Here is a 60,948-nt window from a genome sequence, read left to right as displayed (position 1 = left end):
GGTGAAACCCCATTTCTACTAAAAATACAAAAATTAGCCAGGCGTGATGGCGGACACCTATAATCCTAGCTACTTGGGAGGCTGAGGCAGGAGAATGGCATAAACCGAGGAGGCAGAGGTTGCAGTGAGCCTAGATCACTCCACTGCACTCCAGCCTGGGGGATAGAGCGAGGCTCTGTCTCAAAAAAAAAAAAGAGGATTAGAGTGGAAAGTCTTTCATACCCACATTTTGTAAGGTGTCAGAATATCTGGACCCAGGAACCTTACCTGCATTGACTTTTGAGACCTATGCAAATTATTCAGCTTTGTATCTTCCCTTGTGCATACAACAACCACAGACTCATAGGAGGTGTACAATGAATAGCATTTATTGAACTAATCAATGTATTGACTTTCACAGTCATTAAGGTAATTTAGATTCATTAGTTACAAGGACAAATTTTATAGTAGACCTCTTCTAATTTTTTTCAAATAAATGGACACTAAAAAGAAACTATGAACTATATTTAAGCTATATGAATCTCACATTAATTCATACAATTCACAGATCAAGAGAAAGCTATTTGAAGTTTCTTCAATGGCTTAACATTTTAAATTTTTTATCAGTCCTTCATTAAATCAATAGAAATGAAGGCATGTAAAAGCCCAAGGAGTTTCTCCGTAATATTCAACGTGATTTACCCATTTCTGTGGATTCACCAGCCAGACAGAGTGAGAGGTAGAATTATATCTTCTATCTTAGAATTTCTGTCAGCTTTCATTATCCACAGCACCTCTCTATCCATGTGACAAGAGTTCTGATCAATGGGATATGAGCACAAGTATTCTAGCCAATTTCTGCATCATCATCTTAAAAATGAAGCTGCCTCTCTTGCCTTCTTCTCTTTTTTTGTTTCTACTGGATGGCATCTGGACTTGTCAATGACCTAGCTTCAACCAAATAGACATGGACAACACTCTGGAGGAGGATGGAGCCACATGATTGAAGGAATTTGGGACCCTGAATGACTGTCTTGAGCAGAGTCTTACCTACAATCCTGAACTGCTCACCCTTGGTCTACATGTGAACAAAATAATCTTCTGCCTTGATTGAGTCTCTTTATATGTGGGGTTTTTGTTTCAGTAAAGCATTAGTAAATATTATACTTCCTATTCGAAGATTCCATAATTTCATATAATCTGACAGGCCAAACATCTCGTGTTTCTTCTACAAGAGGTACGGATTGCCAGTTTTCCCCAAAGTCTACTGTATGGGTTCAAGCAAGTATTCTACTTTGTTATCCTACACAGCTGACAACCAGCAAAGAAAGTGTTCTCAGGTAACTGCGCCAAATACAGTAGTGAAAAAGGTGAGACCAGGAAGCTAAAAATATTATGATACACAGCATTTTTGACCTGGATATATCATCCGAAGGTGCATTTTGTTTGGCATACTGTAAAGACATCCTTTGTGACAAGAAACAATATTTGTGAGCCTATTTCTGGTCATGTGCATACAGTTAATTAGCAAACTTCCAACTTACTGTGCGTGCAAATTTCAAAGTTCAAGGAGTGGCAATTTGCCCACATAAACCTTATACAGCTTTTATTGTTTTGTCAGATCTGCTTATTTAAATGCACAAATTAAGTACTATGTGTTGTACCTACTTAAAAATATGGTAGGATTCCTTGGAAGACATGAAAATTAAAATGTCAGAAAGAAAAAAGCTTTTCTATCTTACCCTCAAAGGGTGCTGTGGGATAAAAGCCAATTTTGGAAATGTGTTGCCTACCAGGCCAAATGTGGCAACAAAATCTAATGCTTCTGTTAGATCCTTCCCACCCCAACTCTCTCTCTCTCTCTCTCTCTCTGTCTCTCTCTCTCTCTCTTCCACAGATGCCCTGCAAGAAAAGTCTATGTTTACTGGACATTGAGAACACATGAGCTTCAGGGATACAATCAACGAGTTCACCTCCCCTTTTGAAAATGTTCCATTTAACAGTTCAGAACCAAAAACAGATCCAAGATTCTTTGGTCTAGATTATTCCTTTTTGTTGTTTTACATAGAACAGGCCTCTTCATTCTTATTTTTTTCCAAATTTGTTCTTGCATTACTGTTTTACCACTTTTCCCTTTGCCCTGGCTCCTTAATGACTGGGACTATCCTCTACTAAAAAAGATAAAGTTTTCCTCCACAGTAGTCTATGAAATTGTGTTAAACCATAGTTATTCTCTCGGTATTTTTAAATGCTTTGTGTGAGACTACTTTGAAATACATGACTTATTCCTATATTTACTGAAATTGTTCAATGGTTTCCATCATAAATTAAGTCACTTAGACATCCTTGAAGATGATGAATGAACTCCTCTAATTATATTTGGCATTTCAAAAAGATACAAACACGTGTGCATGCGCGTGCACACACACACACACACACTTACTCTTGATAATGCTGCCCAGGTTAGCAGACATAAATTGTTTTGCTTTAGGCTAAAATTATTTTAATTCAATATAGCTATACCAGTTATCTTGTTGCAAGCTGGTCAGAAACTCCATCAACAGGTATATAGCCATATGTGTGTGTGTGTGTGTGTGTGTGTGTGTGTGTGTGTGTACAATTACCCATCTATCTGAGGGTTTCTGCATCTCCAGATTCAACCAACCATTGATTGAAACCCCCAGATACCGAGGACCAACCGTACTATGTCATTTTATATGAGGGACTTGAGCACTTGTGGATTTTGGTATCCACAGGAGTCCTGAAACCTATCCCCCATGGACATGGAGAACTGAATAGATATATACACATATATAGCCATTAAAAATTACATTAATCCTTCTCCTTCATAATTTCATATATATATATGTAATTTGTTTCTGGTAAATGTATTTTTTTTTAAATAATGGGCCTACTGGAGAGTGAAAAATAATACATTTTTGTGGCCCTTAAAATTTAGGATAAATCTATCATCTCTGGAGATTTTAAAATTCTATCCCTAAGTGATTTAAGCAATTTCTTCATGATATGAACTGTCAAACTATTAACTAGAACAATCATGAAAAGTTCTGCTTGTGTTCCACACATCCCTGCTTAATTTTGTTATTAGAGCAGGTGGCAATGCCCTATCAACAACCAAAAGGAAAAGAAACCTCTCCTATTTCCCAATCTTTTACTATTCAGAAAAATAAGCAAAATAGAACGTATACCAATTTTGTTCTCCTGACATTTTCCTATGCGGAAAAAATCCTCATCACTGCCCATTCTACCCTCCCTTGTTTTTTGTTTCAATTTTTAATTTCGAAGTACATTTTTGACTGAATAATTCCCACCCTATTCGCATTTCCAGAGGCAGTTTAAAAGAACATAAAAGAGAGAGAATGTGGCATCATATTCTATTGTCACTGTTGCTCTCTGCACCAAGCCCAGCCATCTGAAAGATATCCACATCTCTGGGTCTCATGTCGAGTGTTTACTTTTTATCATTTCAAAGTGTTTCTCTCTGATAGCACTCCTGTCAAATTTATGAATAAGTCTAGAAATTTTCAAGATAAGCTGAAATCGGTCTTATTTGTTGGCTTTCTGACTCAAATTCCCTCTACCTCTTCAGGGAGGAAGCTTCTGATTTTAGAATCCAACTGCTGTATGTTTCTTTGCCCCAACTCTCTCTGTAAATCACACTTGGTTTCACAGATTTGATAAAGCCTGCAAGCTTATAATGTCCCTGCCAGAGCTAGCCAAGAGTTACTTCCTAGGGAAATGAAGCCAGTCGGCAGCACTTCTAGCAACATAAATACGATCCTATTAGATGGAAGTCAGTGGGCCTGTCTAACAGTGGGGATTTGCCTAAACAACTCCACAAAGTAGCATGATCAAAGTGATAAAAGAAATTTCCTAAAATGACAGGGGGGGAAAAAACAACAGAGGGTTCTGTTTTGATTTTGTCATCTGCCCTTCAACTCTGCTTGGATTCCACAGCAAGAAGGATTTTCTACCAATACATGACCTGTTTCTATATAAAAATGAAAGCTTATCCACTACTACAGACCATCTCTCACACTTCAGACCCCATATCACATCACAAGCTACTGTTTTGAGAAGTTTAAGCACAGAGACTTGTATCGAGTTTGACAGTGGTGGAAGAGGTACCAGTAGTTATAGAAATGGAGATATCGAGTTTATGCAATTCATGTCTTTGAAGAATTGTACTATCACATTGACCGGTATTTTATCCATGAATAAAAAGGGTATATATGATAGAGCTGATAATGTATCATTATCTTAAGAACTGCCTTGCTCGGTTGGTTCTTATTTGACTTTATCAAAGCCCATCAGCTAACATGGAAATACGTTGCCTGAATGTTTGCTACTACATACACACAGTACATGCATTTGCTTCTATTACTGACACAAAGAACGCCCATGCATTGTTTAGGGCAGGAGGGGAAGAGCTAGACAAGCCATTCAAAATCTAAAAGAAAAAAGGTCTGTTTGGGGTTTTTCTCCCCCCAACATAGAAGCATATTATTACAGTTTACTCCCAGATGAGGGTATTTGTATTTCACTAAATTCATGAGTTAGAGTTCATCAGTATTAACAGTAAAGTCTGAGAATAAAGAACCCCAAGCTTTAAGTACTAAATTCAGTTATGATAGACAGGTTAGATTGAATAAATGATAATGATGCCATTGTTTTTACTTCTAACATTGTCTTTAATAAAATACTTTTTTAAAAAAATAATTTTAAAAATCTGACAGGACCTTAAAGATCAATTAGTCCAATATTATGATTTTGTAGATGAGCAAACTGAAATCCACAGGGTTGAGTTTCTTAACACTGCACAAATAATTGTGGGATATAGGAATTACTAAGTGCATAAAGAGGTTGAGATTGCATCCAGTATGACTTGTTGCTATCTGGAATAAGAATTGGTGTTCAGACTCATGCCTGTGTTATGGGCTCCTTGTTCAGATACTTAGAAAGAAGTATAATAAAATGTGATTAAGAGACATTTTTCCTCAAGGCCCTGAAAGGGTTTTTCTGACAGGGAGAACTTGCTTTCAAGTTTCTCTTTCAACATTGTCTTGACAAATTAACGGATGAAACGAAGATTAAAGTGTCTCAAATTAGACATTAAATTCTTTGAGTTGTTTTTACTATGTAATCAGAATTAAAATAAAAATTGGGAATCTGCCAGTTCCCAGAGCTTCTCAGGTCTTTACAAAGGAGGAACTCAGTGTCCCTTCATCTTGTTATTAGGAACAAAACTCACCAAATAAGCATTGCCACCTTGGATAGTTAGTAATGGGTTGCATTTCATCATGAGTGAGGCCCCTACAAAGGGTCCAATCATCTGATCATTTTAAGGAGACACCGTAAAAAAATAAAATAAAAAATAGTCAGTATTGGATGGAATGCCACTCATTTCATCCTCAGTAAGCTAATAGATGCCAGCCACTGTGTCGCTTGACAACCAGCTTGTGCCAACTTGCTTGACAGAGAAAAGGCCATTCTAAACCTGTCATTTAAAGTGCATCTGCTCTGGCAGAACCTCATACAAGGAATCCCTTCGTAAAAAGATCCTTCTGAGGATAATATAAACCTGCTGCAAATAAAAATAACCATCTCAGTCCAAAGAATTAATACAAATGGTGATATAGTGCATTCTTGCTTTCTTCCCACAACCCATGCCAAGCAAAAAACACGAAGTTGTTCATCGAGATAATTTTAGTACAGTGTCATGAGAATCATACCAAGAGAAGTATTCTGAGGAAGCTCCTGTGCAGACTCCCATTTTCCAGGAGTAGTGTTTAAAGTAGGTCAGCATAACACACAATGCCTCATTTCATTTCCATTCTGAATCCTCTTCCAAATATTTACTCTCGTGACTTTGTTGAAGAAGACAGTGATAGTTCTCCTACTGCCTTCCATTGAACAACGGTGAAAAATAGAAAAATCTGTTCAGTCTCTCATTCAGCTTACAAAGTCAATTAGTAGAACCCACCAACTAGTGAGACTAGCCCTCATATCTCATGTTCAGAGACATTTGAGAACATGTAATAAAGTTCTGAAATGGTTGGTTTGAGCTGCCATTTTCAGACCTTGTGAATTTAAGTTTACAGTGTCCTACCCAAGAGATGACAGAAATATTTCTCTTGATTAATCATTATTTCTACATTTTTGTAGCACTCTCCAGTTTTCAAATAATTTTTAGACTTACCATTTCATTTAATCTTCACAACTTTATGAACTATCAATTTTAAAGAAGAAGAGAATGAGGCTCAGGACATTTAAGTGGTTTCCTACAAGTCACACAGCTGGGAAATGTATATATTTGAACCCATGTGCAATGGACTCTTGTCATGTTTTGCTCAGCAGCATTCCAAGGCACCCCTAAATGGAGAGAATGCACTATTGTGTGTTCTTTGGCAATAGACTCCAATTAGCCAACTGTGTGGAGTATAGTTGAGCCAGTAGACATTCTATAGGTATATGCTCCATAAATAACAATGTCCTTTTCAGAACTTAGAATTCCAATCAACCATTGCTTCTCACTACTGACACTTTTCTTCTGCACTATCTTTCTGGTCAAAGCCTGCCCACTCTTCTTTAAGTAAATGTCATAGGAATCAGGAAAAGTTTGATTTTCCTCTCCCAAGTCTCTCATAATTAGGGTACAGAGTCACAAAATGCAATTATCTATTCAGAAGTTCATCCTCTGGTCCCTAAAACTTGAGGGAGGAATGAAAGGCACAAGGAGCAGCGAGTCCTGAGAGAAGTGATAGAGAGATGTGGCACCTAGCACAGTGGTGGTTGACTGTTTGGCAGGAATAACTCTGAGTGCAGACAGCTAACCACCCAGTTCTTTAATAAATATTTGAAATTCAATGGTTGATTGGTACAGAAGATTCTTGACATCTATGATTGCCCAATATTATTTAATCAGAAGTTGATATGAAATGATCAGAGAGAAAGGAGTATAGGAAGAGGATGACAATAATTATAGGTTGTATATACAATTCTTATAATAGGGCTTCAGTGAATATAAACAGACACACATACATATATAAATTATGTTTATATATTTGAAATACTCAGTAAGTTTACATTCTACATGAAGAGATCTCCTTCTTCCTGTCCCCTTGCCCCTGACTAAAAAAATCGGACTATGGAGCTCTTGGTAATTGTCAATTTTTTGCCACAGACTCAATCTTTTCTAGCCATAACTACATCTAACAAAACAAAACAAAAAGCCTTTGGTAAACACACACAGTAAAACAGAGAATCACTCGTGGGAAATTGGTAATGGCACGTGCATATTTTTAAAACATTTCTTTCAATTGCCAGTAGCCTTGTCTAATCAGGGCACCTCTATTCTGAAGGAGCAAATATCAAAGTCAAGATGAAATGTAAATGCAACATTATAATATATGGCATGTAGAATGAAGATATGGCAAAGGTTGACATTGATGATGATTAAACCGTTTGGGATTTGGTCGTAGAGACATGAGGATGGAATCCATAATCACCAGCCTTCCTCTCATCTTTATACAGTACCTGCTAATATACACCAGCTTTGTAATTACCTACTAAAAGATAGGTGGGGAGTTCATTAACCACGCTAATTACAAGAACAATTTATGCTAAATCATCAGCAGGAATGTTAAAAACACTCCTTGAAAGCCAAAACAATGTAAAACCGACCTTAGTGGATGCAGAACATCTGTTCTCTGGGTCAGGATAAAAGAGGAAATCACCAGAAAACAGAGTGGATGACAGCAGAAAAATATTTTCTTTGTCATTCCCAACTGAAAGACAGGTGCAAGTCTATTATGTGAAGAGAAGGGTATGTGTTAGAGATGCTGACCTCACAGGTAAAGGGGACCACTGGCAACTGCTGGCTCCTGGATGCTTCACCACTTGTCACCCAGTAGCCCGGTCTGTCATCGCTTGGAGAGATTCCACCGTCTGCTTTCTTCTCTCTGAAGTATGAGTCAGACAGAGAAGAGCAATATTCCATAAGTATTTTGAGATGTTTTAAATGTCATGTCCATTTTTACGTAACTCTACCACATGTTCAGAAGTCAAAGAACAAAAGATGATGGCTGACTAATGACTTGATGGTGCATGATAGAGAAGTTTAATTGTAAAATTAGAAGAAAAAAATTACTGTCAAATATACTTTAAGACATCACTTAGTAAGTATATATAGGCACCAGGAGCTAAATTTTACTGAAGGGTTTCTTTGAACCTTAGAGTTTTAGGACTATTATTATTTCATGATTATGAAATAATTCCTTGTGATTAGGTAGTGTCAACTAAAATTATTTTTTTACAAAAGCTATCCATACCTAAATGCATATAATTACCTTTTTCCCTGCAGGAATAGAATTTTTGAAGGGGGAGCTGATTCAGGTTATGCTTTAGGTTCTCTTTAAAATGGAAAAGCTTCTTTGGAAATTTTCCATGTAATCATCATCAGAAGCCTCCTTGGTTCCAGCTGCACTCATTAGAGGTATGCACATGAGGTTCTATGTAAGGAGAGGGGAAAGGAACATTAATGACCCAGACTGTTATATCACTTGTGAGATCCTCTTTCCACTGATCTGATACCAAATTAAGTTCCTTCCTGACTTTTTTTTTTTTTTTTTTGAGACAGAGTCTCGCTCTACTTTTTTTTTTTTGAGACCGAGTCTCGCTCTGTCGCTCAGGCTGGAGTACAGTGGCTTGATCTCTGCTCACTGCAAGCTCTGTCTCCTGGGTTCAGGCCATTCTTCTGCCTCAGCCTCTCGAGCAGCTGGGACTACAGGTGCCCGCCACCAAGCCTGGCTAATTTTATGTATTTTTAGTAGAGATAGGGTTTCACCGTGTTAGTCAAGTTGCTCTTGATCTCCTGACCTTGTGATCCGCCCAACTCAGCCTCCCAAAGTGCTGGGATTACAGGCGTGAGCCACCGCACCCAGCCAGATCTTCTGAGTTTTAAAGACAGTTCACAACTCCACATTGGTATGTGAAATTAAGTCTTAAAATATTGCATCAATGTTTTTGATACTAAGACTGAGTAGGCTAAACAACACTTACACATAAGCATATCTAACAGTTAATAACAACTGGTACAGAACTATCTCTTGTCTCTTACTTCCAAGGAAACATCTTCCTAGAGCACATTCTGGCTAGAATCAAAATTCTATAAAAAGGTTATGCAACCTCGTCTTCTCATTTTAAGAATGAGAAGACAGAAAGTTGAGATGTCTTGGCAAAGGTCATAGTGAAATAATCTTGGTTAATATCAGCGTCGCAGTGAGAGTTTTGTCAGCAAAGACAAAAGCAACTTAAACTTTTCTAGTAAGAAGAGATTGAATACAGGGACACGAGTGATAAGAAGGGTGAAAGAGTGAGAATCTGGGAAAGCTGCTTCTGCTTGTCAGGGTTGTTGCTTACCTTCCCAGTCAGGAAACTGCAGAACTGTGAGAAACTCCTAGCAAGAGAACAGCTACCTGAGCAATAGGGTAAGCAACTCATAGAAAATGAAGCCTATCAGCCAGCCCTCTGCTACCTGAGGAGCAATAGGGGGCTCCTACTTTTTGAAATTTTGCACTCATGCTTCTTTTTGGCAAAATCTAACCTTGAATTCTATCAGCAAGAGATTCTGAAAACAATGTAGTTCACAGACTTTCAACCCCCGCAATACAAAGCAGAGCACACAAGAGGAGCGGGGACATGCTGACTTAACTGAGAACCAGGCAATCAGCTAACTAATCTAATATTTAATCTATGCTGATGCCTACTTTGGTCCAATTTGTTACAAACTCATTGTCACATAGGCCTTCATGAGATAGCTTTATGCTTATCTTCATGAGAGGACTAACAAATCTATTGTCAAGAACAAACTATTCTACTGGGAGAAGAGCTTAGGAAGAAATGGAAAACTTTATCTATTGGAAGTTCACTCTAGAGTAAAAAAGATATGATGGCCCAATAAGAAATAACGGTCAATAACAAGTTAATTTATATGAAAAATCTGAGCCTGCATAACTATTTCCACCCTAACTTTAATCATGTTACTAAGCTGTACCTTATTGACAGCATGTATTTAAAATAAAATAAATAAGACGCGTAATAATGCTAAGGAGATACAAGTAAGAGTACAAGTGTCTAGACCTAGGGCAGGTACAAATCAAACTCAAAACAGTCAAAACACAGAAGCAGAATTTGAATTTATTAATGAATTATATTTTTCTTTGTCTTTTTTTACTTTTTGAAAGCAACTTTTAATGTATTAGTATGGTAAATACCTTCCAAAGGTATAAATTGCTCAGTATTTGATAGTGAGAATCACTGTATATACATTTTATATCATACAAATTATGAACTCACTTAGAAAACACAAAGAAATCACTTATTTCTATCATAGAGAGCTTCCAGAAGAACATTTCTTATTTTCTCTGCCAAAAAAAAGAAAAAAAGAAAAACAGAGAAACTCTAGAATAAGTCACTAGATTAGAGATTTTAAATGTGAGACTTCAAACTATCAGAGTCCTAGAAGAAAACCTATGAAATACCATCCTAGACATCAGCCTTGGGAAAGTATTTATGATTAAGTCCTCAAAAGCAATTTCAACAAGAACAAAATCTAACAAGTTGGACCTAATTAAAGCAAAGAACTTCTGCAGAGCAAAAGAAACTATCAATAGAATAAACAGACAACCTATAGAATGAGAGGAAATATTCACAAACTATGTATCCAACAAAGGTCTAATATCCAGAAGCTAAAAGGAACTTAAACAATTCAACAAGCAAAAAACAGATAAACCCATTGAAAGTGGGCAAAAGACATGAACAGACACTTCTCAAAAGAAGACATACAAGTGGCCAACAAACATGAAAAAATGCTCAACATCTGTAATCAGAGAAATGCAAGTCAAAACCACAATGAGATATCATTTCACATCAGTCATAATGGCTGTTACTAAAAAGTAAAAAACTAGGCCAGGCACAGTGGCTCACAGCTGTAATCCTAGCACTTTGGGAGGGAGAGGGGGGCAGACTGCCTAAACTCAGGAGTTCAAGACCAGCCTGGTCAACATGGTGAAACTCTGTCCCTACTAAAAATACAAAAATTAGCCAAGTGTGGTGGTGGGTGCCTATAATCCCAGCTACTTGGGAGGCTGAGGCAGGGAACTGCTTGAAACAGGGGCAGAGGTTGCAGTGAGCCAAGATCGTACCACTTCACTCCAGCCTGGGCAAAAGAGTGAAACTCTCTCTCAAAAATAAATAAATAAATAAATAAAATTAAAAAATCAAAAACTACCAGATGCTGAAGAGGCTGCAGAGAAAAGATAATGTTTATATACTGTTGTATATTGTTGATGGGAATGTAAATTAGCTCAGCCACTATGAAAATAAGTTGGGAGGCCGGGCGCGGTGGCTCAAGCCTGTAATCCCAGCACTTTGGGAGGCCGAGACGGGCGGATCACGAGGTCAGGAGATCAAGACCATCCTGGCTAACACGGTGAAACCCCGTCTCTACTAAAAAATACAAAAAAACTAGCCGGGCGAGGTGGCAGGCGCCTGTAGTCCCAGCTACTCGGGAGGCTGAGGCAGGAGAATGGTGTAAACTCGGGCGGCGGAGCTTGCAGTGAGCTGAGATCCGGCCACTGCACTCCAGCTTGGGCGACAGAGCGAGACTCCGTCTCAAAAAAAAAAAAAAAAAAAAAAAAAGAAAATAAGTTGGGAGATTTCTTAAATAACTTAATAAAAAACTACTATTTGACCCAGCAATCCCATTACTGGGTATACAGCCAAAGGAAAATAAATAAGTCTACCCAAAAAACGTAGGCACTCATATGTTCATCACAGCATTATTCAAAGACATGGAATCAACCTAGGTGCCCATCAATAGTGGATTGGATAAAGAGAATGTACTACATATACACCATAGAATACTACATAGCCATAAAAAAAGAACTAAATCATGTCCTTTGTGGCAACATGGATACAACTGGATGCTATTATCCTAAGCAAATTAATGCACAAACAGAAAACCAAATGCCACATGTTCTCACTTATAAGTGAGAGCTAAGCACTGAGTACTTATGAACATAATGATAGGAACAACAGACACTGGGGACTACTAGAGGGGAAAGAGGGAGGAGGGGGCAAAAGCTAAAACCTACCTATTGGGTACTGTGCTCACTGCCTGGGTGATGGGATCATTCATACTCTGAACCTCAGCATCATGCAACATAGCCACATAATAAATCTGACCATGTACCTTCTGAATCTAAAATTAAAATTGAAATTAAAAATAAAAAATAAAGGCTGGGCACAGTGGCTCACGTCTGTAATCCCAGCACTTGAGAGGCCGAGGCAGGTGGATCACGAGGTCAGGAGATCAAGACCATCCTAGCTAACATAGGGAAACCTCGTCTCTACTAAAAATACAAAAAATTAGCTGGGTGTGGCAGCGCATGCCTGTAGTCCCAACTACTCTGGAGGCTGAGGCAGGAGAATCACTTGAACCCAGGAGGCAGAGGTTGCTGTGAGCTGAGATTCTGCAACTGCACTCCAGCCTGGGCAAGAGAGTGAAACTCTATCTAAAACAATAAAAATAATAAAATAAAAATTAAAAACAAAAAAAATAAGTTACTGACCCTTAAATCGAAGATCAGTTTGTGACCAGTGGGAAGTTTACCCCTCTGAGCCCCAATCTTTTCAACTGTAAAATAGCAATATGGTTTGCAAAGCTGCACTAAGATTAAAGGAGATGATGCCTGATACCTAGAAGAAATGCAATAAATATCTATTTTCTTTTCATCTCGTTTGTAAAATTACTTCAGTAGCATGCCATGAAAGAAAATGTTCATAGCAGTGTTTCCCAAAGATGAAGCACTCAGAAATATTGCCTAAGCAACAATTTCCATAAGTATTTAAGGAAAGCTGGAAAAATTACATTTTCATTCAAATACTTCCAGTGCATGTTTAAAACAGTTAAGCACTGGTAAATTCTACTTGGATGTTTAGAGTTACTGATTTGTAAGTCTTCTCTACAATAGGCCTGCTGATGAAAAGTCAAAGTTCTTTTCTCCATTATGGCACTAATTCACTTTGTAGCTCTGAACTTCAGTTCCCCACAGGTAATATAAGAACTTACAACAGCTTAGTTATAGAATTATTATAAAACATGCCTCTGTAATAAAAAGGTAATAGGAACAGACATTCATAAGAGTGCCAGTGGGCATAAGCCCATGGTAAAACTGCTTCAGAGAGACAATGAAGCACATAAATTAGCTCCTCAGTTTTCTTATTGATTCAGCTCTTTTCTACTGAATCATGATTCAGAGAGTGAGTGGGGATGAAAGACAGTTTGATCTGATGTCAAGCAAATACAGTATAGTTGGGCTGTTGAATAATAATAACTAACGTTTTCTGCAGTTTACCATGTTCCTGGCATTGTTCAACATGTATAAACACGGTATTAATTCATTTAAGCCTCAAAGCAACCTTGTGGAGAGTCTACTATGACCTCCATTTTACAGGTGAGGAAACTGCGACACCAAAAGGTTAAGTCAATTGCCCAAGTTACACAGCAAGACAGTGACAGAACCAGGTTTTGAACCAAGTCTGTCTATCTTCTTAACCACTCAGCCATTCTGTCACTGAATATGGTTTTCAACAGAGTTGTATCAGTTTGGTCATTATGGAACTTACCCTAAGTTTTAGCAAATGTGAGTCTTTTTCTTGTTTGTTTGTTTGTTTTTGTTTTTTGAGACGGAGTCTCTCTCTGTCGCTCAGGCTGGAGTGCAGTGGCCCAATCTCCGCTCACTGCAAGCTCTGCTTCCCGGGTTCACGCCATTCCCCTGCCTCAGCCCCTTAGTAGCTGGGACTACAGGCGCCTGCCGCCATGCCCAGCTAATTTTTTGTACTTTTAGTGGAGCCGGGGTTTCACCGTGTTAGCCAGGATGGTCTCGATCTCCTGATCTCATGATCCGCCCACCTCGGCCTCCCAAAGTGCTAGGATTACAAGCGTAAGCCACTGTGCCCAGCCAAAATTAATTTTTAAAATAGCAAGAATACCTATATTCATATATATATAATTAGAGTTTGCACATTTGGCATATGTTTAGTATGCATTTTAAAGGAAGTACATTTATTCACATATACTAAAAGAAATTCTGAGGATGTCTGCTTTCTGAAGTTTAGCAGGCTGTTGCTTTCAACCACCACTTTAAAGTATTGCATGTGTTTTCTCAAAGCTTTAGCTGAAATTTCCAAGAATCGCAGGTCACTCACAGAAAACTGCTTCTTTGGTCCTCAAAGTGGGTATCTTTTAAATCAGGGATAAATTACAAGCTAAGAGGAAGAATTTTTACCCATATGTTATGTATTTTCTAGAAAACTCTTTACAAGGCCAACGGTTATCCGCCTGACCCTTTCATCAGCACCAAATTCATATTCAGAGGAAAAAAGAAAGTGATTTGTGTTTGGGGGATTTTCCAATCCTAACTACACAAGTAAAAGCTACTTCAAGCTTTTTGCTTGCTCTGACACCCATCTGCTAAAATTCATTAGAGAAGGCTAAGTGATAGCATATATAAAACCAACATTTCCAGTCGAAAGAACCCTGCTTTTAAGGACACGTTTTTCCAAGCTTCCAAAATCAGTAATCCAAAGAACAGAGAATTGGTCTTGAGTAAAAAAGATTGGATTTAAATTATAAAGCTCCGAATTTACTAAGCCCTCTGGATACCAGTCCTGATAATACTGAGAGCAATAGAAAAGCAGTTATATAAAAACTGTTTTCATAATATTGCTGCTGAAGAAGTCACTGTTTTCATTTTCACGTGTTGAAGTAAAAGATCATTTTTTATTTAGCAAAAGCATGTATAGAATATCTCAAGCTTGTATAAGTGAATGAGTAACAAAAAAACCCAAAAGTCATAATTTCATTAAAGAGCTTTTCTGAGAAACATATTTTAAATGAAAAAATTAATAAATATTAAAGTCTTAAAATAAACAATAAACATTTTTTAATGTGAGAGTATCTTGATGTCAAATGATATTCTGAAAAATTTTAAGTTGAGCTCAATGCACATTTTCAACCCTAGATAACAGTTACCTCTAGATGAACCTTTAATTTATATATATATATATATAGAAAATTTACCTTAAACAGTCTGCATAAAAGAAAAGCATAGCAAAAAAGGAGATGAAGATTATGAAGGAAGAAGGAAAGGGGGAGGAAAAGAGAAGGGGAAGGATCTGTTTGAAGCCTTGAGTCATCCTATATCTCTAACACAACACCAACGCAGTACAGAGAAAAAGGTAAAGTTTGTTAGCTACCTAATTTAATTAAACTATGTTTAAAACACAACCAAGGATTTCAATTACAAAATTATAAAGCTCCCAAAATTTATTGTATGTTATTAAATATTTTAAAAAATTATTTAAATAATTTTTAAATTATTAAATTAAATTCATATAATTATCAAATTAAATATTAAATTAAAATTCTTAATTTTTTTCAGAATTAGATTAACTATCTAGAAGTATCAAATAAAATGACTAAACAACATCATCACTTTCTATTTTTGAGATTTGCTAGAGGAGAGGGATTAATTGAAAAAAAAGAAAACTGAAAAACACAGTTTGATGCACAACAAATTAAAAACTCTACTTTTATGCATCCACAAGCATGAAAATGTAGGCATTATATTCTTAAGGAGAAACTAGAGTTAACTCTATATCCATGAAGTGAATCCTCAATCAGTCCACTGTCTAGGGCCATGCCAACAATGTAATTTTACCTTACATTAACAATTTTTAGGGAAGATTTTTTTATTTCATTTTTCTGCATAAGTTCTCAAGTCTCCTTTCTGGTTTACCTTTGTAGACCTCAAATATTAGGGGATAGGGAGGAATTCTTAAATAAACTTGCACGAAACCATCTGCCAAAGCGTATTCTTTTTTAATGTGGCTAAATTTGTTGGCAGTGGCCTTTATTTTTCTGGAGAGTTAGAAAATGTTTACTTTTCTTCATTTTTATGTGTCAACTCTAACTTAAGAGAGAAAAAATAGCTTATTGATCAGTTGTTAATGAATGTTCATCACAGGCTGAACATACCAAGTAAAATGATTAAAATTCTCTTCTCTTCTATTGGCTCTGATTCCTTTGTTTGGATCTACTGTTTTCTTCCGGAAAGCAGAGGCATTATTTAGAGAGAAATTTCCTGAATTTTTGTGGGGAATTTACATATTGTTATTTTCTCTTATTCACGGAGTAATGGCTCGAATGTATTAATATTACCAAAGCATCCATTTATTCCCAAACCGTAGCTGCTACACACAATCCCAAGCTTGGTTGCCTCTTAACATTATTTGAAAGATTTGTATTGCTCCCAACCAATACAAAATTAATTCCATTTTAAAAATTTCACAAATGAGAAAAAAAGATCTTCTTTCCCCTTGTCTCAGCCTCATAGTGGATGCCAATTTATAATGGTGAAAAACTGCCAAACTGCCCAGACAAGCTCAAAGAAACTTCCGTTAAATCCTGTTATCCAGAATTACCTTTTTCTGGTTTCTGGGGAAAGAGACTTTTCATAAGCTATATGCTCCTTTTACTCTTTCTGCCAACTAACGAGATGGACAGACCTGATAGTTACCTCTGGGAAAAAGTAATAAGTTTGTTCAGCTTGGTTCCACTAATATTCTTCTTGGGACCTTAAAACTGAGAGGGAGCTGACTTTCCACAGCCGTTCCAGAGACTCCATCCTGTAGAAGTTGGGAGGCTCGCTTGGGCTTGTGCATGGGGGCCATTTAGTATCTGAGTCTGCCTAATTCCGCTAGCTAATACATTTGACTAACTGACCTAAGGCCACATCCTTCAGCCACTACCAGTTATGAAGTGCTGTTTTAGCCTCTACTTGCCATTCTTGGATATACATCTGTTTGTTCAGGGGAAGATGAAGATTCTGTGTTTGAAGAGCTGTTTCAAAGCATCCTCCTCCAACATCACCTACATCCAATAGTTCTTTCTCCATCTGGGACCACCTATAGCACTTCTCCATCTCTCATGCAGGGAACTCCATGTCCTCTGCATCATCTCACAAGCACTATCATACAGTGGTTTAAGAACCCAGGCTCCGGTGAACATCTGCTGTCCTCACTTGTTCTTTACAAATTTGGATATGTGTCAGTTTCCCTCAATTTGCTTCCTTCTTTGTAAAATTAGGAATCCAATTTCTTAGTTAGTCCTACTATATAGGTTAAATTGATTAATATATTTAAAACATTTGGCATCAGGACCAACACATAGGAAGCACTAAATTGGTATTTATTATCACTGTTATGCACCGAATTGTGTCCCCACATCAAATGTATGTGTTAAAATCTTGACTCCCAATGTGACTGTATTTAGAGAAAGGGCCTTCAAAGATGTGATTAAGGTTAAATGTGGTTATAAGGATGGGCCCCTAATTCAATAAGACAGGAATCTTCATGAGAAAAGAAAGAGGCCCCCAGGGGTATGCTCACACAGGGAAAGATCATGTGAAGACATAGCAAGAATGTGGCTGTCTGCAAGCAAAAGAGAAACCAAACCTGCTAACATTTGATCTTGGAATTCCAGCCTCCAGAACGGCAAGAAATAACATTCTTTTCTGTAATCCACCTAGTCTGTGGTATTTTGATATGGCAGCCCTAGCAGACTAATATAATCATTACTGCCATTGACATTGTTATAACTCTTCATTTATTATCCAAATAACTAGGCAGAATACAGTTAAACTAATTCATTTATTTAAAGCAAATCATCCATGATCACTTTTGTAAACAAGGTCATTATCTTAAATTTTGTGAAGTTGGTCAGCCTTCAAAGAGGAACATGATCCAGTAATTTCAGAAGCCTCAAGTAGTCAATGTATTAATATTACTACTCTTACTTATTCTTACCCTTTCTTTCTTCCATTTATACAGCCACAATAACTCTGGTTGATGAAGACCCCACAATGCGAAGATGGTTAGGTGCCAATATCCCATTCTCCCTATCATTCATAGTAATAGAACCACCTTTTCAGTTAGACACATGGCCACCTGCAGTCAAGGTTGTATTTCTCAATGTGTTTTATAGCAAGATGTGACCCTGTCACTGAATTCTAACTGATGCGATATAAGCAGAAATATTTCATTGTATTTCCAGAATATCTCCTTAAATGAGGAGGACAGGCCTTTTGTGCCCCTTCCTAAGTTCTACCACCTTGGATATAGGTATCATTAACATATGATGGCAGCCATTTTACATTTTGAATGTGAACCCACCATAAAGATAGCAAAATAGCGGGCTGGGAAGAGTTTGGGGATCTGAAGATTGTAAAGATGACAAAATTAGTCTGGACTGTCTTCCTCCGGATTTATCTTAAATGTGAAAGAAGTAGCCCTCTACTCTTCAAGGCACGATTATTTCTGAGTTTATTGTTTGTAGCAGATATTTTTGATGTCCATCTTCATAGTTTCTCAGCTCACCTCTGAGTTCACCTGCAGTCTCAGCATATAGTTTTCTAGCCCAAGATCCTGTGTTTCTCCATTCCCTGCTTGAGGCTTTTCTCTAGCCCTATAGAAACTTGGTCAGCAGGGCACAGGTGCAACTTGGTACTATGCACTATGGGGCAGTTACCATCTTTGAGGGCAACCTTCCACTACTGACAAATAATCCCTGTCCTTCTGGTAGACCATTCTCACTAATCCTCTTGATTTGTTAAAGGGGGCTCAGTGTACTTGAGTCCCTAGTTTCCCAAAGAGGTAATTTACTATTCAAAATACACTTGATGGCCTTTCTCCCTTTCCTGTCTCACTTTCTTCATCACCTCACTTGTCCTCCGAGAATCACTAATGTCCTGGTCTCAAGGGGTACTCTTGGAAAAAGTCAGCCAAGATACTATGCCTTGCAGTCTAACCAAATTCTAACTACACATCTTGGCCAAGAATAGCTCAGATATGTTTGCACAAATTCCAGACCCAACTTGGCTGGATGTAAGATTCTCAGCTAATGAACAATTAAAAATGGATGCAAAGGGCTTGACTATTAAGAGGCCTAACCTAAGAGCCAGGGCAACTAGATCATGTGTATGAGAGACAAACATCATCCTTGGTTAAGTCTGATCTTAGTTCTTGGCCAGTTCTTTACAATATATAACCAAAGCAGAATGGAGCAAAGTCTAAATGACCTTCTGTCTCCTCTTCTGTAGGAACCATCACATCTTCTCAGATGAATTTAATTCATTCTCATCCAGACATTGTGGGTAAGCAAAGCATTTTTATTTGCCTCTCAAGCGGAAAGGGGACTATAACTCTCAGTATAACTTAAGGGAATATTCTGTACAATGGCAGCATTCTGATAGAAATTGGAGATGTCTATCCAGATTTTCCAAATAAATTAAACTTTAATTGAATGGTTTTATGGTGAAACATTGTAATGCATTTCAATAATCAAGCTCTCTTTTTCAATCATAAATTTTCTTTACCATTAAAATTCTACTTTTTTATGCCCTGGCTGATAGTTTTGACATAGGCAAAAGGTTTTTGAGAAAAATGCTGTTATGAATCCAGTGATTCATTGGAACATCATTCTAAGAATTAGTTCTTTCAAAATTGGGTCTTTCAAGGAAATACATGTTTTTCAAAATAATTGTCCTTGGATCACTAAACCTGGGTATGTAACATCCTCCCTGCCACAAGGCTGAAAAGATTTTAATGTTGTGGAAGGAACTGGTGACAGTGGTAAAGTTAATAGGTTTCTACTTAAGAAATAACTGGACATTTTTCTTGTTTTATGAGGCAATAATTTTACTCCCTAGTGAATAAAGACTGGAAAAAATTGGATCCCTTCCAAAGATATAACCTATACTATATCAAATAGTGCCATTACATTTCTCTTAACTACTTCCTGGAGGTCATATGGCTGCTTACAGTGAAAGCTTTTCTGATAACTTTTTCTGAAAAATCACATTAAACAAATACCAGCCTAACAATGCAAAGACCTGGTGCTCAGTCTTCCAGAGATGACTTATGTAGCTGACTTTCCAGCCTCCAAAATGTATTGCCCCCATTATTACCATAATGTATCATTGCCTTTTATGTAAATAATCCAGGACACATTTAAGTCATTTATACCATTGTTTAAGTCATTTATACCAATTTTATGGGAGGTTCAAGATTCTTGGCCTGAAAAAAAAAATCTCTATTAAAAAGAAGGGGATTACTGTGCATTTGTTCTGTCTTGCTCAAAATGAATAAGTATTGAAAAGAAATATTTCAAAAGGCAGTGAATCAAGTATATTTGCACATATATTGCCTACCCCAATGCAAATCCTGAGAGAATCCTTGAAAGTCAGCCATTGAATATGTTTCTGCTTATCTGACTTAAAATAGTTAACCTGACACATAAAATATATGTTCATAATACCTTAACAGGCCTTACAAAAATATACAGTTAAATGATGTGATCTACTAAAGTCAGGAGCCAAGTCAGTTCTCTAGAAGAGCAGTCTTTCGTATTCACTATTAACAAATTCACCTTGGAGACCTCCTCAAGTCACTGATTTAAGTTTTCTGATTTAAGTTGTTGACGATGGCCTAAGAAAGATTGCCACCAAGTTTCTAAAATAGCATAAAATTCCATCTCTAAAGGAAGTCTACCTTATATGTAGGTATTCCATCATGCTCAGAATAAAGGAATCGACTCATTTGAACCAGGCTATACCTGATATTAAAATAACTTCTAACAATTTTCAGTATGCGTTAATTTTGCCCACAAGGATATTCTACGGGTAATTGTGAGTTTCTAATTATAGTGCTGTGCTTTGAATTTGCTGATTGATGTGAATTTAAAATCTTGTAGTTTTAACTCATTTGCCCTATTAAATAGGTTGGGGGTTGATATTATTATCCACCTACATGTCTAAATACTTAGCTCAGCTGAAAGGTTAAGCAACTTTACCACCAACATATAATGAACTCTTGTTTCATTCAAGCTCATTTTCTTTCTGCCCCTGGAAATTGTTTCTTCAATGCCCATTCTCAACCTGGACTCAAAGAGGACTCTGGTCTGTGTCTCTACTTCTATACTGAAGAAGGATCTGGGAATTTCTTTGGACTTATCTAGGATGCTTGCAGAGAATCACAACAGGCCTTGCCTCACTCAGCCCATGACACCCCTGTTTTGTGGCAGGGAAGTTCCCTAATATTGTGCATTGAGGGAGCCTATCCTTTCTATGTTTTCTCTCCAACCCACAACTCTCAGTACTACTGTAAAAGTCATGGAGAATTGGCAGAAGCTGGTCAAACCAGGAAGATAGTTGCATCATCTTTGGGGTACTCTCACCTCGCCTTCTTCTAACCTTACTTCCAAAATCAGCACAAACCCTCTTTTTCTTTCTTTTATTCAGAACGGCACTGTATTTTGTTCTCAAGACATCTTGCTGTTTAGGTTCATTAAAGGAATTCAGTGAGTTCATAAAACTGAGATCTTGAAATTGAAGTAATAAAAGACCTCTGGTTTCTTGATAGAGCCCTACTCCCCTTTACATGTGGGAAAGGAGGAGTTAAAATAAAGGTGTAATGGTTAATTTTATGTGTCAACTTGTTCAAGCTATGGTGCTCACTTGTTTAGCCCAACATTAGTCTGGATGTTGTCATGAAGGTATTTTGTTGACGTGATTAACATCCACAGTCAGTTGACTTTAGGTAAAGGAGATTACGTTTTATAAGATAGAGGTGCTTCGTATAATCCATTGAAGGCTTTGAGAGCAAAAACCAAGGTTTCCTATAGTAAAAGGAATTCTACCTCAAGACCGAAACATAGAAATCCTACCTCACTTTCCAATCTAAGCCCGCTGTATGGATTTCAGACTCAAGACTGCAACATCAACTCTTATCTGAATTTGTAGCTGGTTGGCCTACAAATTTCAAACACCTCCCTCCACATTCACCGGAGCCAATTCCAAGTTGCTTAAAATAAATCTCTCATGTATTTGTGTGCACATATAAAGTCCTATTGGTCTTGTTCCCTGATTGATAAACAGAAGGGAAATAACATATTTGATATGTATCTGCTATGTGTCTGGAATCATGCTAAGCAAGTTACATATATTAACTCATGTGTGGAGGTAAAGATTTTTATAACCACCATGCAAAATTGTCTAATTTATATTATTCAATTGTCATAAAAGACTCTTCCAAATATCCTTGAGCCATCTCTCATCCTTCCTCACCAAGAACTGCATAATGTGGTGACCAATCATAAATACTACTTCTACCCTAGGAGAAGAGTTCAAACACAGCAGAAGGCAAATGAATGAACACAGGCCTACAGGAGTTTGAAGCCTACTATAAAAATGAAAAAGAAAACTCCTTGATAGTCTTCTATAAAACATAATATTCAAGAATGAAACATAGAAAGTAAACACTGTGTACTGCTAAATATTTAAAAATATAAAAAACTGCTACACAGATTCCATTTTAAGATATGCAATTTCACACTTTCTAGAGGGGAAAAATAGGAATAATGTAAAATGCTATATAAAAAAGGAAGCACTTTGCAATTTATATATTCTCTGAGGTCAATTCCCATAAATTTCCAAAAAAAGAAAGAATCCAAGTGCCTAGTTAGAGAGGAAACGAAAGAGGTGGAGTGGTTTGCATGCCATTATACATTTGCCTGAAGCATAAACCACATTTTACTTTATTCCAGGGAGAATAGAGCCTGGCTAAAAGATGCAGATGAAAGATTTTAAAATCAACAGCATAATTGGGATATGCTTTGGCGCATTTTTCCCAAAGAAATATAGATATATTTTACCCTCTGATCAACCTAGCATAGGCTATTAGACCCTAGCATAGGCTATTAGACCTTAGCATAGGCTATTGGACCCCAGGCTGTGATCTCTTTGTAGTTTCTTCTTAAATAGGAGTAAGTACCTAGCAGCGGCACAATAATATCGACAACTACAACAAAACAAACAACAATATGAATAATAACAACAGCCATCATTAATTGAGGAATGGTTTTGTGGATTCTATTTTATTTTTTAAGACATTCTACAAATCAATAGCATATAAACTTCAATTAAAAAGTGGTAAATGGCAATGAAAACAGCATAAAAATACAATTTACATCAAATCTAGGGGGAAAAAAGTGCAACCTTGCTAATAAATAAGGGGAATTAAAACAGGACTCCATTTCCATCATTTTTTTGTTTTATTTTGTTTTGTTTTGTTTTGTTTTGTTTGTTTGTTTGAGATGGAGTTTCACTCTTGCTGCCCAGGCTGGAGTGCAATGGTACAATCTCAGCTCCCTGTAACCTCTGTCCCCTGAGTTGAAGTGATTCTCCTGCCTCAGCCTCCTGGAGTAGCTGGGATTATAGGCAGCCACCGCCATGCCCAACTAATTTTTGTATTTTTAGTACGGATGAAGTTTTGTCACGTTGGCCAGTCTGGTCTCAAACTCCTGACCTCAGGTGATCCACCCACCTCAGCCTCCCAAAGTGCTGGGATTACAGGCATGAGTCACCGTGCCTGGCCATTTGTTTGTTTTTTAATGAAAATATTCAAAGGAGAGGGAAACAGGCTCCTATCCATCACTAAGTATTAGAAACTAGTAAAACCTCTCTGGAGGACAATTTGGCAACTGGGACTAAAGCCTTCATAATGTGCATACTGTTTGACCTAGAAATTTCTTTTCTTTAAACTTATCTTCAGGAATGATAAATGTGTACAAAGACTTATGTATGAAGATATTTATCCCAGTATTTACAGAAGTGAAAACATGAATATAACTTAAATGCACTAAACAGATATTTAATAAAAGTATTCTGGCACGACCAAATGATGGAATATTGTCCAGGCCAAAACAACATGCTTTAGCAGAATATTTAGCAGTAAAGAAAAATATTAAAATATTTTCAAGTGAAAAATAAATATAAAGGGATGTTACAATTCTAGTGATTGTGGCTTTGCACAACACACTTAGTTTTCACTGGGCCTCTATTTCATTATCTTTGAAATAAGAAGCCTGGTCTGAACGAGGGCTGAGATCTGTTTCACATCCCCAGTGCTAAGGTTCAACATTTTTTGGTTTTGACTAGAAAAGTTTCCTTCTACATTTAAGAGATAGCTAATGGCTTCTGGCACATTCAGCTCTAGGCCAGATCTAATATTACTCCATCAGTAGGTGCCACTAATTCTAACTATACAAATTTTATTTCAAGTGAAAGCCAGTTTAAACAGGTAGGGGGGATAGACAGCATCATCCTTTGAGCAGGAGTTGATGTTGTGGTCTGGAGGCAGAATTTCCTCCTTTTCTAGGTAATCTCAATTTTTAATCCTAAGGACTTTCAACTGATTAGATGGGGCCTGCCCATATAATCTACAGTAATCTCCTCTACCTAACATCAACTAATGGTAAATGTTGACCACATCTATAAAATAGCTTCCCGGTAACACCTAGATTAGACTTAGATTAAATAATTAGGTGCTGTAGCCCAGCCAAGTTGACACATATGACTATTTTTCTCCTGACACCAGGCTGCAATCAGTCCCTTTAAAGCGACACAAATTTTGCTTGGACTTGCAAGTAAGAAAGAAAATGGATTGAAGAGGAGTAGAAAGAGAAGCGATATTTTTAAATGGGTAGGTCTTGAGAGAGGTAAATTTATTCAAAAATGTGCAATGGGACATATGGAACTGAGAGTTTTGGGGGTGGGAGGGACAGGGTTGTACTCTGAATAATTTGAATCACCAGGAAGGCAATGTGCATGTACCAAGAGAATGGAGATGTCATGTGAGAAGATGGAACCTGGAGGAGGGAAAAGAAGTACTAACAGCCTACTGGCATTTTGTTTGATGGTTAGAATGGTAACATTAAGCCCTGGTGTTCATCTCCTGCTGCCTTCACCGGTCTACTGTGGGCTGCCAATGCCTGCTCTAGGCTAATGAAGTGCATGTTGCCTCCATTAACAGGAAAAGTCAGAGTTTCTTTTAAAATAAACGTACCAGTTTAATAAGAAAGAAAATGATAGCCCATGATCACCATTTAGGTTTCAGGCACACAGATAAATGTCATTTGAGTTTTGAACCGTAGGAATTGATTAGGAATATGCTCTTTTTTACAATTTCAAAGTTAAGTGATTTAGCATATCCTTGCCTGCTCAGCAAAACACATTCCATTCTTCTATATCCAACAATCTGTCAGCAGAACTCCCCTATTTATCTAGCTAACCACCCTTTCAAAACCATTTATCAAGGGCCTACTGTTTCATTAAACAGCGAAAAACTTAAAATTTTAGAATCAATCTTGACGTTCACCTCCTGTCTATTCTACACCACATATAATAAGACTTCCTATACACTGCCAAAGTGATTGATTATTGATTATCATGTTTTTCTCTTTTATTATAAACTCCTAAATCTCCCCTTCCCAATAGTTTCTCCTTTGAGTACCAGGAAACTCTTCAGAAAGCGAAGTTTGTACATTTCACTGCCCTACTCAAAAAGTTTCCACAGTTCCTCATTTTTTTTATAGAATACACTTTATTTTCTTTATCAGAGACTTCAAAGCACTTCTTATCTAGAACTACCTCCCATTTTTTCCATTTAATGTATACTCCAGTTTGAATACATTCTGAGATTTTCTGCCTAGATGCCTTTGCTCAGGCTGTTTCTTACCAGAATGGCTATTCAACCTTAGCCCAGTAATCCGTATTCAGTATATAAGTCAGTCATTTTTTTCAACGCAAGTGGAAGAAATTGAGCCAAAAGTATCCTACACATAAAAGCAAAATTGTTGGCTTATGTGCTAGAAAACTCCAGAAGTACAAAACAGCTTCAGGCCTAAGCACAGATCTGGTTTTAGGTTTTCAATCTATCTCATTTCTTTATGTGAGCTTTACTTTCAGGCAGTTTCCCTGTATGTGGTGACTGATTAGTAAAATTACTATGTAAGAAGACAGAGGAGAGAGATCAGAGTAGACATCTAAACATATGAATATGGGTAACTGGAGCCTTTCCTTTGCTTGTGTCTGTAGCCACTTTGCAGGGCCTAGAGGCTGTTTTCCACTCAGCTTCTATTACCAATTATCAGCCTTTGTGTAAAGAACTCTGCCATGACTGTGACACAGCAGGCCTAGGCATTTGCTCTGGCCTTTCCTTGCTGTGTTAAATCCACATACCCTCGTGTGGGAACCAATATGTTTACTTTAGAAAGTCATGATTTGAGAAGTTGCACATAGTTTAAAATGCAAGTTAGAACAAAGCAAACGGTCTGAATTATTTAAAACAAGCCTTACCAAGACAATTGCTGTCACTTATTTCTGTAGTTTTTCTAACTCAACTGATGAAAAACGATTCCATTTTCAAAAATCTCATGCTGTCATTTGGTTACCTTGCCACTAGGTGAAAGACATTTATAAGGATCATGATCTTACTGTGCAAACCATAAAACATAAGCCCTAGGCATATTTCACTGACGTCTTAAAAATTTTGAGACTCACTGCCTGAACTTTGAAGTGAGCCATTCAGTGTCTTCCCTTGTTGGGGGAAATGTATACATATACGTGTGTGTGTGTGTGTGTGTGTGTGTGTGTGTGTTTTATGTGTGTGTGCTTACTTTAAGTAATCACTAAATCACCACTAAATAAAAAATTAAAGGTAGAAGACTCTAGATTTGATAATTTCCTAACTATTTCTTACCTGTCTTTGAACTCGTATTGGAGCCCAAGGTCCACCTCAGTAGCTTATCCTTAATATCTCTCCTGGCTCAGCACCAGTGCCCCTCCGTTGCTTATCTCTCCACTGCTGGATTATGTCTCCCTGGCCATACACGCCTGTGTTACCTACTTGGTCAGTGCAAGATAATCAAAAGAGAAGGATTTATTTTTGCCTTTTCATGAAGTCATAAAATTTTCATTTGGAGATCTCTTAAAGCTATCCTAATCCATCTACTTATCATTGATAAAATTAGGCCTGGAGAGGGCAGGGGATTCTTCTATCAGCATTTAGCTAGCTAGCGGTCAGGCAGGAACTAGGACCATCAATTTTAGGAAACAAAGTTACACATAGCTCAAGCTAAAAGTGCTAAATAGCTGATGGGAGGAGGAAATGAAAACAGTAAATAGGAAAGTGACATCATACTGGTTAAAGGAAATTAACCCCAGTACCATTGTGGTTGTCATTCACCTGTTCCACCTTATCAGTGTCTCCTCTCCTTCTAGGCCAGCGGTTCCCAATGCCTGGGCCACACACCGGTACCAGTTTGTGGCCTGTTAGGAACCGGGCTGCACAGTAGGAGGTGAGCATTACCGCCTGAGCTCCGCCTCCTCTCAGGTCAGTGACAGCATTAGATTTTCATGGGAGTGTGAACCCTACTGTGAACTGCTCAGGAGGGGGATCTAGGTTGTGCGCTCCTTATAAGAATATAACCAATGCCTGATAATCTGAGGTTAACAGTTTCAGTGCCAAAAAGGTTGGGGACGGCTGTTCTACGCTCTTGGTAGGATTGCGCTTCTTGCTTTCCCGATGGCTGGGTGAGGCCATGTGACTGTTTCTCTGCATTGAGCTGGGAGTGGAAGTGAAATGTAGCCCATCACCTGGGCCAATGACTGAATGCGATAGACCATAATACTTGTTCTTCCTATTCCCATTGAGTTGTAAGTGACATGAGTCCCCTCAACCTGAGTCCCTGAATAGGATGATGAGGATATGGAGTGAAAGTCCTCAGCTGATTCATATTGGATCTGTAGGGTAAAAAGAAATGCCTTTGTTATTTTAAATATTGCTATTTGGGGAATGTTTGTTAATTGCATTATGACTTAACTCTGTCCAATATAGGCATGTACCACAAAACGATATTTTGGCCAAGGACAGGTGGGTGGCCAGGAGGTGGGGGACTGGGGAATCACAATGGAGGCTGGATTCCTCCCTTCCTGACCAGGCCAGAGGAGCCAGAGGACAATGTCCCCAGGAGTCCTTGCCACGCCAGTGACAGCCAGCTCAATGGCCCTAGTCTGAGTCACATGGATAGCTGGGACAATGGAGACAGTAGCTCTCAGCTGCAGCCAGGGAGCCACCCCTCCTCCTACAGCCAATGTGGCAAGACTTACTGCCAGCCAGGTGACCTCTTGAACCACAACACCCACAAGACAGACCAACACTACTGCCTGCTCTGCCCCAAGAGTTCTTGAATCCTGTGGCCACTAAGAGCCACAACGACAACCACACAGATGTCCAGATCTTTGCCTGCCCTGACTGTGGCAAGGCCTTTAAGTCCCACTGCGAACTGGCCAGCCACCTCTGCAGGCTCATGCCAGGGGCCACAGCCAGGTGCCAGCCCAGATCGAGGAGGTCAGATGTCCCAAACCCAGGACTATGGAGGATGAAGTGGGCCTCCGTGGTCAAGGGAAAGCCCAGGAGGCCCCATCAGAAACACCCGGAGACCCAGGAGAGAGTGCAGAAAGAACTGGAGGAGGAGAAGCGGTGACGTCCACGGTGGCTGAGGACAAGGAGCGGCCCTTCCGCTGCTCCCGGTGCAGGCGCTTCTACCGCCAAGCCGGCAGCCTGCTGACACACCAGAAGGCCCACATCATGGGGCTGTACCCCTGCTCCCTCTGCCCCAACCTGCTGTCTTTTAAGAACCACAGCAGGACCCACACGGACTCCAAGCACCACCACTGCAGCATCTGTGGCAAGGCCTTCCGGACAGCTGCCGGGCGGGAGGGCCATGGGCGGGTCCACGCACCCCGAGAGGGGACTTTCACCAGCCCCCATGGTCCTCGCCACTTCTGCCACAGAATCGGCTTCGTGCAGCACCAGCAGCAGCTCCAGCAGGAGTGGACAGTGGCCGGCTCTGGAGCCCCAGTGGCACCAGCGGCAGGCAGAGGGGACTTGTCATTGCTCCCTCCACCCACCCCCAAGACCCCATTTCTGGGCCCTTCATCCCAGTGGCCTGGAGACCTCAGCTTCTCCCTCTGAACTTCAAGTTTCCAAAGATCAGAATCTGGGGGAGGGGATGCATACAAAGAGGGGCTTGATCTCCACGTTTTCTCAGGAGCAGTTCGGGCTCCCCATCTCTTCTCCTCTCCCCTTGCGAAGAGGACCAAGATCTGGCCTCTTTCCCAAGAAGACGGTGGTGTGCTCTTCGCGTCCCTGTCCTTGAAGGACCTCCTTCTCCCAGCCTTTGTCACCATGTTCTTCCCAGTGCCAGCCTCTGCCAAGATACCAGGCCACCCTCACCAGCCAGATTGCAACACCAGGGAGAGGGGATGCAGAGCGCCATGGGTGGGAAAATTGTCTGTGGAAGGGAGCCTTTTGCTACAATTTGTAACTTATTGTCTAAAGTCTATTTTGTAACAATTTATTTAAGTTTGAAAAAAAAATGAAAATTGCTGCACTCCCAAAAAAGAAATTTTCAAAACAAAACAACAAATATATCTCAAGGTAGTCCCATAAGAATATAATGGACCTAAAAATTCTTATTATCTAGTGTCATTTTAGCCCTCATTAACATTTTAGCGCAATACATTACTCATGCATTTGTGGTGATGCTGGTGTAAACAAACCTACTGTACTACCGGTCATATAAAAGTCTGGCACATACTATTGTGTACAACACAATCGTACACTTGATAATGACAATAAATACCTATGCTAATGGTTTATACATTTACTATACTATAATGTTATCATTATTTTAGAGTGAATAATTTTTATAATTCTAATTATTACAAAGTTCACTATAAAACAGCCTCAGGCAGGTCTTGCAGGAGGTATCCAGAAGGCCTTGTTATCATAGAAGATGACAGCTCCATGTGTGTTAGTGCCCCCTGAAGACCTTTCAGTGGGAAGAGATGTGGAGGTGGAAGACAGCGTCATTGATGATTCCGACCCTAAGCCTAGGCTAATGTGTGTGTTTGCGTCTTTGTTTTTAACAAAAAAAGTTTTGAAAGTAAAAAATAAATATTTTTAAAAATAGAAAAAAAAAGTTTATGGAATAAAGATATAAAGAAAATTTTTTATAACTGTACAATGTGTTTGTGTTTTAAGCTAAGTGTTATTACAAGAGTCAAAACTTTTTTAAAAAATTTACAGTAAGTTAAGGCTAACTTATTAAAGAATGAAAAATATTTGTATAAGTTTAGTGTAGCCTATGTACAGTGTTTATAAAGTCTATGGTAGTCTACAGTAATGTCCTAGGCCTTCATGTTCACTCACATTCACTCACTGACTCACCCAGAACAACTTCCAATCCTGCAAGCGCCATTCATGGTAGGTACCGTATGCAGGTGTACCATCTTTTATCTTTTATGCCGTATTTTTACTGTAACTTTTCTATGTTTAGATAGCCTTAGAGACCCAAATAATTACCATTATGTTACAATTGGCCACAGTATTCAGTACAGTAACATGCCGCACAGTTTGTAGCCTAGAAGCCATAGGCTATGCCATATGGCCTAGGTGTATAGTACGCTATAGCATCTAGGTTTGTGTAAATATACTCTTAAAAATGTTCAAACCATGATGAAATCACCTAATGATGCTTTTCCCAGGACATATCCTTGTCCTTTAAGAGGTGCATGACCATACAATCATCATGCTGCTACACAGTGTTTTGTTGTTTTGTTTTGTTGCTTTGTTTTGTTTTGACAGTCTCATTCTGTCTCCCAGGCTGAAGTGCAGTGGTACAACCTAGGCTCACTGCAACCTCCACCTCCCAAGTTCAAGTGGTTCTCCTGCCTCAGCCTCCCAAGCAGCTAGAACTAAAGGCACACACCACCACTCCCAGCTAATTTTTGTATTTTTAGTAGAGATGGGGTTTTACAAAGTTAGCCAGGCTGGCCTCGAACTCCTGACCTCAAGTGATCCACCTACCTCAGCCTCCCAAAGTGCTGGGATTACAGGCATAAGCCACCACACCCAGCCTATAGTTTTTGACTTTATTTCTTATCTGGCATTTGCAAAGAAAGGAAGTAGGAACAATAAAAGTAGAGAGTTTGAGTCAATGCCGCATTTTGGATCCGAACTACAGTTCTATCACTTACTGTGTGGCCTTCAGAAAGTTACTTAACCTCTCTGGGCCTTGGTTTCCCAGAAATTAGTGATAATACATTTGAAAGGGTCATTATGAAGATATATCAAGCATGCCATACTATCCTGAAGCTTTTCAGTTACTCAATTAACTGCTGTTTCTTACTACTGCCATTAGAAACCAGTTCTTCAGGTTCCCAAGCCACTGCTCTCTGCATGGCACCATCTTATCTCACATTCTCTATCTTACAACTCCTGCTTCTGTTCTGAATGTGTAACAGACAGGGAAGAAATGGCATCATATTTCTAAGAGTGTTAACCTGACACCACCACACCACCACTCCTACCCTGCTCAAATCGTTCATCAATCAGTAAACTCAGTTTTTGAATTTTTTTCTTTTCTTGGATACTCAAATTTCAGAACTAGAACTATATGTGATTCTGGTTGCATTTAAAAATTATTTAGGTCAGCAAAGATTAAATGTTATTACTAATGGCTTGAGATAGGCTAGTAGGGTGACCAAGATTTCCTTTGGAAACCTTTCTTCAATGAGCAAATTTTCTTTTATATAGAAAAATACAATTTGAACAAGATTTTTACCAGAAATTTAATTTAAACAGAGATAAGCTCATAAAGAGATATGAAAGTGATGCAGGATTTTTCTCTTGGCCCCTTTGCCAGACTCCCAGCAGGGGTGCCCCGCCTACTCGGCCCACTGTACTCAGCCCCTTACAGGAGGGAGCATGTGAGCAAGTGAGTGTGGGATCTGGCCAGCCACTCCAAGCACTGACATAGAAGCAAGCACCGTGCAAGGTCTGTGGCCAGAGCAGGCATGTTGCCTCGAGGGGAACACAGCAGTACCCAGGCAAGGGTTCCTGTGACCCTGAAGCCCTAGAGATGGTGTTAGTGAGCTAATTACCTCTTTAGTTCCACTGTCCACAGTCCGATGGACAGCAGTGTGTTAGTAGCTCAGTCAGCCCCTGTCCCCGTTGTGCGAGGCAGCTGCCCTCTACTGACAAGAACAAAAGGACAGTATCACAGCCTTTCTGGGTACCCACACCCTGTGGGTCCCAAGCTCTTGTCCAGCATCCAAGAAGAATGAGGATATGCTGACAATCAAAGAGTGAGCAAGGCAGGGAGTTTTATTGAGTGATGAAACAGCTTTCCATGAAGAGGGGACACGGGAGTTGTCCCCCTACCTGAAGGCAGGAAAGTCCCCCCGGGTGGCTGAGTCCAGGGCTTTTATGGGCTCAGAATAGGGGAAGGGCAGGCCATTGGTGGTATTGGAAAAGGCAACATTTGATCAGTTAAAAGGCATTATTCAGAAAGAATCAATGGGGAAAGGGCAGGCAAACAGGAGCAGAAGTTCTCACTCTGGGTCACAGGTTTCATTAGGGACCAGCAGTCTGGTCTTTCAGCCTTCAGGCTGTGTTTTGGCTTGAAGGTGGGGTTTCACCAGGAACCCCCCATCATCTGCTTAGGCATTTGTCTGCCTTCCATCACTATCAAAACGAGGTACGTTTTATTGGCTAAAAAAGAACGAGAAGATGTCCAGTTAATAAGTGTTGCCACCCAGAAAAGAGGAATGGATTCAAGTGATCAACTTAATGATGAAACAAAAATCATGGATTTGACCTCTTGAGATTTAAAGGTCTAAATTGCCTTGAAAGTGATTACCAAAACCATTTCAGCTCACTCACTTTTTTGGGCAACAGAATTTGCACTGACTGATTTTGCTGTTATTGATAGGACACTGTCATATCAATAAGACATATGGCACCTTCACAGAACAGGAATAGAGCACCTTCTTACAATAAGTATTGAGTTCCTTTGGTGAAAAGTCTCCTGTGTACACATTGTGTTGGGTGTTCTAATTTCATGCCTGTCTCTTGTTAAGCCCACTCTTAACAATTTAGTCACTGGACTCCAAGTTTATTTTCATGGATAATTTAGATTATATCTTCACATGTTAGATACTTCTAACTGAATTGTATTAGATTGCTTTCTCCCCACCTCAGTTAAATTTCTGTTCATTCGAGTTATTTAAAATGAACTGTGAGTTGTAAAAACTAAGCAACTAAGTGACCAATAGGATGTCACGTTAAACATTTCCTTCCACAGAGTAGAATGTCCTTAAAATAAAACCATTTCTCCCTATGTCTCTTGGGGATACAGAGAAGAAAAGTGAGTAAGTATGGATTCATGAAACTTTTTTTTTATTCACATTCTGACCAAGGCTGTCAGGAGGTAGGACATGTCTACGACACTTAGGGAGATCACATGTCCTCAGGGAGAGTTTAACTGATATATACACAAATTCTTCCCCCATGACTTAACTTCTGTCACATAAACCACCCAGATTCCTCCCAAGACCTCCCACTATTCTCTCTACCACTGGGGATAGTGGGGGACAACTATTTACTTCATTTACATAACATTTTAACATGATACCACCCAGAAGATGGATCCATGGTAGAGATCAGCTAAGATTTAAGATTTACTTCATTGTACGTGAAATGTGTGCTGTAAGTACTGTTCCTTCTGCAACTGCAAGAATACAAATATGGTATTGTCTTTTTCTTCTCCCTATTATATATGCTTCTTCACAAGTGCCAATTTAGCATAGTTTCTCTAAATTTTACTCACTTAACTCAGTTTATTCCCCTCCAAGATGATTGATAATTTCTGTTTGTCCAACACAATAGCTTTCCTCATTTTATCCATATTGCCATTCAACACTTTCAGACATAGCAATAATATGGCATTCCCCAAATAAAACATTGTTCTGGAAATGTTAACATGTGTTCTGGGGGGAGGGAGATAGTCATTGGTTTTGGGAAAGCTTGGAAAATGTTGGATTAAAGATTTTTAAAATGTCTTTATTGCAGGTCTTTTCAGAGTCTTTACACTGTTATGTGCATCGTAAAGTGCATAAAGAGGAATATAGAACATATAATCCCATATACTCTATGACCATGGTTCTCTTTTTTAACCTAGCTGTCACAGAATCATTGCATATGGAAAACAGTGCTAAGTTCAACAGCAGTTAGTTCAGGATTACTAAGTAACACTCCATAAAATAGCCCTATTAATGACCTGTATGGCAGTCTTTTTGCTACAGCTATCGTATTTATTTATACTATTCCTTATACCAAAAAAAAAAAACGTATTATGACTTCAAACGTGATTTAAAATACCATAAAATAAAAACTAAATTAAAACAGAGACATCAGAGTGCAAAAATATGGAAATAATGCTAAAGTAAAGCCAGAGTGTAAAAAAAAAAAAAAAAAAAAAAGGACATAAAAATTTATTCTAGAAAGTCCAATCCTACACAAAAGCTAATGGGGGTCAAAATTGCTCTGAGCTTATAGTCAAATCTAAAAGAGAAAAACAATTCATTATAACATTTATAATTGTCCTGTAAGATCAAAAGGTACCAGATGCTTTAGAAAGGCATAAAATTTCCTGGTCCTATGGGCTGAAAAATGTTCTCTTTTGGCTCTTTTTAAAAGAGACAATGTGTGATTTAGCAAAATGATTTCCAAATCCAGCTACATATTAAAAATCACTTGGGAAGGAGCATAAAATACATCTTCTCAGTGCCAACCACGAAGTGACTGAAGTAATACTTTTAATATGGTCCCTAGGTGATTCTCCAACCAACCTGCAAGATCAGAAGTCAGGAGCTCCTATTTTAATAAGCAATGTCTTACAAATGGCCATGTTACAGTTGCTTGAGAAGTTACCTTAGCCCAAGATTTCACCTCCACAAGAAAACATAAACTTGGTCAATATCTTACTTGAAGTTATTCTTTTCATGTATTTTCTGTTGTCCCATTGTTCAATAGCAGAGGAATCTTTTATAAATTAAAATTATATTTGAGCCCTACTTCTCTGAAAGCCTGTGATTCCATTACCCAATTGAAGTATTCAATAAAGTCAGTGAATATTTATTTGGAAAACACTCAGCTACAATAAAACACAACTTAAAAACAAAAACTTTCATTTATAAGCAAACTCTCTTCTCTCTAACTCGAAACCGTCAACATTAATTGGCAACAGAATTCTCCACTTCTGAAAGCTATATAAACAAACACAGATGTCAAACAAGAAACAAATTGATAGGGTACACAAAATTATCTCAGTTGCCTTACAAGGTGACACTGAATATATTAAACAAAAGTTGGAAAGAAAATTTAATTTACAAATTTCACAAGAATATTGGTTTTATATTATAACAGTTAGCTCTTATACTATGAATTTTCCCTCAAGGGGGGAACACCAATGGAGTATAATCTCTAGAAATTTCACACTGTAGTACAAAACAATAAACAGATCAGAAATTATCTAATCAATGTTGGAAGAAATGTCAAAATAAAAGCACAGATTTAAATTCCTTTCAGAGCTGCTTAAAACTGCTTAGTTTTGAAAGGGGAGAAACTGAGGTTTTTTTTTTTTTTTAAAGAAGGTGTTCGACAGACAGTTGTAAGGATGACCTCAAAGAGTGGCAAGAGGTCACTTGATCAACTTAGGGTCAGAGGACTTATCCTCACAAATTGCTGCTGTTGGTTGAAAATGCTAAGGACCGCAAGGATATTGTTTTTCTTATTTATCTCAAGTCCAAAATGAGCAAAAAACATAAAACCCAGCAACGGTGAGAGGGGCAAGGAAATGAAATGTTGCTCAATCAATGGAAGACCCCTGTAGCAATCAGAAACCAAGACTGACTTTCCCAGTACTAGACAAGTTCAGGACTTAGGTCACGGACAATTGGACTGCGATGTCGTGGAGCAGTGGTTCTCAGGCTCCAGTGTGTATCCAAAGCCCCGAGAAAGCTTGACAAATAGTTTACTAGGCCAGATCTCCAGAGCTTCTGATTCAGTACGCCTGGGCAGAAGCCCTAAAATTACCATTTCCAACACATTTTCAGCAATGCTAACTCTGTGGGTCTTGTGGATCAGACATTGAGAACTTCAGTTGTAGAGTATGGGTGACAAATTCACATTCCTGTAGGATCTAGACAAGGTTACTAAACTGAAACTAATTGCTGCACTGGGCATATATAGGCTAAGTATTCTGGTTTCTCAACTTAAGTCAGAAGCCCAAATTGTTATGTGAAATTGCTTGATTTTTAAGCATTGACAGCTGATTTTTTTTAATTTTTAGACACTGAGCAAACTAAACAATACACATCCATGGGCCTGATTGCACCTCAGAAAGATAATTCTGTTTTAAAAACATAGATTCAGTGTCCTTCTAAAACCAAAGGTCAAGTTTAAAGACCCAAGTTGTCAAAAAATAATAAAACATCAAGAAGTAAAAACTGTAATAATAAATATCTTACATCTTTTCCAGTTTACTAAATCCTTTTTATATAATACTTCAGTCTATCCTTAAACCCATAAATGAGGTAAGGATTTTACTCTTATTTCCACTTTCCAGATTGAGAACCTCAGAGAAAATCAGAGAAATTAAATTTGCAGAGTTTTAATACTCTCTTATGAAAAACTAAGACTATTTTACTATAGCAATAGCTTTATACTTTTAAGGGTAATTCACAGCCATGTCTAAAAAATCTCCTTATAACATTTGGGACAAAAGTCCTTTTAAAAGTCTAACAAATGTAGATTTGGCTTGAATTCCAGGCTGGCCCCAGAGCAGGTAGGATGGGCAATGACCAAGGGAACTATCATCAACAAGAATTATTGAGTGGCACTAAATTCAAGGCACTGTGCTTGTTAAAATAAAATCTCCTGTGGAACTTATGGAAAATGCAAATGCCCAGTCTTCTCTTCTGAAGACACTGATTCCAGAAGGCCAAGGTCAATGGAAAGAAATGGCCTTTTCCATTGGCACTTGTCATTTATACTTCAAAACTCTGAAAGAAGATGAATTGGGATGGGAAATGTTTTTATCCTGCTCTGTATTGGAGTTGATCAAAAATTGTGACCATAAAAAGAAAAAACAAACTTATTATGGGAATCTTCAAGGAAAAAAGTACTAAACTGTTTCAGTGGATGAAAATCTATTTTGTTTTTTCAAAATAGACAGAGAAAAAGATGATTCAGTTCTTTTGAGACATTCTATATCCAAGAATTTTCAGTCCTAGAAGTAATTCTTTTCTGACTTAAGCTTTTAGTTGAGCATCTGTAGTTTATGTGTTCTTAATTCATGACCCATGGCACATTGACCTCTCCCTACACATTTTTCTCTAATACATCACACACCACAGCTCAAGATCTAAGTGATTGGTGAAGTTTCTTAAGGAGATTTTTTAAAAAACAGAAAAGGAAGAATGACCGTATTTTTCCAAAAGAAACATCACGATATAAATAATAGCTTTCCAAGTGTTTGAAGTTAAAACCATCCAAAAAAATGATGGACACTGGTTATTTGATACAATATGAGCATCTACATGTATAAATCTATTGGTAAAGTGTACCAATTCAGCCTCCATTCTCTCCACTCTGAGACCTGAATGGATAATTGTCTTCCTGCTCCCAGTGAGGAGAAACAGGAAAAGCATGGACTTCAGAATTACACTTGCTAAGTCACGTGACTTAAAGCACATCACTTAACTTCTCTGGGTCTCAGATTCCTCCTTTGACAGAAGAAAAACAATAAAACAAGAAACAATTATACTTAAGGGAATTTCTATGAGGATTAAATGAAAGCAATGACATATGTGAATGTGTATATATCAGGCCTGCAGTAACTTCTTGATTTATTTTTATTTTCTTCCCATCTTCTCTCCTCCTGTTCCTGCTTTCAGCATTTGCTACTAAATCTGGTTAGCATAAATCAGAACTTCTCAGCCTCCTCAGCACTATGGACATTAGAACCAGAAATTTTTTGTTATGGGGGCTGTACTAGGTATTATAGGATACTTAATAGCATCTCCGTGCTCTCTATCCACTAGATGCCAGCAGTACCCTCCTACACACAGTTGTGACAACCAAAAATGTGTCCCAACATTGCCAAACATCCCATGGAGGGGGGTGGGGAAGAATCAGTCCCAGATGAGAACCTCTGGGGTAATACAGGGACAGTTGTAAGAAACAGACTCAACTTCTGCTTGCCAATTTTGACCACTCATCTGAGAGAAAAGAAATAAGTGAGTGAGTAGCCTTAAATGTATGTATCTTTAAGTCCTAGCATTAGAGGATATAAAGTAGAATTGTCAAAGTAATAGATGACCAACCTCTTCACTAAGGTGGTATGTATTTGAAAGATAAAGACAGAAACAAAAGAGCAAATCACACTTCTGAAATGCTTTCCTCTTCAGACAGACTTTTAGATTATAGTACCATTAAAAAGGTAATTCTCTTTCTCTCCGTCTCCCTCAATCTCTCTCTCTCCTTCCCTACCCCTCAACAACATCAAGTATACTTTGGGTCTCAATTCATTAGTGTAGTAAAAACAATGCTAAAATGCATACTTTATTGAGAACATTTCTCAGGTACAGTATTGCGAAGAAAGTATCTTGAATAAAGAGATTGTTGTTTTAAACTGAATTCATGATACTATTAAGTTTTCAACTTCATAGTCTGGAGAGGAGCATTTCAAAGATAAACTATCTTGATATTTTCATTTCAAAGACAGGTAATAAGTGGAATACAACAATTTCCAGGAAACTCCAGACAGGCATAATCTACTTTATGCAACCAGTCACCATTCTGAGACTTCTCAAAGAGGTTTACTTTATAGTCAGTGTGTGCAGCTGCAGGATTTGTGGTGACGGTACTGCCTACACAGTAAAGATGGATTATTTGATTAATAAATTCAGAGAGAAGGAGATAAGAGGGGAGGACAAGGTGAAGTGCAGAACTAAAATGAAAAGATAAAATAGGTAAGGAAAAACACAGTCAGGTGAGGAGAGAAGGAAAAAGCAGTTAGGATGCTGCCTTTTTGTAGGTTGAATATTTGGATAGACTCTATTTCTGAGAAAATGTGATTGTGAAATATGAAATATTCTCTTCTACCTAGGATTATTCCTCCTCCCTCTCATATCTTACTTTATAGGTAACAAATGTACTCAAAGATATACAATGCTGATCTATTCCGACTACCGTTTGTGAGACACATGTCTTTTCAGAGCCAGGAACAAGGAAATGTCCCTGTACCTAGGGAGTCCAAAGTAATAGGAAGGAGAAAAGTATTTCCATCACCCAGTATGAATAAGAAAACTGAAAATTAAACAGAGCACTGCTTGTGCTCCGGAACTTGTGGTTAATTTAATCAGACACTCTTGTGGTTCGGGGTCTTAATGAGAAAAAAGCAAGTTTTCTTCATAGCCGAACTTTTTTTTTTAAGTTAGAGAAGTACAGGCTTGAAAAATGCAGAGGAAAATGCATCTCATAGGAGAAGATGCTGTGTGAAATGGTAGCAGCAGCACTTCAAGAAGATTCAAGAGCATCACAGAGTTTACGAGGATTATGCAGCATCTCACAAAGTGAGGACATTGCATGCAATGCTCTGGCCTGAAAGACTGCAGGACATGCCTTTGTGAAAGCCTCTCTCTGGGTGATTGGGAAGGACAAGAGTCTTTCCCTACCACTAGTCCTAGAGATAGAATAGGTATCTGTACACCCCGTCAAGCCACTGCTCAGTGTTCCAGAGAAAAAGCAGTAAATAAGCAAGTGTGTTGATTCACAGATCCTGAGGTATATGGCTTGAATATAAAGATTAGGAAAGCAAGCCAGGAGAGCAAGCTTCTGCACAGCACTGGGGCTGCCTCTGCCCGGGCGGTGGCTTCCCTCTGCAGTGCTTTTCATGGTTTTCCTCCCCCTCTGCCTTCCCTCCAGGCTTGGGCTTCTGTCCTGTCAATCAAGCCCTTGCCAACATTTGACCCATCACCTCCTGTCATGTACATGAGGAACAGCATTTGAGTTAAAAAATCATTTGAGGTGCAAAGAGCAAATGCCTCGGTCACAACCACGCTTCAAGACCCTGCAAAAAAATCAGAAAAATAAAACAGATTTCTCCTGACCATTTTTCCACTCAGGACTCTCTCTGCCCTCTACCCTCCAGTCAAGACTTACAGAGTCCCACATGGAAAAATAACATTAGCAACCAAGTTTGTCGGTGTGAAATCTTCACCACACCACAAAAGACAACTGATTTGATATTCAAAACAAATAAGGGGTCCTAAAGTTAAGTGTCCTGAGTCAGTGCCCTTTGCTTAGCTTCTGATCTCTTTGTTTTCTTCATAGGCAATGAAATGCAGATTCATACTGCCCTGAGGCTCCTCAAACAAGCCTGGATGGCAGAACTGCCTTGATATGCTGTCTGCTCCAACAGAGGGCACACACATGGATTTCTTTCAATCACCAGCTAAATTAGGGATTGTCTTTAAAGCACCCTCTGTGTCTTTAACTATGGATTATATTATGCAACTGTCCTTTTGAAAATGATATATCAGCCGGGCATGGTGGCTCAGGCCTGTAATCCCAGCACTTTGGGAGGCCAAGCTGGGCAGATCGCTTGAGACCAAGAGTTCAAGACCAGCCTGGCCAACATGGCAAAACCCCATCTCTACTAAAAATACAAAAACTAACCAAGCGGGGTGGGGGGCATCTGTAATCCCAGCTACTCAAAAGGCTGAGACACAAGAATTGCTTGAACACAGGAGGCAGAGGTTGCAGTGAGCCACAAATGCACCACTGCTCTACAGCCTAGGTGACAGAGCAAGACTCCATCTCAAAAACAAAAATAAAAAATAATAAAGAAAATGATGATTTCGCTCATGTTCTGTGAAAAAATTCACCATTTAAATACACCTTAAAAATGAAAGGATACGGCGTCAAGATATAGGAGAGATAAGCAAGAAGTGCTAAAAAGAAGCCCTCAAGGTTTTAACCAGCATTTTATATCCAGACATATTCCACTGGGGTCCTGCAGAGCAAAGGCCTAAGCACTACCCCCAAGGAATCATGAAACCATAGCTCTTCAAACTCACAGGGCCCTTACCAGTAATCTGATCTAGACCAAGTCCTTTCACTTACAAAAGATATAAAATAAGAGACTCGTAGCGGTTAGGTTCCTTTCCCAAGATCACCCAAGCTATGTTCTATTTTGTCATTGCCAATAACTTTGAAAGATGTCACATTTTACCCTACCTAAAATCTAACAAGTTAGCCTGCCACATCATCGTGAACGCTAAGAGAAGACACAAGTCTCTTGGGTAAGAGGCAAAGGTCTGTATTACTCACAGCAACAATTGCAGCCAGAATATCAGCACTTTCTTGTGCCAGTTCCGCAAGCCCTACTTTCCATGGGGAGATTTGAAGAGGACAAGGTGATACCTGCACACACAGTGGATTGAGTTACAGGATGAAAACCCTAAGGTTAGGAGATCTAATTCTTGTACAATGGACACTAATCATGATTTCTCTTTGCTCCAAAAAGACATTCATGATCATTAGGAAACCAGAATCAAGACAGTCAAGAACAAAGGTAGTCAGCATCTCTGCTTGCATGCTGTACAGAAATGTTGGAGACACATAGAGAATTTACTTCCAACAACATGCACCCTGTTTTCTACATTGTGTTCACTTTCGGTAAATTTTTCTGAGTATACCAATCACTCAGTCACTCTAATCAATCTTAAAAATTGAGGCAGGGGCCAAATCTGTCAATTTGCCTTATACAATATTTCATGAAGTCTGCTATCACAACCAGCTGAACAAAGTCCATTAACCATTATGATCTACCTTAAGAAACAAGGTTGACTTTTTAATTATGCTTTGATATGATTCTCCATTTCTTCTAAGTTATCAATTAACCTAGGGTACATCACAATGTATTTGTGATTGCACGTACTCCATCATGGCCCACAAGGAGAAAATGTAGGGCAATTTTATTATCCAAAATAATCCAGGCAGTTTGTGAAAGCTGACCTGAAATTAACAGGCTAAAGACAACCTCTACTCTGAATGACTCCATAGTAAGGCTAATTGCCCAGAGCATGCATAAATAACTAATCAGTTATATTTCTGGGAACAGTAGAAGTGGTTTGCACCAATTCAACCTAAAGCTTATAAGAGTGAATATGTCTCCTCCATCCTTTCTTTCCACTTCCTGCAGGTGCATGCAGATCGTGAATTGCCCAGGAAAAGATGGAGACACAGTTGGAAGACAAATGAGTTGCTGAGTCACTTCACTGAGGAGAACCACCTTGTGTTACTCAAGGTTATCCAGAGAAACAAAACCAACAGAACAGATAGATAGAAAGATAGGTAGGCAGGTTGATAGGTAGATAGATAGATCGATAGATAGATGGATGGATGGATTGATAGATAGATAGATAGATAGATAGATAGATAGATAGATAGATAGATAGACAGACAGACAGACAGACAGACAGACAGATTGTTGCAGGAAGTTAGGGACCCTGAATGGAGGGATCAGCTGGAGCTGCAGCAGAGGAACATAAATTATCAAGATTTCATGGACATTTATCAGTTCCCAAATAATACTTTTATAATTTCTTATTCCTGTCTTTACTTTAATCTCTTAATTCTGTTATCTTCATAAGCTGAGGATGTACATCACTTCAGGACCATTGTGATAATTGTGTTAACTGTACAAATTGATTGTAAAACATGTGTGTTTGAACAATATGAAATCAGTGCACCTTGAAAAAGAACAGAATGACAGCGATTTTTATGGAACAAGGAAAGACAACCATAAGGTCTGACTGCCTGCAAGGTTGGGCAAAAATAGCCAGATTTTTCTTCTTTCAGAGAGCCTATAAATGGACATGCAAGTAGGAAAGGTATCGCTAAATTCTTTTCCTAGCATGGAATATTAATATTAATACCCTGGGAGAGCAATGCATTCCTGTGGGGAGGTCTATAAACAGCCACTCTGGGAATGTCTGTCTTGTGCAGTTGAGATAAGGACTGAGATATGCCCTGGTCTCCTGCAGTACCCTCAGGCTTACTAGGGCAGGGAAAAACCATACCCTGGTAAATTTGTGATCAGACCAGTTCTCTGCTCTCAAACCCTGTTTTCTGTTGTTTAAGATGTTTATCAAGACAACACGTGTACTGCTGAACATAGACCCTTATCAGTGGTTCTATTTTTGCCCTTTGCCCTGTGATCTTTGTTAGACTCTTATTAGTAGTTCTGCTTTTTGCCCTTTGAAGCATGTGATCTTTGTACCTACTCCCTGTTCTTACACCCCCTCCCCTTTTGAAACCCTTAATTAAAAACTTGCTGGTCTGAGACTCAGGCGGGCATCATGGTCCTGATATGTGATGTCACCCTTGGCGGCCCAGCTGTAAAATTCCTCTCTTTGTACTATCTCTATTTCTCAGCTGTCTGACACTTACGGAAAATAAAAAGAACCTACGTTGAAATATTGGGGGTGGGTTCCCCCAACAATAGATAGATAGATAGATAGATTGATAGATAGATAGATAGATAGGCAGATAGACATATATAGACAGATGTAGATGTATTGTAAGGTATTGGCTAATGTAATTATGAAAAGGAGGCTGAGAAGGCTACAATCTACTGTGCGCAAGCCAGAGACCCAGGAAATCTAGTAGTGTCATTTTAAGGCCTGAGAGCTGAAAAGCCCGTGCTATAGATTCCAGTTCCAATCCCAAGGCCAGAGAATCAGGAGTACTGAGGTCAGGAGAAGACTGATGTTCCAGCTCAAGCACTCAGGCAGAGAACCAACCAATCCTCCCTTCCTCCACCTTTTGTCCTATTCAGTTTCTTAATGGGTTGGATGAAGCTCACCCACATGGGAAAAGGTCATCACTTTTGCTCAGTTCACCAATTTAAATGATAACCTCTTCTATGAAGTCACACCTTACAGAAACACCCAGAAATAACGTTTAACCAGATAATCTGGGAATCGTGTGATCCAGTCAAGTTGACACACAGAGTGAACTATCACACACCCACTGATGGGAGCACCTGTTCTGGGACATTATGAGAAAAGAAATGAACTTTTTTGTGGTATCACAGGTTTTCTGACTTTCAGGAGCCTACACTAAATCATGATACAGCAATTCCACTTTTAATGTGATCTTCCCAAAGAAACATACACATATGCAAAAGAAGCCTCAGTGATGTCAAACAGAGCTTAAATAAACCATGATTGACTCAGACAATAAAATACTATACAACAGTTAAAGTGAGTATACTAGATTTGCATACATCAATATGGTTAAATCTCAAAAACATAATGCTGACTGCAAAATGCAAGGTGCAGTGCAATGATATATACATTCTAATGTCATTTATGTAAAGTCATAAGCCACATAAATAACAGTATGTTTTGTTTCTTCATATCATATCTACCTAGCAAGTAAAAATTTAAGTCTTCAAGAAAATAACATAGATCAACCAACTTCAGAATAGCAACTACTTCTAGAGAGCAGGGAGTGGAAGTAATGCAAAGAGGAGGCATTAGCTGTATTGATAACTATTCTATTTCTTTAAAAGAAGAGAGAGAAAGAGGTCTGAAGCATATATATATACACACATATATATATACACACACACGTTTATATATATATATAAAATGGCAAAATGATGACATTTATTAAATCTAGGCACAGGATGCATGGTCTTTATTACATTATTTCATACACTTCTCAGCATGTTTGAAATATTTCATAATTAAAAATAATCTTTAAAGCAATATAGGGATATTTCTCTATTCCCAGAGGTCTGTCACTGTGAACTCCTAGAGTTTATCTAGCCTACTTACATGTGAAAATCTTTGGGGAGAAAGAGACATAATTTTACTAAAAGCAAGATGTTATAGAATTCATGCTCTCTAAGGAAATAAACAACACACAGTAGCTGCTTCAGATGCGTAGTCAACAGGGAGTCATCCAATTTCACTCATCTTCAGCAAATGCAGGGAATCAAATGCAAAATTTAACCCTCTGGGGCCATGTTGTGAAGCCATGGCATTCCCTGGAGATCTTCAGGTACATGAAATAATTAATGGACTATGCTCACCCATAACTAATTTTCTCATCTCTAAAAGAACTTATGGGAAATAGTCTTCATTTAATAACTAATCAGAGTATAACTCAATATGAAGCAAAAATAATTTTTACATTTTTTAACCACCTCAGACCACTGTTCAAATAGTAGTTTAAATGTATTGAAATTGTTGATTCAGACATGGGAGTGAAGTGGTAGCTGTTAAGTCAGCATGGGCCAAGCCCTACCCGCTCTACCATGGGACATTCCCTAATCGTCAAGTCTCTAGAAAGTTCCCCCTCTTCTAACCTCTTAAATACTATATTGAGTCTACCCTTAATTTCTACTTATGTCATTAGTCAATATTTATCATTGTTAAACCAGTTGAATATGCTTTGTTTCATGCCATAGCACCCAGTACAAGTCTTACACAGATTAAATGTGAAATAACAGAACTTGTTTTTTATAGATAGACCACTAGCCAGACTAATAAAGAAGAAAAGAGGGAAGAATCAAATAGACACAATAAAAAATTATAAAGAAGAGATCACCACTGATCCCACAGAAATACAAACTACCACCAGAAGATACTATAAATACCTCTACACAAATAAACTAGACAATCTAGAAGAAATGGATAAATTCCTGGACACATACACTCTTCCAAGACTAAACCAGGAAGAAGTTGAATCCCTGAGTAGACCAATAACAAATTCTGAAATTGAGGCAGTAATTAATAGCCTACCAACCAAAAAAAGCCCAGGACCAGACGGATTCACAGCCGAATTCTACCAGATACAAACAGGAGCTGGTATCATTCCTTCTGAAACTATTCCAAACAACAGAAAAACAAGGACTTGTCCCTAACTCATTTTATGAGGCCAGTATCATCCTGACACCAAAACATGGCAGAGACACAACGACAAAAAAAATTTCAGGCCAATATCCCTGAGGGACATTGATGCAAAAGTCCTCAATAACATACTGGCAAACCGAATCCAGCAGCACATTAAAAATCTTATCCACCATGATCAAGTCAGCTTCATCCCTGGGATGCAAGGCTTGTTCAACATATGCAAATCAATAAACGTAATCCATCACATAAGCAGAACCAAAGACAAAAACCACATGATTATCTCAATAGATGCAGAAAAGGCCTTCGATAAAATTCAACACCGCTTCATGGTAAAAACTCTCAATAAACTAGGTATTGATGGAACATATCTCAAAATAGTAAGAGCTCTTTATTACAAACCCATAGCCAATATCATAGTGAATGGGCAAAAGCTGGAAGCATTCCCTTTGAAAACATGCACAGACAAGGATGCCCTCCCTCACCACTCCTATTCAACATAGTATTGGAAGTTCTGGCCAGGGCAATCAGGCAAGAGAAAGAAATAAAGAATATTCAAATAGGAAGAGGAGAAGTCAAATTATCTCTGTTTGCAGATGACATGATTGTATATTTAGAAAACCCCATCGTCTTGGCCCAAAAGCTCCTTAAGCTGATAAGTAACTTCAGCAAAGTCTCAGGATAAGAAATCAATGTGCAAAAATCACAAGCATTCCTATACACCCATAATAGACAAACAGAGAGCCAAATCATGAGTGAACTCACATTCACAATAGCTACAAAGAGAATAAAATACCTAGGAATACAATTTATAAGGGATGTGAAGGACCTCTTCAAGGAGAACTACAAACCACTGCTCAAGGAAATAAGAAAGAACACAAACAATGGAAAAATATTCCATGCTCATGGATAGTAAAAATTAATATCGTGAAAATGGCCATACTGCCCAAAGTAATTTATAGATTCAATGCTATTTCCATCAAGCTACCATTGATTTTCTTCACAGAATTAGAAAAAACTACTTTAAATTTCATATGGAACCAAAAAACAGCCCATAGAGGCTGGGCGCGGTGACTCACGCCTGTAATCCCAGCACTTTAGGAGGCTGAGGCGTGTGAATCACGAGGTCAGCAGATCAAGACCATCTTGGCTAACATGGTGAAACCCCGGCTCTACTAAAAATACAAAAAAATTAGCTGGGTGTGGTGGTGGGTGCCTGTAGTCCCAGCTACTCCTGCTGAGGCAGGAGAATGGCATGAACCCAAGAGGCAGAGCTTGCAGTGAGCCGAGATCATGCCACTGCACTCCAGCCTGGGTGACAGAGCGAGACTCTGTCAAAAAAAAAAAAAAAAAAAAAAAAAAAAGTAGCCCATAGAGCCAAGACAATCCTCAGCAAAAAGAAAAAAGCTGGAGGCATCACGCTACCTGACTTCAAACTATACTACAAGGCTGCAGTAACCAAAAGGTACTGGTACCAAAACAGATATATAGACCAATGGAACAGAACAGAGGCCTCAGACATAACACTACACATCTACAACCATCTGATCTTTGATAAAACTGGCAAAAACAAGCAATGGAAAAAGGATTCCCTATTTAATAAATGGTGTTGGGAAAACTGGCTAGCCATATGCAGAAATCTGAAACTGTACCCGTTCCTTACACCTTATACAAAAATTAACTCAAAGATTTAACTCAATTCACTCAAAGATTTAAACATAAGACCTAAAACCATAAAAAACCCTCGGAGAAAACCTAGGCAATCCATTCAGGACACAGGCATGGGCAAAGACTTCATGACTAAAACACCAAAAGCAATAGCAACAAAAGCCAAAATTGACAAATGGGATCTAATTAAACTAAAGAGCTTCTGCACAGCAAAAGAAACTATCATCAGAGTGAACAGGCAACCTACAGAATGGGAGAAAATTTTTGCAATCTATCCATTGGACAAAGGACTATTATCCAGAACCTACAAGGGGCTTAAACAAATTTACAAGAGAAAAAAACAACCCCATCAAAATGTGGGGAAGGATATGAACAGACACTTCTCAAAAGATAACATTTATGCAGCCAACAGACATTTAAAAAAAAAAAGCTCATCATCACTGGTCATTAGAGAAACGCAAATCAAAGCCACAATGAGATAACATCTCATGCCAGTTAGAATGGTGATCATTAACAAATCAGGAAACAACAGATGCTGGAGAGGCTGTGGAGAAATAGGAATGCTTTTACACTGTTGGTGGGAGTATAAATTTGTTCAACCGTTGTGGAAGACAGTGTGGCGATTCCTCAAGGATCTAGAACTAGAAATGCCATTTGACCCAGCAATCCCATTACTGGGTATATACCCAACGGATTATAAATCATTCCACTATAAAGAAACATGCACACGTATGTTTATTGCAGCACTATTCACAATAGCAAAGACTTGGAACTAACCCAAATGTCCATCAGTGACAGATTGGATTAAGAAAATGTGGGAGGGCGGAGCAAGATGGCCGAATAGGAACAGCTCCAGTCTCCAACTCCCAGCGCGAGCAACACAGAAGACCGGTGATTTCTGCATTTTCAACTGAGGTACTGGGTTCATCTCACTGGGGAGTGCCGGACGATTGGTGCTGGTCAGCTGCTGCAGCCCGACCAGCAAGAGCTGAAGCAGGGCGAGGCATTGCCTCACCTGGGAAGCGCAAGGGGGAAGGGAATCCCTTTTCCTAGCCAGGGGAACTGAGACACACAACACCTGGAAAATCGGGTAACTCCCACCCCAATACTGCGCTTTAAGCAAACAGGCACACCAGGAGATCATATCCCACACCTGGCCAGGAGGGTCCCACGCCCACGGAGCTTCCCTCATTGCTAGCACAGCAGTCTGCGATATCGCGGCAAGGCAGCAGCGAGGCTGGGGGAGGGGCGCCCACCATTGCTGAGGCTAAGTAGGTAAACAAAGCTGCTGGGAAGCTCGAACTGGGTGGAGCTCACAGCAGCTCAAGGAAACCTGCCTGTCTCTGTAGACTCCACCTCTGGGGACAGGGCACAGTAAACAATAACAAAAACAGCAGAAACCTCTGCAGACGCAAACGACTCTGTCTGACAGCTTTGAAGAGAGCAGTGGATCTCCCAACACGGAGGTTGAGATCTGAGAAGGGACAGACTCTCTGCTCAAGTGGGTCCCTGACCCCTGAGTAGCCTAACTGGGAGACATCCCCCACTAGGGGCAGTCTGACACCCCACACCTCACAGGGTGGAGTACACCCCTGAGAGGAAGCTTCCAAAGCAAGAATCAGACAGGTACACTCGCTGTTCAGCAATATTCTATCTTCTGCAGCCTCTGCTGCTGATACCCAGGCAAACAGGGTCTGGAGTGGACCTCAAGCAATCTCCAACAGACCTACAGCTGAGGGTCCTGACTGTTAGAAGGAAAACTATCAAACAGGAAGGACACCTACACCAAAACCCCATCAGTACATCACCATCATCAAAGACCAGAGGCAGATTAAACCACAAAGATGGGGAAAAAGCAGGGCAGAAAAGCTGGAAATTCAAAAAATAAAAGCACATCTCCCCCGGCAAAGGAGCGCAGCTCATTGCCAGCAACGGATCAAAGCTGGACGGAGAATGACTTTGACGAGATGAGAGAAGAAGGCTTCAGTCCATCAAACTTCTCAGAGCTAAAGGAGGAATTACGTACCCAGCGCAAAGAAACTAAAAATCTTGAAAAAAAAGTGGAAGAATTGATGGCTAGAGTAATTAATGCAGAGAAGGTCATAAACGAAATGAAAGAGATGAAAACCATGACACGAGAAATACGTGACAAATGCACAAGCTTCAGTAACCGACTCGATCAACTGGAAGAAAGAGTATCAGCGATTGAGGATCAAATGAATGAAATGAAGCGAGAAGAGAAACCAAAAGAAAAAAGAAGAAAAAGAAATGAACAAAGCCTGCAAGAAGTATGGGATTATGTAAAAAGACCAAATCTACGTCTGATTGGGGTGCCTGAAAGTGAGGGGGAAGATGGAACCAAGTTGGAAAACACTCTTCAGGATATCATCCAGGAGAACTTCCCCAACCTAGTAGGGCAGGCCAACATTCAAATCCAGGAAATACAGAGAACGCCACAAAGATACTCCTCGAGAAGAGCAACTCCAAGACACATAATTGCCAGATTCACCAAAGTTGAAATGAAGGAAAAAATCTTAAGGGCAGCCAGAGAGAAAGGTCGAGTTAACCACAAAGGGAAGCCCATCAGACTAACAGCAGATCTCTCGGCAGAAACTCTCCAAGCCAGAAGAGAGTGGGGGCCAATATTCAACATTCTTAAAGAAAACAATTTTAAACCCAGAATTTCATATCCAGCCAAACTAAGTTTCATAAGTGAAGGAGAAATAAAATCCTTTACAGATAAGCAAATGCTTAGAGATTTTGTCACCACTAGGCCTGCCTTACAAGATACCCTGAAGGAAGCACTAAACATGGAAAGGAACAACCGGTACCAGCCATTGCAAAAACATGTCAAAACGTAAAGACCATCGAGGATAGGAAGAAACTGCATCAACTAATGAGCAAAATAACCAGTTAATATCATAATGGCAGGATCAAGTTCACACATAACAATCTTAACCTTAAATGTAAATGGACTAAATGCTCCAATTAAAAGACACAGACTGGCAAACTGGATAAAGAGTCAAGACCCATCAGTCTGCTGTATTCAGGAGACCCATCTCACATGCAGAGACATACATAGGCTCAAAATAAAGGGATGGAGGAAAGATTTACCAAGCAAATGGAGAACAAAAAAAAGCAGGGGTTGCAATACTAGTCTCTGATAAAACAGACTTTAAACCATCAAAGATCAAAAGAGACAAAGAAGGCCATTACATAATGGTAAAGGGATCAATTCAACAGGAAGAGCTAACTCTCCTAAATATATATGCACCCAATACAGGAGCACCCAGATTCATCAAGCAAGTCCTTAGAGACTTACAAAGAGACTTAGACTCCCATACAATAATAATGGGAGACTTCAACACCCACTGTCAACATTAGACAGATCAACGAGACAGAAAGTTAACAAGGATATCCAGGAATTGAACTCATCTCTGCAGCAAGCAGACCTAATAGACATCTATAGAACTCTCCACCCCAAATCAAGAGAATATACATTCTTCTCAGCATCACATCGTACTTACTCCAAAATTGACCACATAATTGGAAGTAAAGCGCTCCTCAGCAAATGTACAAGAACAGAAATTATAACAAACTGTCTCTCAGACCACAGTGCAATCAAACTACAACTCAGGACTAAGAAACTCAATCAAAATGCTCAACTACATGGAAACTGAACAACCTGCTCCTGAATGACTACTGGGTACATAACGAAATGAAGGCAGAAATAAAGATGTTCTTTGAAACCAATGAGAACAAAGATACAACATACCAGAATCTCTGGGACACATTTAAAGCAGTGTGTAGAGGGAAATTTATAGCACTAAATGCCCACAAGAGAAAGCAGGAAAGATCTAAAATTGACACTCTAACATCGCAATTAAAAGAACTAGAGAAGCAAGAGCAAACACATTCAAAAGCTAGCAGAAGGCAAGAAATAACTAAGATCAGAGCAGAACTGAAGGAGATAGAGACACAAAAAATCCTCCAAAAAATCAATGAATCCAGGAGTTGGTTTTTTGAAAAGATCAACAAAATTGACAGACCACTAGCAAGACTAATAAAGAAGAAAAGAGAGAAGCATCAAATAGACGCAATAAAAAATGATAAAGGGGAAATCACCACCGACCCCACAGAAATACAAACTACCATCAGAGAATACTATAAACACCTCTACGCAAATAAACTGGAAAATCTAGAAGAAATGGATAATTTCCTGGACATTTACACTCTTCCAAGACTAAACCAGGAAGAAGTTGAATCCCTGAATAGACCAATACCAGGCTCTGAAATTGAGGCAATAATAGCCTACCAACCAAAAAAAGTCCAGGACCAGATGGATTCACAGCTGAATTCTACCAGAGGTACAAGGAGGAGTTGGTACCATTCCTTCTGAAACTATTCCAATCAATAGAAAAAGAGGGAATCCTCCCTAACTCATTTTATGAGGCCAACATCATCCTGATACCAAAGCCTGGCAGAGACACAACAAAAAAAGAGAATTTTAGACCAATATCCCTGATGAACATCGATGCAAAAATCCTCAATAAAATACTGGCAAACCGGATTCAACAACACATCAAAAAGCTTCTCCACCATGATCAAGTGAGCTTCATCCCTGGGATGCAAGGCTGGTTCAACATTCGCAAATCAATAAACATAATCCAGCATATAAACAGAACCAAAGACAAGAACCACATGATTATCTCAATAGATGCAGAAAAGGCTTTTGACAAAATTCAACAGCCCTTCATGCTAAAAACGCTCAATAAATTCGGTATTGATGGAACGTACCTCAAAATAATAACAGCTATTTATGACAAACCCACAGCCAATATCATACTGAATGGGCAAAAACTGGAAAAATTCCCTTTGAAAACTGGCACAAGACAGGGATGCCCTCTCTCACCACTCCTATTCAACATAGTGTTGGAAGTTCTGGCTAGGGCAATTAGGCAAGAGAAAGAAATCAAGGGTATTCAGTTAGGAAAAGAAGAAGTCAAATTGTCCCTCTTTGCAGATGACATGATTGTATATTTAGAAAACCCCATTGTCTCAGCCCAAAATCTCCTTAAGCTGATAAGCAACTTCAGCAAAGTCTCAGGATACAAAATTAATGTGCAAAAATCACAAGCATTCTTATACACCAGTAACAGACAAACACAGAGCCAAATCATGAATGAACTTCCATTCACAATTGCTTCAAAGAGAATAAAATACCTAGGAATCCAACTGACAAGGGATGTAAAGGACCTCTTCAAGGAGAACTACAAACCACTGCTCAGTGAAATCAAAGAGGACACAAACAAATGGAAGAACATACCATGCTCATGGATAGGAAGAATCAATATCGTGAAAATGGCCATACTGCCCAAGGTAATTTATAGATTCAATGCCATCCCCATCAAGCTACCAATGAGTTTCTTCACAGAATTGGAAAAAACTGCTTTAAAGTTCATATGGAACCAAAAAAGAGCCCGCGTCTCCAAGACAATCCTAAGTCAAAAGAACAAAGCTGGAGGCATCACGCTACCTGACTTCAAACTATACTACAAGGCTACAGTAACCAAAACAGCATGGTACTGGTACCAAAACAGAGAGATAGACCAATGGAACAGAACAGAGTCCTCAGAAATAATACCACACATCTACAGCCATCTGATCTTTGACAAACCTGAGAGAAACAAGAAATGGGGAAAGGATTCCCTATTTAATAAATGGTGCTGGGAAAATTGGCTAGCCATAAGTAGAAAGCTGAAACTGGATCCTTTCCTTACTCCTTATACGAAAATTAATTCAAGATGGATTAGAGACTTAAATGTTAGACCTAATACCATAAAAACCCTAGAGGAAAACCTAGGTAGTACCATTCAGGACATAGGCATGGGCAAAGACTTCATGTCTAAAACACCAAAAGCAACGGCAGCAAAAGCCAAAATTGACAAATGGGATCTCATTAAACTAAAGAGCTTCTGCACAGCAAAAGAAACTACCATCAGAGTGAACAGGCAACCTACAGAATGGGAGAAAATTTTTGCAATCTATTCATCTGACAAAGGGCTAATATCCAGAACCTACAAAGAACTCAAACAAATTTACAAGAAAAAAACAAACAACCCCATCAAAAAGTGGGCAAAGGATATGAACAGACATTTCTCAAAAGAAGACATTCATACAGCCAACAGACACATGAAAAAATGCTCATCATCACTGGCCATCAGAGAAATGCAAATCAAAACCACAATGAGATACCATCTCACACCAGTTAGAATGGCGATCATTAAAAAGTCAGGAAACAACACGTGCTGGAGAGGATGTAGAGAAATAGGAACACTTTTACACTGTTGGTGGGATTGTAAACTAGTTCAACCATTATGGAAAACAGTATGGCGATTCCTCAAGGATCTAGAACTAGATGTACCATATGACCCAGCCATCCCATTACTGGGGATATAGCCAAAGGATTATAAATTATGCTGCTATAAAGACACATGCACACGTATGTTTATTGCGGCACTATTCACAATAGCAAAGACTTGGAATCAACCCAAATGTCCATTGGTGACAGATTGGATTAAGAAAATGTGGCACATATACACCATGGAATACTATGCAGCCATCAAAAAGGATGAGTTTGCATCCTTTGTAGGGACATGGATGCAGCTGGAAACCATCATTCTTAGCAAACTATCACAAGAACAGAAAACCAAACACGGCATGTTCTCACTCATAGGTGGGAACTGAACAATGAGATCACTTGGACTTGGGAAGGGGAACATCACACACCGGGGCCTATCATGGGGAGGGGGGAGTGGGGGGGGATTGCATTGGGAGTTATACCTGATGTAAATGACGAGTTGATGGGTGCTGATGAATGCAGCACACCAACATGGCACAAGTATACATATGTAACAAACCTGCACGTTGTGCACATGTACCTATTGGGAGTTATACCTGATGTAAATGATGAGTTGATGGGTGCAGCACACCAACATGGCACAAGTATACATATGTAACAAACCTGCACGTTATGCACATGTACCCTACAACTTAAAGTATAATAATAATAAATAAATTTAAAAAATAATAATAAAAAAAAAATTTAAAAAAAAAAAGAAAATGTGGCACACATACACCATGGAATACTATGCAGCCATGAAAAAGAATGAGTTCATGTCCTTTGCAGGGGCATGGATGAAGCTAGAAATCATCATTCTCAGCAAACTAGCAAACTAGCATAGGAACAGGAAACCAAACACTGTGTGTTCTCACTCGTAAGTGGAATTTGAATGATGAGAACATATGAGCACAGGGAGGGGAACATCACACACCAGGGCCTGTCAGGAGGTGGGGGATAAGGGGAGAGATAACATTAGGAGAAATACCTTATGTAGATGACGGGTTGAGGGGTTCAGCAAACCACCATAGCACATGTATACTTATGTAACAAACCTGCACGATCTGCACATGTATCCCAGAACTTAAAGTATAATTTACAAAAAAAAAAAACAGAGCTTATTGATTAACTAATATCTGTAATAAATAGCCCAAGTTTAATTTTAAGATTATGTGGCCAGGTATGTTGGTTCATGCCTGAGTCCTAGCACTTTGGGAGGCCAAGGTGGGAGAATCTCTTGAGCCCAGGAGTTTGAGACCAGCCTGGGCAACATGATGAGATTGCACATCTACAAATAACTTTAAAAAAATTAGCTAGGTGTGGTCGTATGCATCTGTAGTCTCAGCTACTTGGGAGGCTGAGGCAAAGGATCTCTTGAGCCCAGGAAGTTGAGGCTGCAGTGAGCTCTGATCTTGCCAGTGAATTCCAGCCAGGGCAACAAAGCAAGACCTTGTCTCAAAAAAAAAGATTGAAGGATGTGACCCTTACATTGAACTTCATGCTCCCTCCTCACCTTACTTTCCAATCCAACATTCACCCTTTGGCATGTGATCAATGTTTCCTGATAAATCAGTCAATCAAACAAATGAATAAATACATCCACATGTCTTACACAGTTATGAGTAAAGACACATTTTTTTTTCCATGTCAAATGATAAGTTTGGAGGTGGAAATTGATCATTTTGCATTTAATCTTCTTTTTGTTTTTCCTCCATTTCTTCTACAAGGAGAACAGATCTGCGATTTGCTCACTATGCTCCAGCACAATCATTCCTGAGCTGTATACTTAATGTGGCAGGAAGAACAAATCAAAAGCTAACAGCATGTGTTCCATCCTTTACTTGGAAAAAAAAAAAAAAAAGATGTGGTCAAAGGCCAAACCTTGGTAATAAGCTAGGCTTCACAAGAAGGGTATATATCATCTCGAAAATTATGTCACCATAATCTATGCCAGGGAAGTATTTCTCAGGCAGTTGAGACATATTAACTTTGACAGATCCATTATTAGCCAATGACAAAATAACAAAACCCTTATAAAAGGAATTGAAGAACTAACACCTCTGGACTAATGAACACAGCATCTGTAGGAAACATCTAAAAGAGGCCAAAGTCAAAAATCTCTGCTTCATCATGGTATCACAACCACAAACCAAGTTTTCCCCATGTTAATTTAGAATATGGATAATGTGGACAATTGATTTAAATATGCAAATAATTATAATTGTGAATTTTAACCCAATATGTGCCCTTCCTTTGTTCTCCCGCAAATCACAAGTCAAAATTACTGAATATGTTGATTTTAGATTGGCCAGAGGTACTCCCCTCTAGAAGCCATCAGTGGATTTCTTTTACCTAGGAATAACGTTCATGCTCCTTAGCAAGACATTAAATGTCCTTCATGTCCAGGTTCTGATTTATATTTAGAGGCCTGTATCCTACGACATCTCTCCGTTGACCTTGTAGTTTTTACATGCCAATCTATTTACCAACCCAGGTATAGAACACTGATATTGTTTGGCTGTGTCCCCACCCAAATCTCATCTTGAATTGTAACTCCTGTAATTCCCATGTGTTGTGGAAGGGACCTGGTGGGAGATAACTGAATCATGTAGGCAGTTTCTCCCATACTGTTCTCATGGTAGTGAATAAGTCTCATGAGATCTGATGGTTTGATAAGGGGTTTCCCCTTTTGCTTGTCTCTCATTCTCTCTTGTCTGTCACCATGCAAGACATGCCTTTTGCCTTCTGCCATGATTGTGAGGCCTTCTCGGTCATGTGGAACTGTGAGTCTATTAAATCTTTTTTTTTTTTTTTTATACATTACCCAGTCTTGGGTTTGTCTTTATCAGCAGCATGAGAATGGACTAACACAAACACATTCTTCTACTTGGTGTCTTTCTTTGGTGTCTCTTCTTCTTGGTGTACCTTCAGCCTGGGAGGTTCTTCCACACTTTCTTCCCCCATTGAAACTTCCAATCATCCTCTAAGACTCAGTTTAGTTGTTTCCTCTTCTGTGAAGCTTTCCCTGATTCCTCCAGACAAATTAAATACTCTTCTGTGGAACAACAGCAAACTTCTTGCACACTGATTTAGCCCCATTAACAATGACATCTTGTGTATTGAAGGCTATTTGAATGTCTTTTTCCCTTCCTATATTATACACCCCTATGGTTAGGATCTATTCCCAGAGTCACAGTGCTTAGCATGCTGCTTTGCATTCAAAGGGACAACGAGTATATATATTTTTGATGACTGAATGAACAAATCCAAGTGTAGAGTTGTTTATAGTATATTTTTAACTTGTGATATTATAATACATAGAGCATCCAGTAAGTTATAAAACCATTACAACCAAAGGAAATAGGAAGACAGGTAACCTACAGAGTAGATTTTAAACACAGAAGAAGAATAGGATAGCAACATGAGGTGTTTATTGCTATAAATTTCTCTCAAGATAGGAGAGCCAAACTTCAGTGTAAAATTAATGCTGCAATGCCGTATAAGGAGAACACTCATTTGGGGACCATTGCACCTGAATTCATATTCTGACTCTACTGTTTAACTCATCAGGATCTATTTCCTCTTCTACATAATGGAAGCAGAAAGCTTTATATGTCAGTGCTGTTGTAAGGACCAAGTGAGATCATGTGTGTGGTAGAAATGGGGAGTGGAGATAAGAGAAAGGCTACTATTAGGAGATTAACCCATGTGATTTTTCCCGAATTACTATAAATTCTGGTCAGGTATGATTCTATTGCCTCAAGGAAGGCATCAAACAGCAGAAAAAGTATAAACAGGAACCAATCCTTGGGTTTGGAATTTCAGGAGCCTAACTTGAGAGGGAATGGAAAAAACATCATGAGTTTCTATCATCAGTTTGGAAGAGAATGTTATCAGTAAGAGCTAACTTTCCTTTTTCTTATCCCCACTCCAGGCTTCAACTTTTAATTACACAAAATCTTCCAGGCTGGACAATGGAGGCAGACCTCAAATCCTTTAGATGCTGCAAGGCAAGGAAAGCAGAACCTTCTATGGGGACCCACCCCACGCTGAGCTCTGGGGAGAATGGGGAATCACTGCGTACGTTTATGGGATTTGAGAGCAAAGGAGGCCTATGCCTCATTTCTCATGAGGAAGCAAACCCCTAAGAAGAAATTATTGAAACGTATCTGGAGAAGAAAGAGCTTTAAAAATTTTCACTACCTCCTTGTGGCTCAGTGTGGCCAAGAAGTAATAGAAACATCAAATGAACCTACTGTGACACGGAAGTGGATGAGGCCTACCACAGCCTCCCAGAGGTCCTACAACCCCAAGTGGGAGATCCATCACATTTTCTGTAAATCCCAAGGAGGCAGAAAAGATGCAAAGACAGGCATATCCAATGGGACTTTCAGGATGGAAACAAGAAACAAAGTAGCTGATCTTCATAAGTGAGTGACAATTACTTGACAGCAGTGAGGCTGATGACAGGAACCTGCCCATCCAACACCTTGGTACCGTGCACTTCCCCTCACCCAGAGGACAGATAAAATCCAAAGGAAAGAAGAGAGGGAAAGACTGAATTAACTGAACTAACAGGGATTTAACACATCCAAGAGGACGGTGTTTCATAATAGAAATTACATAAAGTTTTAGACGAAAAAGAAGGGAAGCTACATCATTTACTCCCCTGAGTTTATAGACCTGGGCTTTACTTACACAAAGTGTCCAACCTGGAGTTGACATGGAGTTCTCAATTAATGTAGTTCCTTCCTCTCCTCCTCTTACCTCCCGGATGGACATGATCAGGATTTTAAATGGATATTTAGTATCTTATACAAGACACAAGGGTTGACACACTTTTTCTATAAAGGCAGATCATAAATATTTTAGGTTTTGCATGCTGCAGGCTCTGTTGCAACAACTGTGTTCTGCCCTTGTAACATGAAAGCAGCCATAGACAATACATGAACAAATGAGTGTGGTCATTTTCCAATAAAAATTTATTTCCAAAAGCAGGCAGTGGCCTAGATTTGGCCTGCAGGCCATAGTTTAGTGACCCCTGGACTAGAGGAAGGGAAAGTAGCTGAAAGAGGCTATTAAAATAATTATGAGATAATATAGGCCTGAGTTAAGATCACAGCTGTAGGAATAGAAAGGCATAAATAAATTAGGGAAGAGCAGGCAAGCAGCTACAGAAAGAAGAATCAGTGAACAATTCACATATGACTTCTACCTTTGTAGACTGAAAAAAATGAGATAGTACTGAAAAAAATGGAGCAGTTTGAAAAAGTTTGGAATCCTAAGAGAGAAGAGAATATAAATACCTCCCTTACCACAAAGGGTCTTAGTGTCCTTAATTCTACATATGTAGAGTTCAAAGGCAGAAAGAACAAGAAAAACAACTGTTTCCGCAGGTTCAAGCTGCCACACTTCAGCAGTCATAATAGGGTAATATAATATTTCACAAGTGCCATCTGGACTTAGTGCCGAAGTCATGGTTGAAAACTCTTCAATTCTTCACGCAGGCAATTTGCCGTGCCCCAAACCCAACCACTTTTCTTATCAGACGTCCACTCTCCAGAGTCACTAGGCACATATCCCAACCTTCCCAGGGCCAGGTACCAAACAAGCAGGGACAGCATCTTTGCCCCAACTCCCTGGAACTATGCAAATTAGCTGATCCCCAGGAAGCCCCTGAACCTAACTTCCTCTCACTTGCCACACATAAGTCATCTGCTACATTTTCAACTTGCTGTTACCCTGTCGCCAGGTGCAATCCTCTGTGTGGCCCTTCATGGCAACCTTCTCTCCTCTGGAGCTGTAAGTAGTAAAGTGTACTGCCTTCCATCTATCCAATTTGTCCTTGTGCTGTATCATACCATCAAAAGAATCTTTAAATCTTTAAAGCATATAGTTACCTTATAATACTGATTTTTTTTTTTTTTTTTTTTTTTTTTTCTGGAGACGGAGTCTCGCTCTGTCGCCCAGGCTGGAGTGCAGTGGCCGGATCTCGGCTCACTGAAAGCTCCGTCTCCCGGGTTCACGCCATTCTCCTGCCTCAGCCTCCCGAGTAGCTGGGACTACAGGCGCCCGCCACCTCGCCCGGCTAGTTTTTTGTATTTTTTTAGTAGAGACGGGGTTTCACTGTGTTAGCCAGGATGGTCTCGATCTCCTGACCTCGTGATCCGCCCGTCTCGGCCTCCCAAAGTGCTGGGATTACAGGCTTGAGCCACTGCGCCCGGCTATAACATTGATTTGAGAGGTAACTGAAGAAGAAAACTTTTCCAAATTTGATTTTGCTCCAATTCTTATTTTAGGCAAACAGTTCAGTCAAACTGAACACTACATGTATAACATAGTACTCACCCAAACATTTCCAAACAGTTTTCCAAAGCAGAAGCAAACATTCAAAGAGAAAATTGAGGGAAGGGACTTGCCGTTTGATTATCACAATACATCTGTTTTTTAAAAGTCAATCCCACAATGTTCCTAACAGGAGGTTATTCTGCTACTCCTAAAATGCAGTCAGCAAATCACATCAAGGAGTGAACAGACTCTCCTTGATGAAAACTGGAGGAAGCTTTGTTAGTGGGTGCCTCCTCCCATGACTGTCACATGTAAATCACTGATAGGGATTGTGAAGTTCCCTGGAAGTGGATTTGAGTGCTCTCCCTGCAGGATGTCCATTTCACAGGCATTTGTAATCTGCTGTCTGCAAAACTTGCTTCTTGCCATCTGTTCCGAATTTGTCACCCTTAGTTTACATTACCTAAAACTGTAAACTAGATTGACATTAAGCATGCAATTTGAGATTTTACTTCTATCAATAAATTTTCTCATAACCACCAGTTTGGGCTTTATGTAGCTTCTCTCTGCTCTCCAATATTGGTGCACTTAAATACCACTCTAGATGCCCTTCACTTCTGTTTCATAACCATTTCTTGAACTCGCCTTAATACCCCATCCTGTCCTCTCCCCTCAACATACTGCTTTTCCCCCATTCCCAGCTTAACCTGCTCCTCCTTGAGTCCCTTTTCT

General features: G+C 39.1%; 1 long non-coding RNA gene across 1 annotated transcript; it reads right to left on the bottom strand.

The window, feature by feature from the left end:
* Window positions 1-804: 804 nt before the first annotated feature.
* On the bottom strand, window positions 805-28,515 carry LOC126940681 (uncharacterized). The gene is made up of 3 exons (XR_007720881.1): window positions 26,722-28,515; window positions 8,349-8,510; window positions 805-7,961 (listed from the first exon to the last, which is right to left on the bottom strand). It is a non-coding gene; the product is annotated as an uncharacterized LOC126940681 (long non-coding RNA).
* Between the last annotated feature and the right edge of the window lie 32,433 nt (window positions 28,516-60,948).

This window comes from Macaca thibetana, chromosome 17 (genome assembly GCF_024542745.1).
Source record: "Macaca thibetana thibetana isolate TM-01 chromosome 17, ASM2454274v1, whole genome shotgun sequence".
Lineage (NCBI taxonomy): Eukaryota > Metazoa > Chordata > Mammalia > Primates > Cercopithecidae > Macaca > Macaca thibetana.
The sequence above is the reverse complement of the archived record's forward strand: the minus strand, read 5'-3'. Positions and strand labels throughout refer to the sequence as shown.